This window comes from Amblyomma americanum, chromosome 1, assembly GCF_052857255.1.
Source record: "Amblyomma americanum isolate KBUSLIRL-KWMA chromosome 1, ASM5285725v1, whole genome shotgun sequence".
In the NCBI taxonomy this organism is placed as follows: domain Eukaryota; kingdom Metazoa; phylum Arthropoda; class Arachnida; order Ixodida; family Ixodidae; genus Amblyomma; species Amblyomma americanum.
In genome coordinates this window covers 264,332,501-264,404,326 of record NC_135497.1, presented here as the reverse complement: position 1 = coordinate 264,404,326, position 71,826 = coordinate 264,332,501, and the positions used below count along the sequence as shown (strand labels likewise).

The 71,826-nt window shown below is 47.0% G+C and overlaps 1 protein-coding gene, 1 long non-coding RNA gene and 1 pseudogene across 3 annotated transcripts; 1 reads left to right on the top strand and 2 right to left on the bottom strand.

The window, feature by feature from the left end:
- Positions 1-6,180: 6,180 nt before the first annotated feature.
- On the bottom strand, positions 6,181-12,799 carry LOC144096850 (uncharacterized). The gene is made up of 3 exons (XR_013306857.1): positions 12,550-12,799; positions 8,589-8,769; positions 6,181-6,268 (listed from the first exon to the last, which is right to left on the bottom strand). It is a non-coding gene; the product is annotated as an uncharacterized LOC144096850 (long non-coding RNA).
- A 12,003-nt stretch (positions 12,800-24,802) lies between these two features.
- LOC144117242 (uncharacterized) lies at positions 24,803-26,719 on the top strand (annotated as a pseudogene).
- A 9,559-nt stretch (positions 26,720-36,278) lies between these two features.
- On the bottom strand, positions 36,279-65,278 carry LOC144096837 (uncharacterized). 2 transcript variants are annotated; one of them, XM_077629698.1, is made up of 6 exons: positions 62,974-63,436; positions 62,379-62,490; positions 61,578-61,672; positions 49,817-50,033; positions 40,678-40,767; positions 36,279-38,874 (listed from the first exon to the last, which is right to left on the bottom strand). In XM_077629698.1, the coding sequence occupies exons 2-6, from the start codon at positions 62,394-62,396 to the stop codon at positions 38,650-38,652; spliced, it is 645 nt and encodes a 214-aa protein (XP_077485824.1). In that variant the 5' UTR covers positions 62,397-62,490; positions 62,974-63,436; the 3' UTR covers positions 36,279-38,649. The 2 variants fall into 2 exon arrangements, with proteins under 2 accessions (XP_077485824.1, XP_077485823.1); XM_077629697.1 differs by lacking the exons at positions 61,578-61,672; positions 62,379-62,490; positions 62,974-63,436 and adding an exon at positions 64,876-65,278.
- Positions 65,279-71,826: the final 6,548 nt, after the last annotated feature.

Here is a 71,826-nt window from a genome sequence, read left to right as displayed (position 1 = left end):
CATGCGTCTTCGTATAGCTTCTGCCCGCAATGTTCACTGCAGATATAGCCGTCCAGGTGCCGAAGAAATAAGTATTATGTACAAGGCATTCCTTTACGCATATTATGTAGTGCATACGTACAAAGAATGCAGCTTAGAATGAAAGAGTGGTAAGTGTTTGGGTGAGTACAAGTACATACGTTTTATTTTCATGGCAAACTACACACATTGTACATCTGCACATTGCTGTCGGATCCATCTGAAAAGCATAAAAAAAATCCTCATTTAGTGGTCACACAACACCAAATATAAATTTCACAAATACATTTCAACCATCCGCTATTGAACAATCGGCTTTCGTAGAAGCTTTCAAAAGCCATTCACCGAGAACCAACCCGTTATAATTTATTGCCCAAAATTCATTTCTCATAACAGTAAACAGAAAAAACCACAGGTCCAGAAAGAAGCAGACAAAATGCGCTTTCCCGGGTGGCACTGTGCGCATGAAAGTCTTTACAGTTGCTTATCATTTTGTGCAAATAGAAAGTAGCTCAGGATGGGGGCCAGATGCAATTCAATGCAGGTGCCTTTCTGTACATAGTACTAAATGCACAACTTAGCGAGCAAGGAACATTGGTAACATCTGAAAAAGGTGGGAGACGCTTGCCGAATTTATCGTCCATCCAATTTGTTATAGGCAAGACAAGACGAAGTGAAAGTCCCCGGGCATGCCCGTTGCGGCAGATTATGACGCTTTTTATTATGGCATTCCAATATCTCTGCAGTGTGCCTCACAAGGAACGGATGCTCAAGTTTCAAAAAAAGGGCTCTTGGCAGAAATTTAACCAAAGGCCGTTGCCATGTGAACCTTTTTAAAATGATGACCCAGAAAGACGAAGTGTCCTCATGTGTCTGATGCAAAATAAGGATGAAGGCATGAGTCTTTCTGCTTTTTGAACAGCTGTGATAAGTTTTTTACTGGTACTGCTTGGTGCAGCTTCAGTCTCCTTCTTGACATTTTGTGAAATACTTATATATCTGCGAAAGATCTCGCTAGCAAACATTTTGGCACTAATGGAGAAGCAAAAAGACCCATGTCCTAGGCCTTTTTTGTGACACTAAAGGAAGGCTTGCCTTTTAGAGTCATTGATTACGAAGAGGTCCATGTGGCAACAAACTTTGAGAGAATTCCTTCAAGGGCTCTTTGTTCTCATGAGGTGCCCTGTAGATATACCACAACACCTCAGTGAGCGGTCACCAGCCCTGTGAGTTCACTGTCACTTCACATCAAGGGTATGTACTTTTCCTCGCCACATGCAGCAATGATGTATATGTCAAGAGAAAGCATAAAAGATTTCTAAGAGCAATTCTAGATTGCTTGCGGAGGAAAGCACAAGAGTGGCCATGCTCAGCTGTTACCTTTGCTTCTTGCTCGAGTTCTACAGTGAGTACTACGTAATGACAGGTGTCTGCATCAACTCATATTTAACACCCGTCCTGTGCGACCTCCATCTTGCTCTACATGACAGGCAACTTTATAACACCCTTCATGCAAAGAGTGTCATCAGGGTCGGTGTGTCCTGTCAGTTTCCTGGTCCTGTGGTTTGTGCTGTGTTTTCTACTCTTAAATTATTTACTGCCTTCATTCTCCACTCCATGAAGCCTGAATGTGCTACATTGGGCTGCTCCACGCGTTGTGGAGCAGCCCAGTGGCCATTTTTTTTTCATACGTCGGAGGCACTCAGCTCGAAAGCCATGCTTACTATATTCAGCAGACAAGGGTACATGTGAGACACATCATTAATAACTAATTCTCACAGTGGTATCTGGTGCAAGAATATCTAAATACTACTCAATTTTTGCTTAAGTTTTCAGATACGCTCTTAGATTAAAAACATAATTTGGCTACATTAGCAGAAGCACAGCACCAAGGTACTCACCAGTTACCTTAAGCACTGTACGCAAGTTCTCGTGCCATCATGAATACAGCACACTGTCCACGTCTTCATAATGCCATGTCACTCCAGCACTTCGGTAGCAAAATTTTCCTTTAAAAAAAAGTAGTTTTGTTTATGTTAGACTGGTCATATTTAATTTTACTATATACTATGTACATCTCATTGTACTGCCCCAGACTAAAAAATACCAATGATCACGCTTTGAATTATGTCATATGTGATCACCAAATTATGTGATCACCAATATGTTCTTAGAAATTCTGATTGAAATAAATCTGACAAAATATTATTTCAGAAAATGTGGCACAAGGAAGAAGGACGCTAGCTAGATAACCTGGACGAATGTTTTCAGCTGCATGCAGCCACCGGCACCATTGCACACAAAATGTACAATAAAGTGGGTTTTACCTTTCCGAATAGAATTTAATGCTGCAAACATTTAAGTAAAAAAATTTCAACCTTCCATTCCGCATAAAGGAAAGAAAATTCCTCTCGTTTTTTCACAAGCCTCTGCAAGTACACAATTCAGTGAATCTACTCTACAAGTACTTGAATCTATCAGCACGAGACAGGGACGAGAAAAGAAACGAAACAGGCACTGACTCGCAACTGAAGTTTATTGAAGTGAACAGAGTATATACAGAAAAGCCACACACCACAAACTACACAATTACACATAAGCTACATCACAACATAAGTAAAAGATTGCCCTTAACATTCCTCTCATCTAGACAGTCCAACCCGCTGCATGTTAACGCTATGGGCAGCACACTCACACATTCGTCACCGAGTCATAAGATGTGTCTAGCCTCGATAATTTTCTGATTAATCTGCTGTGAACGTGGTGCCAAAATGCGTGTTGCCGAAAGGAATCGCTAGCAGCCTTCACATCCCTTGTAATATGCAGATAAGTTACAACCCCTACCAATATCCAAATACCTCTCATGCTCCAGTAGTCTTACATTGATACACATTCCAGTTTCACCAACATAAACCCAACCACATGATAATGGTATGCAATGCATGCAATGGTTGCAAGGCACATATATGTTGCCACGTTTCAATCGACACATGTGCTTTTCCCTAACGAAATTCACAAAATTATTAACAATTTTACAGATTGTAGACAACTTATTAGGGGCCGAACACACCATTTTTACGTCATACCTTCTGGCCACAGTTTTCAAATTTTGCAACAATCTGCAACAACACAGTCAGTCTTTTGGCATCTCACTGGCTGGCCCCAGCCTGATCATGCCAGTCCCTGCGAAGGGGTTTCAGCTTTTAACATGCTAAAGGGAAGAATGGCACAGCATCAAGTAACGAGGAAAGCAGGACAGCACACCCACACACAAGTGCCAACCCTGGAGCAGATACAAAATCCAAGAGCGCGTGCTTGACATTCAGCGTTGACAGTCAAGGAAACGAGGAAACACGGATTTGAACGCTAAAGATTGAACGAGCCCGATCCTTGGCTGCCAACGCTGAATGTCAAGTACACGCTCTTAGATTCTGCATCCGTTCCCAAGGATGGCACTTGTGCGTGGGTGTGCTCTCCTGTTGTCCTCGTTACTTGATGCTGCGCCATTCTTATCTTTAGCATGTCAGACCAACTTGCCCAATCTTATATGCTCAGCTTTAACAATTTATCGCACGCTTCTGCAATAGCATGGTTGGGAAATCATGCTTTCATTAGCCTTAAAATCTTCTCTTGGAAACCAGTTGTCACGCTGTAAAAGCATGGCTTCACCAATACCGAGCCTAGACTTGACGACGCAATGCTATCTTTCACTAGCTTAGAATCGTTCGACCAACAGTCAAGTAGCTGCTTAACACTCCTGGGTGAATATCGCTAGCACACATGGCGTGTGCAGAACATCAAGGTAAGGTTCAGAAACCGCAGCTCTTTTTGTTGGGACATTTTCTCCAAGGTAAACTTAAGACAAAGGCCTTGCTCCTTAAACAAGTTCACAATATGTACAGGTCCCACACTATCACAACCTTTGTAAAAGACCAGAAAATCATAGACGTAGCGAAAGATTTCCCCCAGCCCATGCAATTTCTTGGCAATCATTCCTTCCACCCTGCTTAAGAGAATATTGCTTAGCACAGGGGTAACCTTCGAAACGATACATTTAGCAGACTTTTGAACATATGCCGCACTGCCATACTCCACAAACATGCTCTTCACTTCAAATAAAAGGAGGCAAGTGCCAAAAAAGACTTATGTTACACACCCATTCCTAAACACGAGCTCATCGTTGTGCTCCGATATACACAATCATAAGCTTTTCACAAGATCTTCATACGGGATAGAATAAAATAGTTCTACATCGACACTAATCACAAGACAATCCGCTGGATTGTCATTCTTAAGATACTCAACCACACTGCGAATTGAGTACAAGAAATGGATCTTCAAGATGCGAAGTAGACAGATGCTTTTGCAAATAACCAGAGATAATTTTGCATGAATCCTTTTCTGAAATTTATCTGAAGAGCATGTTATTGAATAGCATTTATTTGAAGAGCATGTTTGTAGAGTAGTGCAGTGCGGTATGTGTTCTAAATTCTCGAATATGTAGTGGTTCAAAGGTTGACCTTGTGCTAAGGAATATTTTCTTGAGTAGAGTGGATAGAATAATTGTCTAGAATGTGCATGGGCTGGGGGAAAAATCTTTTGCTATGTCGATGATTTTCTGGTCTTTTATAAAGGTTGTGATAGTTCGGGACCTGTACATCTTCTCAAGTTGTTTAAGGAGCAAGGCCTTTATCTCAGGTTTACCTTGGAGCAAATGTCCCAAGAAAAAGAGCTGTGGTTTCTGGACCTTACCTTGATGTTCAGCACACTTCATGTGTGCTGGCGAGTGTTAAGCTGCTACCTGGCTACATGTCGACCATTCCAAGCTAGTGAAAGATAGCATTGCACTTTCTAGCGCGGGCTCAGAATTGATGAAATTATGCTTTCACAGCATGACGACTAGTTTCCAAGAGCAGATTTTAAGGTTAACGAACGCAGGATTTCCAAACCTTGTTACTGCAAGAGCATATGATAAATTGTTAAAGAAGCTGAGACAGTTTTGCGGCGACCGGCACAATCTGGCTGGGGCCAGCCAGCGAGATGCCAAAAGACCAGTTGTGTTACCGTATGTACATAAATTGTCGCAAAATTTGAAAAATGTGGCCAGAAGGTATGATGTAAAAGTGGCTTTCTCGGCCCCTAATACGTTGTCTAAAGCATGTGAAATTTTAAGAATAATTCTGTGAATGTGGCTCGAGAAAAGTACACGTGTAGAGTGAAATGTATATGTACCTTTTAAAATGAATGTGGTATCAAATATTATTATCTTGTAGTCTGGTTTACGTAGGTGCAACTGGAAGGTGTATGAATGTAAGACTACAGGAACACAAGAGGGTAGGGGCTTGGCTAGGTGGTTGGGGTAACTCTGCTGTACACTGCACGGGATGTGAAGTCTGCTACCCTTTCCTTTTGGCAACACGCATTTTGGCAGTAAATTCAGAGAATAAATGGGAGATTATCGAGGCTAGACACATCTTATGACTCCGTGAAGAATGTGTGTTTTGTCTATCGTGTTAACACACAATGAGTTGGACTACCTCGATCAGGGAAATGTTGAGGGCGATTTTTGACTCATGTTGTCCTGTATGCTTATCTGTAACTACATGGTTTATGGTATTGCTTGGCTTTTTATATATTCCCTGTTCACGCCAATAAACTATAGTCGCGAGTCAGCACCTGTCTTGTCTCCTTTCTCATCCCTGTCTTTCGCGCTGGTGGATTCACTGCAATGGCTCACCTCTGCAGAAATCCAAGGCATGACATTTTCCTCTTCACACTCGTGGTTCAGCGCATAATACGGCAAAGGCTTTTCAATTCCAAGGAAAATTCATGGCTCCATTGAACACTGCCTCCTGCTTACAAGACACAGAGCAGCAATCATTGTAGATTCTACCTGTGACACAAAGAGCAAAGTTTTAGTTTGAGTGGACTAAACTAGGAAAGCAGCACAATATATCTATAGCCAAATAACTGAACTGAAAGAAATAGAGGGTAGTGTAATAGTGAACACACTGATATATCGCAAGTGAGATATATGCTTAATATATTGCAATATCCAACACTGCTACCATTGCCTTAGCCAACTTCTTCATAAATAACAATAAATGCAGTATCACAAAAATACTGATAACGTACTATGTGCTATTAGTAGCAGTGCAGGTTCCATGAACAAAAAAGGGCCCAGTGCTGACTGTCGTTCCCATAGCAGCCTTGTGACCAATGGCCGGTGTAAAGGAAAGAGGAGGAATGACTGAAAAGAAAAAGAGCCAGGGGGAAGGAAAATAGGTATAGAAGGGCTTAGGATATCATAGGCAAATAAGGTTGTTTAGACAGTGAGCACAAAATAAACATTACCACACAAGTAAAGACATACAAGACCAAACATATATATCATTATGCAGAGTGGCAAACTTGATGCCATTTAGCCCAAAATATGTTTTCAATAAAGTGATTATAATTATTAATAGAACAACTGACCGAGTGAAACCATAACAGGGATGAACAAGGAAATTGTTAATATTCTGGCAGAAATTAAAAGAAGAAAATGGATCTGGCCAGGGCATACAATGCAGAGAATGAATCACCAATGGTATCTTAGGGCAACATAATGAATTTGATGGATTTTAATGGCACAAGGGGGCATCTGCGGCCAAAGAGTGCCTTAGCACAAGTTAATTTCGTCTACTCAAGGTGAAATCAGAGACCCATTTTCCAAGCATTTCATTCCAGATAAGCTGAGCACCACGCCAGGAAACAGCTTGTGCATTGTATCGCAACAAAATGAATTTCACCCTAAGGAAAATATAGCAGGAGATAGCTGATTATAAGCTCACGAGATAAGATTAGGTGATTTCTGATAGTGTGGCATGTAGCTGGTGCAAGACACAGATAATTAAACTGGAAAAGGCCATTGTCCTGAGGTGAATGTAAACTAAGCAATGAGGATAATGAAATTCGCTACACTAGAGCTGTTAAGAATCAGCTCAAGTTCCATGCTTCAAGATGATGCAAGTTTGCTCAGTGAAAAAAAATCATAAGTTCACCCAAGAATTGGTATCTTGGCGGTATCAGGCTGCAGGGGCAGATGAATTAATCCTGCCTCAGAGAAGAGCTACATAGAGCACAAAACATTTTAGGCCAGTCCTACACTGACAGCTGTTAATAACTATTTTAAAACTGTTTTTCATTGCACAAACAATAATACCAAGTTTGTGTTGGTCATGTGATTATGTTACTGAGGCTCTCCTAAAAATTCTAGCCAGAGCTAAAATACAAGCTGTCTCAACTAAGTTTTTATATCAACAATGAGAACATAAACACATGCAGATTATTCAAGTAGAAGTATTATTCTTCATGACGTGCCCTACAAATTTTAAATTATACTGAAAAGTAATAGAGTGGAGTGCTTGTGCCAAAAATACTAAACCTCAACAACAAAGAGAACACAAGATAAAGGCAACAACATATTGCCCAAAATTTAAATGTTTGACAGAACAAATATGAAAAGAAAACCTCTCCACAACTGGAACAAAACAGCGTGATACCGAGCACACATTTGAAAATTGTTTCATCCAAATCCCCAGTCTGGTGCTCCAGCACTCTTCAGCCAGCATGTCATGAAATGTACCATAGTTCTGGTAGCTGTAAAGAGTATACAGCTGATCCGGCATTTTGATATGTGAACAGTAACCCTCAATGACCACCAGGCTGAATACTTTCAAGAGGCTGTTCTAGTAACAAGACTGCAGTGAAACACTTAGCAAGTTATGCGGGCGTAATAATGCAAACCGTTAATCTGAGAGTTCGCTACCACGCAACTCTGTAGTAACTCCTAAAGTGTTGCAATCGAATGAAAAAAAGGACTGCCTATTATATAAACAAAAGTCAAGAGGCTGCAATGCAAGGCCACGACAGAAGTGCTGCAATACAGCAATAGTGATACAATGTACACTTTAAGCAACACAATGAAACATGATCTTTTATCCTTGATTATCAGAATTTAAATATTTGTTTTCCTTGCTCTCTTGCAAAATTAAGTTTAGATCGTGAAAGCGCTCGAAAAGACAAGGATACAGAAAGAGATTTCCACACAGTGCGCTTACTTCCAGTGTCTTTTTGAGCACATCCACTATCTAAACATGGTAACCCAACTAGTTTAAACGCTGTCGTTATTCCAAAATTAAGCCTTTCACAAAGTGGGAGCCCCTTTCCCCATACAAGGTGCACCATAACTAATCCAACACTTTTTTCATGATATGTTTTCTCTGAGAATAAACACTGAAGATTTTGCAATAGTACTTGTCTTTTCGATTCTACGAATGTATCATGCAAGTGTTCAATGAAATGACCATCTGCCTATCTTGATCATTGCTCAAAATCAGGATATAATGCACCATGAAGGGCAGGCTCTGCTTGATTTTTATGTTTTCCTAACGAAGCATGTATGAGCAACCCTTCTGCTGGCTTGTATGCAGCAGGTTTGTCTAGCTAGGCGAACTGTGGTTTTACTATAAAGATGAAATGGTACTTTGGAAGTGAATGGTTTTCTAAAATGCATTTAACATACATACCGGGGCTTTAACAGCGCCTGGTGTAAGCAACATCAGTGGGGGGACCGCAGGAGTGGCCTAGTGGTCCGAGCATCTGCCTCGCAAGCGGTAGGTGTGGAGTTCGATCCCCAGTGCCATCGGGTAACCAGCGGTGATACAATGGGTCGTTTCAATGGCCAGTTTAAAACTTGAAATAACCATGCTGCAATATATACAAAAAATGATTTGTGTGCTCTCTCTTACATGACATAGTTAATCATATCATAGTGTTGGTAGTACACAAAATGCATGTGTGGAACATATACATGCACTGTTTTTGTTCACATCTTACCTGCTATGTGTTGTTATGTGCTGGGAAAGCAACAGGTAATGAGCAATGTTGTGTTGCAGCCTTTCTTCTGATGGAATTTGAATCAAGTGAGGTGCAGCTGAAAAAAAATTGTTTCATACATAAGTATATTTCATGTAACACAACAAAAAGTGCACAGCCCCATCATGAGTTGTGGTTTAAACTAACAGCGAGCTTTTTACTACTCTATTTAACATATGATGCAAGTCAGTGATGCTGGAGGCACAAAACTAAATACTGTGAGGTAACAAGAGCTAATATGGACAATCATGCCTTTAAGAGATATTGTGAATATATATTTTCCTGAATGAACTAAAGTTATCCTTAGAAGCATTCAGAGGAAGATAATTTTGCTAAATGCCTTTTGCCAGAATAGGCCTTTTATGAACCAGTTGCAAATGAAAAGAATAACTTTAAGACCATGCTATGCATAGTCTAACGCCAAAGTAGTTGCATACAAGCAGTATACTATGCCCCTAGTTTTATCGTGGGCCTGTACTGCACAATTTTCATGCAAGGTAGTGGAAAGTATGTGCCATGAAACAGACCTCTGCTTGCTGAAACTGGCAAATAAGTACTGGGTTTTTAAGGCAGGAAAAAAGTTACATAGTTCCTTCTGCAGGTTTTGAACTTCAGGTTAGTTATTTGAAAAATATCAATCCCTGAACTGCAATGATTGAAGTTTTTAGCAAATAACATTTCCATTGTAACAGTGGAAACACTCTTTTATATGAGGAACGACTTTTCAAAAGCCTGCGTTTCATGGTGGCTGTCAAGTAGCCCTGATAAAGAGAAACCAGTCACGACACACAACCAAGCCCCCGTAGCACATTTTCAACTATACCCTCATGATATAGCTTTAAAGTAAGTGTTAAGCAATACAAATACAAATCCCTTGATTTCTTTCATGATTTATCACTGGTGTATACATACAAAGATAACCGTACAAGATGTGGAGTGCATCGTACAGAGAGAGTAGGCAGATGGTTTCTTGACACTCAAAAAGTGAACAAGGGAAGGAAAAATCTCAGGGTGCTTGCCGTTTCGACAAGACAACTTGTTTTCGTCTGGGGTCAACATATACAGAGGAAACTTAGAATCAAGTACAGGGTTGTCCACTCTTAGTGCGAACACGCGAGCACATGGCTGTGCTCTATGGGCCACTGTGTCTGACATTGCCACACATCGAAGTGTAACATGACACGAAGCACCACATCCAGGTGCATCTCCTCTTGCGCCATTTTGCAGCGATGAGTGGCTGCGCCACACACAGTGGACCTCTAAAGAGTGCGGCCATGCGCTCACATGTTTGCACTAAATGTGGCCAGCTCTGTACATTCCGGAATTGGCATAATTATTTGAAAAGGCCTTGCACATGGTAAGAGGTTTCCCAACCCACATTTTCCCCCTCCTTTACTGCTTTCTTTAATTTATCATTATACTTTAACCTTACGCCCTGCACCTCCTGACATCACTTCTCGGAACCTTGGCTGCCATACTCCTCCCCCTCCCCCTTCTTTTTGCCTTTTCTCCGAACCTGCCCTCATTTTCTCTTTTTCCTTCAAATTATTTTGCCCCCCCCCTGGTATTTTTTTCTGCCATGCTGCTTAATTCCTTTATCCTAGTTTTTCAGGAAAAGGCAGCCAGCCATACCAAGCCACCTGTTGCGGCTGGACATAAAGCCATTCAAGCCCCCTATCCGCACTCCATACTCCGAGATTCGTTTCTACTGAATTGGGCTTTTTTGTTTTCACAGTTTTGCAGGTCAACCGGTTAATCTTCTTTAGCAGCTATCATGCCTGGTCAAGGTTCACGCTCCCCATCGTAACGCCCTTCCCATATCGCACCCTCGTCCCACACAACAGGCCTTTCGCCTCGAAGTGAAAACCTTATTTAAACCCCACCAATGATGAACACTTTGCCAGACAAAGACAAGTCCTCTTGTCGAAACGTCGGCAAGCACCCTAAGGCTTTTCCCTTCCTTATTCAGTTTGTGAGATACCAGGGACAGGTGTTCAAGCAGCCATACCACACTAATAACCCTGTCACACGGGCACCGCAAAGGCCTTTGAGAATCATATCCAAAGGCGTAAGGAGTGCAGCTACCCGGTACAAATGTTGCGCCTTTCTCGCTAAGGGCCTTGGAGGCGAAGGCGCTCAACCGAGACCTTCGGAGCCCGAAGACGCGGCATTCGAGAAGCTGTGATCGCAGTACCATCCAAAGTCAAAAAGTAAAAGCAATAAAAAAAAATACATAAGCTAATAATGTTTGAAAACATTTTTTTCAAATACGAAAGGTGTGTCTGGCTTTGGTTTTTGTACGGGTGTTTATGTTTTATGTTCAAATTTCAAGACAGTGAAAGTGTTGCGGCAACACCGAGCGCCCATGGAGGCCAAGGCAATACACGTACAAAACCTGCTCCTGCTGATGAGAGTAGCTGTTGCAGTACTTTTAAGGAAGCAATCAGAATAAAAAATTGTCAAAGCTCAACGAATGAACAGAATACACCACTTTAATTTTAGAACACTCACTTCAGCCACCTCGAGTATAGCAGCGGGTGCTAAGCCTGAACGACTTTCACCTTTGGGCTGCACCGTGTAGCTGCATCGCTGCTCCTTTAAGCTTTCGCTCCTTTGGTGAAAAATGGTGCCTTTGCTGGAAAGGCCTTCGAGGAATGCATGTGACAGGGGTATAAAGCACATTTTTTACTGACACGAAAGACTCAGTGCCTTTAGTTCTGACAACATTCTGAATCATGCTTTGGTGGCTTAGCATATCAGAATACTGGACATGACAAAATCAGCTAATTAGTGAGGGCTATTATTTGCTATAGGTAAAATTATAACATTCTCCTAAAATAATGAAAAGAAACCACCAGCACTGACATCAATGTACAATTTGGCTGTAACATACTGACATGACAATCTAGTTAAACGTAAATTCTCTTTTCGCAGTTCAAAACTGCATGCATTATTTCTAGAAAGCGCGAAAACAGTAGCTCATACATAGTGCCAAAGAAAAGAGTGCATAATAGTACCACTTATGAGGTGTTTATCGGCAACTGCAATGAGCAAGGCTATGTTAATGGCAATCCAGAGTTATTATGTGTCTTACGAGCGCATGCACTTGGGAGGTGATAGCAGCTGTGGACGCAGCTGTCCATCGCAGTTTTCAGTCTATCGAGATAACACATGGGGTAAGGTGTTCCCTGTTTTGCTGCCGAAGGCAAAACCGTCAGCGAGTGGAGTTGCCTTGCTATTCACTGTCAATATCTACTGCTCAATGTAAAGGAAACTAGGGCATAAAACATACAGCATTTCATATTATGCTTTGGCCAATTGCAGTGAGAATGAAACAGACTAGAGACTTGCCTTATGACGTTTGCACTCTTTACTTTGCACCAGAGGAAAATAAATTTATGTACAGTTGACCTACTGCTTGCCACAGTCCTAGAAGAAATGAATCCAGGTCTCAGAAATTCTACCGAGAGAATACTGATGCTGCATGTGCATTTCTCTGAACTGTTCTGAAATATGCAGAAGTTACCAATTTTTTTACTACCTGATTATATACTGTAATCTTTGCAAGGAATATGAGGTTAACGGACTGGGAAAAAATGTCAGGAATGGTACCTTTGGTACTGGGCACTTGGACAAACAAATGACCCACTGGGCGTCCCCAGGAGCTCTGCTACCAGGCACCCCTGGCAACAGTAGTCAATTTTCCAGATCCAAAGGAGCCATGCGAATGATTGCCGAAAAGTCAAGTTTAAGGACAGCAGATGCATGAACACAAAACAGTTTTCCAACTTTGTTTCAGTGTGATAAATGGTTTCAAATGTCTAGACTATATCTGGTAGTACACAAATTATCAGAACACCATCTCCCGCTCAGAATCATCTCGAAACACATTCGACACGCAGTACCAACATGGACAGTTCGTGCTTAATTGAATCCAAAAGTTTACGCTGATCGACCAATATTACTCTAAATAGAGACAGAAAGCGCATGCACGTTGTACTGATGTTACCGTGAACATAACATGCGACGAGACGCAGGGTTACAATACAAACAAAAAACCGCTTTCAGAATTTGAGAACAAAAGGCTCACCTTCTCACAAGTTCGCCAAACCGGAGACATTGCCGAGTGGCTGCCGCCAAAGTCACTCGCAATGCACAGAAACAATAAAAATGCAGTGCCGCTGACTTTCCTTGAGCAATTCCAGTCGACTGAACTTCCAACTGTTCGCACCGACTACCTCTGCAAGCATGTCTAAAAGTTAGCGGCGCAGCCGCGCCATTTGCAATTTACGGAGCAACACGGGAAATTCATAGCGCCATTCGCGTATTCGCGCTCAAGCTCACGTCGCTGATGTCGCAAAGGCGCACAACGGCAAAAACATATAAGATGTATTTAATTTTACGATAGCTTTTTTAGCTGACAACCTGAATCGTTTGATATATTGTTTTTTCTTTTCGTTGCATGAACGTTATTACCACCAGCGGCAACGCAGCTTGGCCATGGCTAGCCATGGCGAAGTCGAAGCGCTAGCCGAGCCCGCAGTCGGAAACATGTGCGCAGTTAGCGCAGTGTGGAGTTGAATGAACAGGCGCTATGGAATGGGTTTTTGTTCTTCCGTGTTCGCTGCGTGCGTCCTGCGCGTTGCGTGTCTTTAGTATGTGTGTGTGTGTATGTTAGCGCAGTGTGGAGTTGAATGAACAGGCGCTATGGAATGGGTTTTTGTTCTTCCGTGTTCGCTGCGTGCGTCCTGCGCGTTGCGTGTCTTTAGTATGTGTGTGTGTGTATGTGTGTGGCCGGAACGCTGCATTGGAGTGTACATACAACAGCTCGCTGTCTCGTGCGGCATCGGTGCGTAGTAAAACGATCATGCAGAATGTGCGTTACAATGCCAGTGGCCCTGCACGAAAGAGGAGACTTGAAGCCGACGGAAAAGCTGCTCTCCCTCTTGGGACTGCAAGAATCTGGCGAGTAACAGTCGACGCGCGTTTCGGTGGATGATTCCGTTTACCACGCCAAAAAATTCAGCACTGGCCAACAGCAATGATGAACTGCTGCTGCATCATCACCTGTGTGATGTTTGTGACAAGCTTGTTGGATGTGAACGTGGCCATGAATGGTATTCGCCGAGCAGTGGCCCTCAGGGCGTGGCACCAGTGGATACCTGAAGACGATTACTGTTTGCCCGCGCCCTGGCGCCTCGCATTCAACCGAATGCTTTGGCGTTAATTATCTATATCTGAATTTCACACGTAGTTGGACTCGCAAATATTACAGCGTACAAACGTACCGTCGGAAAAGCACCCTTTTTCATTTTTTTAGGGAGGGGAATTACCGTCTGCTCAAATTTAATGTCACTAATATTTTGAGCTTATTTTCTAAACAGGTGCCGTGGTGGCACTGTAAGCAATGCATTTACTGGGCAGAAGTTTATTTTATGTTTTGTTGGCACAAGGTTAATGATTGTCATTGTACTGTGGTGCCATGTTCAAACAAAACACATAATTGTACACTCTCTTTGAAGAATGTCTAATGAGGTAATAAATTACTGAGCAGCGAGTATGCACTGTGGTAAATGCGACGAACATTACTGAATTACTTCACACTTGTCATGTTCTGTTGTCGTTAGTGATTACGTATGCCTTGGTGTCTGCTGCTTTCCAGTGTAGGGGTCGAGAGGCATGTCGAGCTCCACTTAGCAGCTTTTTTTCCTTCCACTCTCTACTGGCCAACGTGGTAAAATAAACTCAACATAATGCGTGATTGCTCAGACCTAGATTAGACTACCATTTCACTTATTTACTCTCAGGGCCAATTGGCATCGAAGAGAGGAGAGCAACTAACATAAATACATGTGTAGGCAGATTAATTAAAATGATTATACACAGCAGACTTGAAGGCATTGGATGCAGTGGTGGACATGACGAAGGCAGAGAAGATGTGACAGCTGGAAACGTAGAAAAGTGAAGATCTGCGTGAGTTTGTACGCGACTTAAGGTGAACGCTAGCAAAAAATTAAGAAGGCGCAGAAGACTGAGGCCACAGTTAAAACTGTAGTTTAACAGAGGAAAGCACCTCCCAGCAAGCCAAAATGTGCACATGCAAGCAGTTGTGTGTACACAGAACATTGAAAATGAAACTCCTTTTTGGACAGAAGGAAAGGTAAGGCACATTGCTTATTGTGATGTTGCTTAAAAAGTTGGTGTCTAGTTGTTGCCCTTCATATCTGGTCCTTCCACACCCAGCAACTGAAATGCCATCAAAAAGGAGCATCTCCAATCACTCTAATTACATGGGAGGTACACATCGCCAGATGTCAGAGGCTTGGCGTCTCATCTTGCAGACTAGCTAGTTTGGCAGATTTAAACTTTACCGCATGTAAGAGGCATGCGGTAGCCTTGAAGGGAAGTATTTCATAAGTGTTACAGCATATTGTACAGTGCTGGCATGCTTCATTATTTACATCACAGTAATATGCTAGCACAGGCTGGAAAGTTTGTAAGTGAACAGAAAAAAACAATGTTCATGCCATATCTTAGCCACGTTCTTAGTATTGTATAAAAAGTGCAAATAAGGAATTCCTCATTTTTTGTCAGCTTTTTCTTTCTGTGCATTGATTTTTTGCAAGTTAGCAAGGTTCTAGTCTTGTGTGCCTATCGGCTGGCCCCTTGTTTGTCAAAGGTACCGAGTACACAATGGGTCGTGTCAGTGCAAGCTAAGTAAACGATGGATAGAAAATTCGTGCTTTCAGAGTATTTCCAGAAAAAACTGCTATTATTTCCTACTCAGGATGGGGGAACAGCATCGATGGTGCACATCCTCCTTGTCACTGCAGCAATTATGGCTGCTCGCTGCTTTTTGGTGGCGTTTCATTTATCTGCAGGAAGAGCAGGCATGAATGGGCGGCAATAGGTACCTACTAAATTAAACATTGCATTGAGCAATATCTTGTTGTGTAGGTGCTTTTGTTATCCATGAAGGAGTTGGTGTTTTTGATTAATGGTTGTGTAGCAAAGATGTAACTGCTACATTGCACTGCATTCACAGATTTGTTTGACCATGCTTTTGGTTTACTCAGTTGTTTATTTCCTTACCAAATGGCAGATGGAAATTCGGCTTTCAAATTGTGCACTTTCATCATGTTTGCAATGTACTTTCAGCTGGTGTTCAGTTTCACTTTGGAGAAGTTGTCCAACCATTGTCTGTGTCTAAATGTTTTCTAACAGTTGACCTCATTACGTAGCATTTCTCACAGGAAGCAAATGTTGCAGTAACATTTTTATTAAATGTTACTCTATCATGTGGCTAGCAATGTAGCGAAAAATATTTTCATCAAGTCAGCTTTTAACGTTATAGCAAATTAAGGCCTTTGTTATTTAACGTTGCTCACAATTTGTACCAATCACTCAACCTTGAAGCAACGTAATGCGTTATCACCCTTCCTCAGCTCTTCATTGTGTTAATCACATTAGACATGCTCACGGTCGTTCGCCATGCTAGTTTGCGGACATTGTTGGCTAAGAGTAAACCAGACAAATAAAAAATCGGATGCCATGTGATGCCTATAGTCCGCGGGCCAGCAGTTCATCGTGTAAAAGTGGCGTCACATCATAAGCGTCTTCTGTTTTTGCTGCCTTTAAGCAAGTTATTAGTGCATTTGGTGCAACACATAGTCGATGGGGTCAACCGTCCTGTCGTGTTAAGTTTTGATCCCTTAAATTGAATGTTTAGTATTTTTCCCTGCAACGACTACAGAGGAACACGGACGTTTCCTTCAATACTGGACTGAATATACGGTCATTCCCTACGTTTCATTGAAAGCAGAAGTGGTTCTGTATTTAAAACGTACATAGTCTACGTTATAGGTACGGAATTTTTTTACAGTGTAGTCTGTCGAGTCTAGGCAGCATATTCTCGCTGCACGGCTGTTTCTTCGCCTCGAAACTAAGGAAGTGTCCACTTTTGGAGCACAGTTTCCCGATGGTGGTAGTTTCGCAAGATTGTAGAATGTGAGTACATTAACAGTAACCAAATACTGAGCGGCATTCCGATGGTCAAAGATCCTGATGATTGCCGAACAATGCTAAGTACGCTTTCAAGTCTGTCTTGGCTCAAGTTTGTAGTCATCACATACTTAAAACGATGTGTGCTGAGATCTGCATCTGTGACTAATTATGTGTGCTCTGAATTGAAACACGAAGTCCCTCTGCTATGCTGTTGCTCAAAAACCCGCCAATTGTGGCCTTTGCATGAATTTCCAACTTTGTGAGGTGTTCAAGGAACTCCTTTAAAATAAAAAGTTTGTTGACTGCGGGTATAATGCTTCTTTTGGCACACGCGCAGTCATTATCCCGATAAGCTTATTTATTCTTTTGCAAAAGATTCAGTGCCTTCCACGAAATCATAACAGCGTTTTAACGGGGTGCAATAAATAAAAAGACCTTTAAATATATGGTCACCAAATAGCTGGAATGCTGGAGGAACTCTCGTTTTCTCAAAAGAATTGTGATTCAGGTGTATGCTGGTGATCTTCGGCACGGCTTTAAGCTAAACACTCGATCTGGCTGTTCATTTTCCAAGCTTCTCGGATCGGTTTGAGCGTGCACCCGACCCTTAGGTGCGGTAAACCATTTGCCTGCAAATGCATCTCGCACGTTTTTAACTAGATGGTGAAAATCTGAAGGAAAGTCAGATGGCGAATTGAGCTGGCAAGATGTGGCGCTTGTCACGTTGTCTAGACATGACGCGATCACACATACATAAGAACACACAAACCAACACACACGCGAGTCAGCGTTCATGGATTTCGCAAAAAATGGCCTAGCTTAGCTTATGGTTAAGCCTAGGATGCGAAGCATACGTCGCTTGGCAAGCCGTACTCCTCGTTCTTCTCCCGTTTCTGTGGCTCTCTGTAACTTGCGCTTTGCGGTCTGGCGAGCCGCCCTCTCCCTGGCCGACATCTCGCTGCTCAACTGACTCAACGAGTGCGTCGCCTTTTATTCAATTGCGTGACGTCAGTATCTCCTAACGATAGGAGCGGGAGTTAGGCCGCCGGCGGAGGCTGCGCGTCCGCAAGCGAGCGCACGAGTTGAGCCCCAGCTTTCACAGCTGTTGTGACGTCATATCACGTGGTGCGCCGATGTAGGTCAAGTGGTAGCTACGCGGCGGCGCGCTGCGCAGCAAGGAATAGCTTGATTGTGCGGCTAGTATGCTTCGCATAAAATCCAGCATTATGGGCTCGCGACCAAGAAGCAGCGCGCACCACTACCGCAGACACGGCACGACCGCTCCTGCAGGCACGACGTTCCGAATGTGTGCGCGCCCCCTGCGCAATCATCAGAGTCGCGGCCAACCGGTTCCGTAGAGAGCCCCGCGCGAACGGCAGACTAGCAAGTATTTCTAGGGACCCTAACGCTAGTCAACACCCGAGCCGGCGTATGTTGGAGCACGAGTGACGTCACGCACGGCGCAGGTGGCCGCCGCCGACTCCGTCGCCTTTTCTCTCTCTCTCTCGCTCCCTAGTCACACCGAGCCACAGGTGTCCCGCCACTGCGCAGCGTCGCGCCTTTCCTCAAAATGCAACTTTCAGTTTAAAAAATAATAATAATTGGTTTTGGGGGTAAAGGAAATGGCGCAGTATCTGTCTCATATATCGTTGGACACCTGAACCGCGCCGTAAGGGAAGGGTAAAGGAGTTAGTGAAAGTAGAAAGGAAGAGAGAGGTGCCATAGTGGAGGGCTCCGGAATTATTTCGACCACCTGGGGATCTTTAACTGCACTGACATTGCACAGCACACGGGCGCCTTAGCGTTTTTGCTCCACAAAAAATTTGCTCCACAAAAACGCAGCCGCCGCGGTCGCGATTTTAAAATTTCTCTTTCTTCTTTCCCTCTCTCCTTTATCCCTTCGTTTACGGCATGGTTCGGGTGTCCACCGAGATATATGAGATGGTTACTGTGTCATTTCCTTTCCTCAAAAACCAAACAAAACAAGTGAGCCGACGGCGTTGATAGAATTCATTTGCGTTGACAACTTTGCAAAGGCTGTTCATTTTCACGAAAGAAAAGGCGCACAACCGGCTCCGTGGCTCAGTGGAGACCTCAATCTCGCTTTCATGTACATGGCGTCGGTGTCAAAAGCCTGCTTTGATTGCGTTCCGCACACTGGATAGGCAGTGCGCCCTCCCTGCCACCCTGGGAGGTCGCATGCAGTTAATGGTTGATCGCGAGAGATTGATCACCAAATTATAGCTGCGGCCTAGGAACTGCTGCAGTGCCGCATGTAAGCCACAACGCTGTCAGCGCTAATTTATTCATTCCACATCTCTCTCTCACCACGAATAAAAGCACGAATGAGGCGTCCACATGTCCAGGGAGCCATTTACCCAAGCAGCACGGGTCATCTGCCCAATATAGCAACAGGATGGTCCCATGCATCCTGGTCATTTGAAGGGCCTAATAATAATAATAATAATTGGTTTTTGGGGAAAGGAAATGGCGCAGTATCTGTCTCATATATCGCTGGACACCTGAACCGCGCCGTAAGGAAAGGTATAAGGAAGGGAGTGAAAGAAGAAAGGAAGATGGAGGTAATAATAATAATAATTGCTTCTGGGGGAAAGGAAATGGCGTAGTATCTGTCTCATATATCGTTGGACACCTGAACCGCGCCGTTAGGGAAGGGATAAAGGAGGGATTGAAAGAAGAAAGGAAGAAGAGGTGCCGTAGTGGAGGGCTCCGGAATAATTTCGACCACCTGGGGATCTTTAACGTGCACTGACATCGCACAGCACACGGGCGCCTTAGCGTTTTTTCTCCATAAAAACGCTGCCGCCGCGGTCCGGCTCGAACCCGGGAACTCCGGATCAGTAGTCGAGCGCCCTAACCACTGAGCCACCGAGGCGGGGAGATGGAGGTGCCTTAGTGGAGTGCTCCGTAATAATTTCGACCACCTGGGGATTTTTAACGTGCACTGATATCGCACAGCACACGGCCGCCTTAGCGTTTTTCCTTCATAAAAACGCAGCCGCCGCGGTCGGGTTCGAACCCGGGAACCCCGGATCGGAAGTCGAGCGCCCTAACCACTTAGCCACCGCGGCGGGTCTTTGAAGGGCCGGCCTTCGCGAATACGGTACCAATGTTGGGCTAATTACCTGTGCTGCTTGGGTATGCGCCCTTCCTTTGCTCAAAGCCATCGCCGTCTAGAAAATTGTCAACGCCAACTCCAATGAACACAGTGAATGGCGATATCTTTCGCTTTGTATATCCTGGATTATCTGAGCTAATCCACATTACATTTTTCCTTCCTTCTTAACAGCCCCATTCCCAAGCAAACGGCATTGAGCCTCCCTTAATAAACAGCTTATTGACACATTCATTCATCAAAAGGGTTGGTCTCAGGAGCCTTTGCTCCTCTTAAACAAAACGATAGAAGGGCCGCAAACAATATTAGAACACAGTACCCATGACACAGTGTTAATTCTGTTCAAGGAAGATACTCGCCTAATACCTTCATGCAGTACTGCGGAATGGTCGTAAAGCACTGGGTGTTCTTAAGCTTTTGCTTCTCGAACTGCACAAAATACGTGAGATGTCAGCGCACATCGCATAGCCTTCAATTATTGCGCCCCTTCCGAAATTCTTTTAACCCAATTTTATTTTATCAGAGTAGCCTGAAGGATAAGCTTACTTTCTGTCTGCATTCGTTACCTTATTGATCACTGCTTTGATGGCACCGGTCAGGTGTCCACTTTGTGTGCGGCAGTTGTCGCGCGTATTTTTTCCTTATAAATAATAATAATAATTGGTTTTGGGGGAAAGTAAATGGCGCAGTATCTGTCTCATATATCGTTGGACACCTGCACGAGCCTGCGCGGTAACAAAGGAATAGCTCAAGAGCACTGCCAGGATAACAAAAAAATATACATTTGTTTCAGCAGTAATTTTCTCACTCGCGCTGTACACTGCATTCGATGTTTTTTTTTAGGAAATGAAAGGTGCCGCAACTGTCTCGTTTATCGGTGGACCCCTCAACGGTTACCTGAGGGACGCTCTTCTCTGCGTTTCTACTCGCCGCGGTGGCTCAGTGGTTAAGGCGCTCGGCTACTGATCCGGAATTCCTGGGTTCGAATGAGACCACGGCGGCTGCGTTTTCATGGAGGCAAAACGCTCAGGCGCCCGTGTGCTGTCCGATGTCAGTGCACGTGCACTAAGGCACCTCTTTCTTCCATCCTTCTTTCACTCCCTCCTTTATCCCTTCCCTTACGGCGCGGTTCAGGTGTCCAACGATATATGAGACAAGTAGGTAGGTAGGTAGGTGAAAACTTTATTGATGAGCCTTATGAATAAGTTAATGCCTATGATTGGTCTGGCTCTTGATCCCGGGTGGTGGCCAACAGTCCATAACGTGAGGCAACCTGTCCAGCCCTCTCTAACAGCCGCCTTTGTGAGGCCGGTTCGGAGCTGGAGACCGCGACTTCCCAATCCTCTTTGTCCTGAGGTTCCAGCGAGATGGTGGTTGGAAGTCTCGGCAGAGATTAAAATGTGGTCAAAGTTCACTCTCGGAGCCCCACAAAGAGAGCATTCGGTTCTGCATTGGCCTTGGTGGATAAGGGCTAACAAAGCCGGTGAAGGGAATGTGCGAGCCTGGAGCTGTCCAGGTAGTTTGTTCTTTCGAGAGGTAGATGGGGGGATAGGCGGTCATTTGCTCCCTGTAATGGAGGGTTATTTCATGATAGGTGACGAGCCGGTTCCTACCGCTACCCTGGTCTACGGTCTGCCCTGCTCGGTTGACGTACGCTCGATCAGGAGAGTGGGCCACTTCGTTGCTGGGGTTGCCTGCGTGGGCTGGGGCCCAAACTTTTTGAAGTGGTCAGGGTTCTGAGGAGCAAGAATCGAGAATTTTTCGCGTGATAGAATGAATCTGTCCCCGTGCAAATTTCGTGATTGCTGTTTAAGTCACTCAGAATGAGTGTTGCAGCGGAGGAGAAAATGGCAAGCGCTGTGGCCGCTTCTTCGGCTTCAAGTGAGGTTGTTGTCGTGATCCAGCGCGAGGCTTGATGTTTAAGGTTATGCAATGCTACAGCCTTGGCGTAGGCCGAATTGTGGATGTACTCGGCCGCGTCCGCATAGACCGCGTCTTTGTCGTTTGCATGAGCTTTATGTAAAGCCTTCGCACGAGCTTCGCACCTACTCCTCGTCTATCCGTTAATCCGCGATAGCACAATATGTGCCCGCCTTTAGTACTGTATACGCCTCTCAGGTCCTCCTAACATCTTTAAGCCCTATGGCATCCCATTAATGCCCGCTAGTTCCTCGAACAGCACTGCTAGGCTAGTCTCACTAGATGAGGTTCTAGCGTTAAACATTGAGAGGTTCAGATTCCAATGGCGGCCTGTCCGGAGCCAGAGATTCTTAGCACCCTTCGCAGCCGGTGGGGACTGAGGACCGAGGGTTAATTTGGTTTTTCATTGAAGGTTGTATCGAAGTGCTACACCAGGATGGCGAAATCCTGTTCTGGTGAAGGAGTGCGCTGTCGGTTCTCGTCACCGAGATCAGGCCGCACCCCAGGCCTGCTTATGCAATTCCATAGACACGCGAAGTCTTTTTTCCAAGCCCGGCGGAGAATTGCGCAGCGCCGGGATTCGAACCCCGGTCCTTTTGCACGTGACGCGGACGCTGTGCCTCTACGCCATCGCTGCACCTAATGCTTTGTTTTATGGTACGCTTAATGCGCTGAGTGTGTGGTGTGCAGCGGAGATTTTCGTGGAATTGTATGCCTGAGAATTTTACTTCCGTAACGCGCTCTAAAGGTAGAGACTGAAACAATTATCGGATTATCGATGTTAATTGGTCTGTTGCTAGAAGAGAATACAATATATATGGTTTTATTAGCATTGAGTGCTAATTGGTTGGCTGCAAGCCACTGTGAAAAATCCGTCAGCCATAGGTTTATAATAGTAACTGCAGTTGATAAATTATGAGTAGAAAAGAAAGCGCTGGTGTCGTCCGCATACAGAATGATTTCTGGCAAGCCTGGTATGGGTGCAGTCGTGAATATAGAGAAGGAATAACATCGGACCCAGTATGGAGCCTTGCGGTACACCATATTTTATATTTCTGAATTCACATTTAACGTTGTTGGCCACGCCATTGAACTGGAGTTTTTTTAATAAGTATGTCATGTTTAATGGAGCCGAACGCTTTGCTGAAGTCCAAGGATATGCCAAGTGTATATATATATATATATGTGTGTGTGTGTGTGTGTGTGTGTGTGTGTGTGTGTGTGTGTGTGTGTGTGTGTGTGTGTGTGTGTGTGTGTGTGTGTGTGTGCGTGCGTGCGTGCGTGCGTGCGTGCGTGCGTGTGTGTGTGTGTGTGTGTGTGTGTGTGTGTGTGTGTGTGTGTGTGTGTGTGTGTGTGTGTGTGTGTGTGTGTGTGTGTGTGTGTGTGTGTGTGTTTCTATCCTCTGGATAAGTGTTTCTTTTAGACTAAGGCAGATTCAGATGACTTATGATTCTGAAACCCATACTGACTGCTACATATCAAGCTCTCTTTCTGTAGATGACTACTAATCCGAGAATTAGTAAACTTTTCAAAATTTTTTGAAAACAGCGGAGGTACTGAAATTGGCCTGTAATTTCCAAGATTGTTCACCGTGCTGCCTTTGTAAAGGACCATCACACCCTCGCTGTTTTCACGTTCTCTGGAAAAATGCCCGTTGTTACGTTCTGAGACGCCAACATGCCAAGAATATTAAAGCCACTGGGAATCATCAATCTACCGAGGCTTCAAAGGGCCGTCGATGTGATTGCAGCGCTACGAGTGCAGGTGGTGGCGTCTACAAGGGTCCTTCCCGCCCCCCCCCCCCCTGCTGTTTACGGGGTGAAACGGCTCCCCGCTGTCTGAGAACGGCTTTGGTGAACTTGTCTTTTGTTCTCAACGCCGGACCCACCCGGGACATTTTTCTCCCGGAGGGGACGGCGGGGGGGAGCCGGCGAGCGGCGGAACTGCAAATCAGCCGTGACAAATGCGGCCGGGTTTGACTAAGCCAGCGTCTCCCTCGTGCTTCGAAAACAACTTCGACTTAGACTGTGCTTTCCCACACCCATACGTGAAAGCTTCTGCGAACTGCGGTGGGATCCATTCGCCCCCACACTACCGCTGTGAAGTGCAGGTGACTGACCTTCGACGCTCTCAATGGGACCCCCTTCGGGCTATTCATCAGTGAAGCCTGGACAGCGCGGACACTAATCTGCCAGAAGTGGCAAGAGTGTGTGGCTGGGGGCGGACCCGGAAGACTGGAAACGTGATCTACATCACAGTGATTCGACGCATTTTTAATGAACTAGATTCCCCAACTAGGGACCTGGGGACAGCGGACCCTATTTAAGCAGCGATCTGGCGTGTGTTCGCCAGCTCCCGATTCACTCTTTCAATCTTTGTATAAATGTAAATCTCTTCTTCACCTCGAAGACCCTCTCATCTCTTCGTCAACCCCACTACAGCAGTCTCCCGATCCGGAACCCGGGGACACCGACCTTGGCGAGAGACGGCACAGGCGAACCAGGGGCCCGCATCTAACAACTGGTGGCAGCGGTGGGATCGAAGCGCAATCCCCCAACACCGGTGGCCTGCTACGGGAGAGAAGCCCCGCATCTAACAACTGGTTGGCAGCGGTTGGATCGACCATGCGGCGTGGTGTTGCTTCCGTGGGTGAGTGCTTGAACTTTGCTTGAGATTCGCCAGGCTTCAATTGTTTGGGTTAATACATTGAACTGCTGGGAATCGAGGGAAGTTGTTCAGTGAGACAAGTGTGTGTAGCTCACGTCAACACTTGTGCAGCAAAGTTCAAGGCTCGGAACAGTAAACATGGATCTAATGTAGTTGCTAAGGTCAGATTTGCTGTCATTGTGTGAAGAGTTGGGTGTAGATGTAGAGGAGAAGATGAAAAAGTCACACATTTGCACATTGCTCTTGGAAACGGCCAATGCAGAAACAGTTAGCGATACGTGGGAACTCCTCAAAGCGGAGCGAAAGAGAGAGGAAACTGAGCGAAAGAAGGAGGAAAATGAGCGCCAACGGCTAGCGGCCGAGCGAGAGGAACGGGAGCTCAGAAGGTTGCAGCTTGCGAATGACCAAAAGAAACTGGAATGTGAGAGTTCGAGAGGCGTGACTCCAGAGAGAGTGAGTCAGGCCGAATCGTTTCCTATGGACAGATTGATGCAGCCGTATAAGATTGGCGAGGATCTTGGTTATTACCTCGTGAATTTCGAGAGGACGTGTGAGAAACGGGGTTACGCTAAGGAGACCTGGCCACAAAAGCTACTAATGGTGTTACCCTGTGAGGCGGCCACTATAGTCGCGAGGCTTGACGCGAAAGATGCCGATGACTACGAGAAGGTGAAAACGAGCTTGCTAAGAAAGTACCGACTTTCGGCAGAAGAATTCCGACAGCGGTTCAGAGGTGCCAGCAAGAGAAGCAGCGAGAGCTATGCAGAATTCGCATTCAGTTTGAAGGCCAACCTTACAGAGTGGTTGAAGGGCGCGGAGGCATATGGCACCAAAGATAAGGTTGTCGAATGTGTAGGCCTCGAGCAGTTCTATAACAGTATCCCTGAGGCCGTTAAGTTATGGGTGCAAGACAGAGAAAATGTGAGCACAGTGGAGAAAGCTGCAGAACTAGCGGACGAATATGCAACACGGAGAAAGCTGAGTTCCGAGTCAAGCGAGTCTGAAAAGAAAGCGTTCGGTTTAAGGAAGCGTTTCATTCCCAAAAATCGATCGCAATTTAGGAATCGCGAGACAGTTGAGGGCACTAAACAGGCCCCAGAAAAAACTGAGGATCGTGCCAAGCAGGCCGGAGCTCAGAAAGCATTGACGAAGGAGTTCGAGGCCAGGAAGCCGTTCCGTTGTTTCAACTGTCAGGAAACTGGACATATTGCAGCAAGGTGTACGAAGACGCGATTAGCTTTCTCATATGCCAACGACAGTGATGAGAACTTGGAACTTCTGCGTCCATATATTCACGAACTCCAAGTAAATGGAAAATTGTGCAGGGTCCTTCGGGACAGCGGGGCAACAATGGACATTGTTCACCCCTCATATGTCAAGGAGGAAGACTTTACTGGGGAAGTAGCATGGATAAGACAGGTACTAGAAAATCAGAGTGTGTGCCTGCCTATGGCAAGGGTGGTGATTTCCGGCCCGTTCGGCGAGCTAGTGACAGAAGCCGCCGTCTCGTCGGCTGTTTCATTGCAGTACCCGTATCTATTCTCCAATAAGTCAAATCAGCTGCTTTGCGATCGAGGTCAGAAGCTGGCTGAGGGGACAGTGAAAGCCCTGACTAGGTCCAAATCACGCGAGCTTGCTTCCAAGCTTAGGTACAGCCAGGAATCAGAGGCAACTGGTGAGAGGGAGGGAATTCCCGAGATTGCGGAACCAAGCAAAGAAAATGCAGTTCGAGCACATGAACAGCAGCAGGAACCTGTTACCGAAGGTAGCCCCATCGATGCCAGCCTACAAGAAGCGTGCAGTCCAGGCTCCATGTTATTGCCCACCTCCCTGTGCATGGATCGCTTGTTGCGCGTTGACAGAGACTCCTTAATCACAGAACAGGAAAGAGACCCTAGCTTGTCAAAGTTACACTTCATAGCCAAGGAGGGTATTGCTAGGCGTAACGTGACATTGCACCACAAAGTCGGATTGCTGTATCGCCATTACAGGGACAAAAAGGGGAAGACGCTTGATCAGCTGGTCGTGCCTGAAAGTACCGCTCTGACCTTTTAGGCCTCTGTCACGGAAACAGTTGGTCAGGGCACTTAGGTGTGAACAAAACGAAGGAAAGGCTGCTTGGGGAATACTACTGGCCGGGATGTTTCCGAGATGCTGAACGCTACGTGCAGTCATGCGACGCGTGTCAGCGCACCGAAAAACCAGGAGAAAGATGGAAGGCCCCGCTAAAGCTGGTGCCACTTATCTCGGAGCCTTTTCGACGTCTGGTCATTGACACCGTCGGGCCACTACCCAGAACTAAGTCAGGCTATAAGTACGTACTCACTATGATATGCCCTGCTACCAAGTTCCCGGAGGCGGTGCCGCTAAAGGAGCTTAGCTCGGCAGAGATAGTGGACGGTCTCCTGTCCGTTTTCGCTCGAATTGGCTTGCCGACAGAAATTCAGGCTGATCAGGGGACAGTTTTCACGAGCGCACTCACAACCACGTTCTTACAGAGGTGTGGGGTGAGGTTGATTCATAGCTCCGTTTACCACCCTCAATCGAACAGCGTCGAGAAGTGGCACTCAGTGCTCAAAAGAGTGCTACGTGCTTCCTGCTATGAGCACAAAGACGATTGGGAAAGTTGCCTCCCGGCAACGCTGTTCGCCCTGAGAACAGTACCGCACGAAGCGACGGGCTTCACTCCTGCAGAACTAGTGTACGGAAGGGCTCTTCGTTCCCCGCTTAGGATGCTTAGAGAAATGTGGGAGGGGACAGGAGAGAGTCAGTCAGTAGTGGAGTATGTGTTGCAGTTACTAAACCGACTGAGTGCCACACGAGAACTAGTGGATCGAAATCTCAAAACGGCTCAGGACACGGCGAAGAAGTACTACGACAAGAATGCTAGACTGAGAACCTTCAAGGCAGGGGATCGTGTGCTTATTCTCAGGTCCGCACGCAAAAATAAGATGGAAGTTCACTGGGACGGGCCAGTGGAAGTTTTGGATCAGATTTCAGAAACCAACTACACTTTGAAAATGCCAGGGAGAGGACAGCAGATAAAGATCTATCACTGCAATTTAATGAAGCCCTATGTAGAAAGGAGCGGGGTTGTAAACATGGCCGTAAATATCCCCGAAGAGCTACAAACCGAAAACCCTGAGTGGAAAGGCAGCATGAAAGAAAATGCTACCAACAGCATAGAGGAAATCGTGTCCCGATCCGCGAGCACCATGGATCTAGAACAAAAGCAACTCCAAGAATTGAGGCAACTGCTGTGCGAATTCCGGGAGAGTTTTAGCGACCGGCCGGGGAAGACAAATCTCATCACGCATGAGATAGAGCTAACTTCGACCGATCCAGTAAGATCGAAAGCCTACAGAGTTTCTCCAAGGCAGAAAGAAATAATTGAGGCGGAGATAAAGCACATGCTGGAACTTGGCGTGATAGAGCCAGCAGAGAGCGACTACACCTCCCCGCTGATACTCGTGGAGGCACCAGGCAAAGATCCGCGACCTTGCGTGGACTACGGGAAGCTGAATACCATAACAAAGGACCAGCTGTACCCAATACCGAACATCGAAGAAAGGATCGAGACAGTTAGCGCGGCACAGTACATCTCCACCCTAAACCTAGTGAGAGGGTACTGGCAAGTCCCCCTCTCGGAAAGCGCGAGTCGGCATGCAGCATTTATTTCTCCCATGGGGGTATTCCGACCTTTGGTGCTCAGTTTTGGGCTAAAGAATGCACCTTTTAGCTTTTCAAAGCTAATGAACATCATCCTCAAGGACATGCAGGATTTCGCGCTGCCTTACCTTGACGATGTGGCCATTTTTTCTAACTCTTGGGAAGACCATGTTTCCCATCTCAGGAGGGTACTGACGAGTTTGAGGGACGCTGGGCTAACCATTAAGGCCGAAAAATGTAGTTTTGGCTGCTCACATGTCACCTATCTTGGTCATGTTGTCGGTAGAGGGACGAGGAGACCGTCAGACCTCAAGATAGCCCCTATCGCTGAATTCCCGCAGCCCCGAACTAAGACAGATGTACGGTCATTTCTCGGTCTGGTGGGGTACTACCAAAGGTACATACCCAACTATTCACAGCTAGCAAGTCCTTTGACCGATGCGCTTCGCAAAGAAAAGCCGAATAGCGTTATCTGGGACGCAGCAAAAGAAATTTCGTTTCAGAGCTTGAAGAGCGTGCTGGTTTCGCGGCCCGTGTTACGCGCGCCGGACTACAGCAAGGAATTCGTGGTCCAGTGTGACGCCAGCGACCGGGGTATGGGGGGTCGTATTAAGCCAAGTCGGAGACGACAATGAGGAGCACCCTATCCTTTATGCCAGCAGGAAGTTAACCGTAAGGGAAGAAGCCTACAGCGCTTCGGAAAAGGAATGCGCTTGTCTGGTTTGGGCCGCACAGAAGCTAGCCTGTTATGTTTACGGGGCGAAATTTACTTTCGAGACAGATCATTGTCCGCTTACATGGCTGCGTCAAATGCCGCCCAAGAATGGCCGCTTGCTTCGATGGAGTCTAGCCCTCCAGCAATATAACTTTTCTGTGCGATACAAAAGGGGCAAATGTCATGGCAATGCCGACGGATTGAGCAGGTTATTCCCATAGTTGAGGTATCCGTTCGGTGGCAATTCGGTGCCTTTTCGTATTTTTTTTTGTACTAGTTAGCTTTGTTTTGGCGTGTTGTCCTATTATCCTTTTTCTTTTGCTTCCAAATTTGCCACCTCTCTTCAAGCCGTGTTCGGCGAATCGGGCTTTGGCAGCGAATTTGGCAGACATGGAAGTTGTTCTTAGTAGCCGAGATTACTGCTGTCAGCTACAAAATTTTGTGCTTACGTTTACATTGACAATGCAGTAGTATTGCAAAACAGCCTGGCGGCTCTCGGGTGAATTTCGTGCACTGCCTGGGGAGTGGCGCCATGTTGAGTGGCTGATTTCGACTAATGCCTCCGTTGTCCGAGGTTTAGTACTCTACTCTGTGCTTGCAGACAAGATGAAGGGCCTCCCACGCTACAACTCAAGTCATCTCTCCTCGACCAGTGATTGTGACCACTGGCCGATCGAGATTGTCCTGGCCGCGGAGGAGCTGTTACGTTTGGAGACGCCAACATGCCAAGAATATTAAAGCCACTGGGAATCATCAATCTACCGAGGCTTCAAAGGGCCGTCGATGTGGTTGCAGCGCTACGAGTGCAGGTGGTGGCGTCTACAAGGGTCCTTCCCGCCCCCCCCCCCCTGCTGTTTACGGGGTGAAACGGCTCCCCGCTGTCTGAGAACGGCTTTGGTGAACTTGTCTTTTGTTCTCAACGCTGGACCCACCCGGGACATTTTTCTCCCGGAGAGGACGGCGGGATGGAGCCGGCGAGCGGCGGAACTGCAAATCAGCCGTGACAAATGCGGCCGGGTTTGACTAAGCCAACGTCTCCCTCGTGCTTCGAAAACAACTTCGACTTAGACTGTGCTTTCCCACACCCATACGTGAAAGCTTCTGCGAACTGCGGTGGGATCCATTCGCCCCCACACTACCGCTGGGCTATTCATCACTGAAGCCTGGACAGCGCGGACACTAATCTGCCAGAAGTGGCAAGAGTGTGTGGCTGGGGGCGGACCCGGAAGACTGGACACGTGATCTACATCACAGTGATTCGACGCATTTTTAATGAACTAGATTCCCCAACTAGGGACCTGGGGACAGCGGACCCTATTTAAGCAGCGATCTGGCGTGTGTTCGCCAGCTCCCGATTCACTCTTTCAATCTTTGTATAAATGTAAATCTCTTCACCTCGAAGACCCTCTCATCTCTTCGTCAACCCCACTACAGCAGTCTCCCGATCCGGAACCCGGGGACACCGACCTTGGCGAGAGACGGCACAGGCGAACCAGGGGCCCGCATCTAACAACTGGTGGCAGCGGTGGGATCGAAGCGCAATCCCCCAAAACCGGTGGCCTGCTACAAGCCCCGGATCTAACACCGTTGTTAAAGTAAGATTTGCTATATGACAGCGCACATCACATATGAAGTCAGAAATTGCTTTTATTGGTGCTGCTTTGATACCATCATAAGCAGAGGAGCAGTTGTTTTTTAAATTATATATTAGGCTGTATATTTCTTCAGGGCTAGTTGGAGACAAAAACATGGTATCTGTTAGCCTGTGCTGTAAGCATTTCTAGAAATGTCCGGAGTCAGCCCCATCGAAACTTCCAAAAGTTAAAAAGTGTTTGCTCATTACATTGCCAAGAGCTTCACCTAGATTCGTGACGCGCAAATAATTTCTCTCTGCGAACTTTACTAAAACCTTCCCCCTGCTATTCCTGGAGCCTATGCCATAGTCGCCTACCACCTGCTCAGGTAGCACATCACAGCGGGCAAATATTAGAAAGCCACTGGCAAAGCGTGGCCCTAAGTAGGCCCAGAGTTGCCAATGGGCATCTGATATTGGCTATGCCATCATCAAATCATGGATATCATGGGCCCTGTTAGCCAGAGTTCTCCCACAGTTTGCCAGAATTGGCTAGGCCATTTTCAAAACCCGGTTATCATGGGCCACGTTAGCCAGAGTTCTCCCACTCTTTGCCAGAAATGGCTAAGCGATTTCCGAAATCTGGCTATCGTGGGCCACGTTAGCCAGAGTTCTCCCACTATTTGCCAGAATTGACTAGGACATTTTCGAAACCAGGCTGTATTGGTCTTGGCCTGCCACCCCTTATCCTGTGTTAAAGGTACATGGCAGATGTTGGTGAACATTGTACCATTAATTATATTGGGTAGAAGATTGATTTTATTGTCGAGTACCATCTCGGCAGTTTATAATTTTCGAACGCGCTAAAACTCGCTTGAGCTCCAGGGCTGGGCTTGTGCGAGTTCAAAAATTTAAGTTTATTCATCTTTCCTTACCGAATACTTTCGCAGCACATGCGTGAAGTTGGATAAACAACAAATATTTTCCGACTGCGCATTCGGAGATAGAGGAGAGTTATGAAAAAAACACTAAATGAAACCGAAGCTGTCAGCAGATCGCGCCTGCCAAAGTGAGCTCTCGTACAGGAGAAACTAAAGGAGGAGTATATGTCAACGCCGTCGGGGCGCGGCACGGCGGCGTCTGCCGCGGGCTCCGTCGCTGATCAGTGGAGTTCTAAGGTGCTTCGCAACAATTTCTAAACGCATTCGGAAGCATTCCAAACGCATTCGCTTGGTTTATAACAATGCTGCTGCTGCCATCAACTTCTGTTCTGTTCGTTCGCTGCAACTAACCACTAAGATTCCTTCAAGAATGTCTCGTAAATTTAGTAATTAACGAATGTGCGTTGGCATGACCCAGTTGTAATGATTTCTGTATTTATATATGGCTTAGCCTAGCCGCTAATAAAGAAATATACTTTTTTCTTTAGAAGTGCACAGACAGAGCTCACGCTGTCGCCTTTGTCCGATTTCTGGGCAGAATAACCCGCCTTTTTTGTAATTTATGTATTTGAAAGCGCTTTTGCACGCTCTGCTTATCTGGAAACCAGCAAAAGAGGACTTCCTTCTAAAAAAATCAAATGACTCATTTCATAAATTTTTTTAATTAAAAAAGCGCTTTTTGCATCACTCTAGAGAATTCAATGCCACACTGCGCAGTGGGTGTATGCTTAATAGAGATTCTAAATAAAACATAATAACTTAGTGCAAGTGCATTCCGTAAGCCGACTTTGTGCGCAATTATTGTAACGCCCAGAAACGAAACAGTGGCCTCGTAATTTAGACTTATAAGTAGCGCACGCGTGAAATATTAGCCCGCCGCTTCATACACGCACGCGATCACGCGGTGAGAGATTCCTACGCTTCCGTACGTCGTTCCCTGTGATCGCGCCTTGCCCTGTGTTTTTCGATCTGCTTTTTCCTTCCTTTTCTGCAGATCATCAAAGTTTCAAAATGTTGTTTTTTGTGCATTTTATTGTTCTGTTGCGTAATTTTCATTGAGGGATATAGCTCTTGTAGACGTCTTTACTTATTTGCTCGAAAATTAATTTTTTTTTGCTTTCGAAGGTTACCTTTATCGATGAAAAGCATCGGAAATAGTTTCGAGCCACTATTCAACACAGTTTTGTTCGTTCTAGCTTTTTGCACGAAATTTCCAAACCAACAATAAGTTGGAGGATTCTTCGACTACCAGCGAATAATTCTACTGCCAAATGGTGTTAGGCCCATGTTAACCTAGCTTGTTTTGCACCTGTCCCGTATGCGAATCTGCTTGCATAATATTTGATTTATTGCTTTACGATGCTTCTCCTGTGGCTTTACAAAAATACTTTGATGCTTCCGCGTTTTCCACACCCTTGCCTTCAAAACTGCTTATGACTCATTCTCCGAGAATTCCAAACCTCTTTCAGTTGTTTCGGCCCCGGTCCCCTTTTTGAAGTCTCGTATCTCCCCTACTCATCTTCCGGACGTGCCCTTTTCAAGGCAAGGGTGCTAACCCCTACTACTCGAAGCGATTTTCTTTTTACTCACTTTGTCCTAGCTGTTTTTCCCGTGCGCAGCAGCCCGCTCCACCGTTCGCCCCCCCCCCCCCCCCCCCCCCCCCTCCGGCATGACCTTGTTTCCTGTACCTTTCAGCTGAAAACTTTTTTTTTGCGACCACAAAAGTTGTGTAAAAAAATGGCTCTACCCCCTGCAGCCACCACCCCCTCCTTCCCACATCACCGTTGTCTCCCTGTCATTCGTCACAGCGCTATGCATCGCCACGACACATACATGACTGGACGAGTCTTGCCTTGTCTGGCACGGCGGGCGTCCAACCGCACAACCAGCGCGACGAAAGAGCATGCATACTCGAGCTGGCTCCGTTCGTAGTCTGGGCAAGCGAAAACCCACATCTGATACTATATGAAGAGCTCCGACGCGGTTCCCTCCCTAGCCTGCAATATCTTATTTGTAAGTATTACAAATATTTTATCTCGAGATACGTTCGGAAATTATTGTGATTTGAGGAGTAAGTGTTGCTTTGACTACATGCGGCTTTACTTTTTTCGGTAGGAACAGAGAACGAGACAAAGCACGAGGACGACTTCTATGTACTTGCTCTCATTGCCAAATGTCTGGCTTGACGTCGTGCTCAGTGCAGATCTGCCCGAATGGTAAGAACTTTATTTTTCGTCTTTGGTGCAATGAATTCACCGAACATTCGCTACAATGTCGAACAGCAGGTTTGAATTCATGTGACCTGACATCCGATGCATTCAGGAATATGTTTGTCATGTACAGCTTATGCAGCAGAGGAATCGGAACTGTTTTGTGTTCCACTACAGACCAGTCGGTGAGGATATGTGTACTACGTCCGCGCTGTTTCTCTTTGGCTAACACACTTGCAGGTGCAATAGGAAATCCGCAATTTAAGGTTAAAGCTTTTGCCAAGTTATCTCTCAACAAAAAAAAGGCATTACTCTGGAATGTAAGACGAGCGTTTTGTTTGGTTTTCAAGTCAGTTTCCAATCTGTATTACGTGCAATGAAAGCGACTAAGATAAACTGCTGGATTATAAAAAAAGGTGTTCTAGTTTTTTTCCATCCTGTATATTTATTTTGAACCCCATCAAAAGAAAACTACCCTTGTTTAAAACTGTTTCGACTCTATATAGAGGAAATGCAACAACCTGTGCATCTTTACTCGAATAAAAAATGCGCTCTCAATTTAGAGATCCGTAGTTAAACTAACACAAAATTCTGCATCAAATTCCTTTCAATATCACATAAATTTGTTTTTTTTTTTCACATTGAATATCTTACTGGAGGTGCGAAACGGCGCATTAAACTCAAAATCACCAAATTGGTACACGGCGAATTAAATTTCTTTCACTTTGTGCAAAAATGCGGTGCCAGTTGTTACAAAGTATCCTGTAAAATTGTGTCGAGTGTTTTCACGCCGACCGTGCCTCACAAAATTCAGTGTTATTTAATCATTTCTGCATTTGTCTTTTGACGGCCATATTTAGGTTCATCGTGACCTCATCTCTCTTTGCAGGCTCGAAGCATTGTGAGGTCATCGTGCAAGAGGTGGACCGGAGTGCAGTGGAAGAGTGGTCTTGCAAGAGGAGTGCAACAATTGCTTCAGATATGACTGATCAGTTCAGAGGAGGACAGCTCCGTTAAGCACTTTATAGATGTCTTAGCCGTTCTACAGCATCTTGCCGAGCTGTGTTGTCCAACCTGAATCATCAGCACGCAGCCCACTTGAAAATAAGTGAGTGAATAAACTTTATTGCTCTAATAAAGGAGTCTTGCTGCTTGCCCGAAGATTGCCGATGTCTTCCAGGCTGAGCGTGGTTGGCGCCCCTAGTCCAAGGCACCACTGTCCGTGGCCATCGGGCATGCGTGGCTCACTAGGTCTCTTTGGACCTTGAGCTGACTGCTGGTTAGCCGGTCCTCCCAATGCTCCGCATTTGGCTCTTTGTTACATCGGAAAGCTACATTGTGTATGCACTCCCACGTAATATGAAAGAATTAATTTTTTCCTCCAGCCTCTGCCACCGTGCTCTTGGGTCCTCCTTTCCATTAATTCCCAGGATTACTTGTAGCAGCGCAAGCCATTCTGCGTGCGCTAGAAGCGTGATCCTTGCAACTCGATGCAATAAACCGGTCTTTTTCCGGAATTATTAGGCGCCCTCATTTATGAATATTTGCTAGGTTGAATGGTACATACACAGTTCCAGTAATTGGGCAATGGGTTATGTTGCATGTGCCAATTGTCGAAAGCAGGATACAAGTGTTTTAAAGCTGGCTGTTAATGTTTGAAAGCTGGATGCCAGTGTTCGAAATCTAGAAAGCCAATTCGAGGCCTTTACAGGCCCATGTCGCGGAACGAACGCCAGGCCTGCGTTGGCCCCTAGATTGGCCGAACGTTGGCCCAAAACTGGCCTGAAAGTGAGACCAATGTGTCAAAGTGGTAGCGCTTTGCCTAAATGCCAATTTAGGACCGCCGTTCATGCCTAGTTTTGCCAATTTTCGCCCAGTGTTCGCCCATGCTGTTGTCCTGCCTGATTGTTCGTTTTTGCTTAGGGACTGAGATAAATGATTCGAGATACGCGTTTAGAAAGAGACAAGAAATTATACGCTTCATCAGAAGTTTCCGAGCTCTATACGACATCCCAGTTTGTTCCTTGGAGAATAGTTCGAAATTTGATCACAGGACAACTATGCGACATTAAACAGTGCTCAGAAGGTAAACTCATAACTACCAGGAAGAAAGTGGTCCTACCGAGAGAACTTATTCGAACAAACAACCATGGCCGCAGACACGCTTTCTTTTTCGTGCTCCGGTTTTTGGTCTTTAGCGCTCTCCGGAGTCTTGTTTCCTGAGATGGGAGAAGACAGCACTGTGAGGACTTTCCGTCGAGAAGGCACACTAAATGGAACGCAACAGAACTCCGTTGACGATTGGTTTCCTGTTGTTTTTTTGCCCTTCTCACGTACGCACGAATACTGAGACACCGTTTCACACCGCATAGAATTTCGCCTTCATCGAAATTCTTCCGCCGCTGCCGGATTGAGCCCGCGTTTTTCGAGTTAGCAGCCGAGCGCCATAATCACTGAGCCACCGTGGCGGCGATATCTAAAATAAATTTTCAAAAATTGGGTTGCAGCATTACTTTTTATTCTGCGCCGACGGTCTAAGTAACATTACACATATTCCAACACCCAAAGCTTCAAGTAGAACTCCCAAGATCAGTATGTCTTCACCACGACCTACTTCGACGAGGGCGACGTGCTCATCCCACAGCCTCATGTAGCAGCACGTGTTGCTGCAATTATCACGTCATTGCTCCTTAAGGACAGCCCGTGCTGGGAGATGGCGCAGAAAGTTGTGTCCGATTCGGCGGCAGCCACGCAGAACACGAAGACAGGATTAGAGTTCAAGAAGGCAAGTAATGCCAGGGCTTTGTTCAACCCGGCACCACTGCTAGAGAATTTTCTTAATGTCGCCTGGAAAAAGCTTTTGGACCACGCATGTGGCATTACATGGGAAAAAAAGGCAGCGCATGAAAAAGGACGAGACGACAGACACACCGCGCTTGGGTCAGTGCTTCTCATCCTCATATTTCTCGCACTCTCACTCTGTCCACTAAATCACCATCAACTAACTGGTCCCCAGTTTCCCTACTGGGTGTCTTCGAAATTTTATTGAAAAACAGCTTAACGATGCAGCCGGACAATTATGAACACGATGAGGCACGAGTGCTAAACAAAATATATCTAATGACCGAGTGAGATTCAACTGCGGTACCAAGATTTAAGGAACAAAAACGTTTAACCCGCTTTCTTGATTCATATTGTTTTAGTCGCTAGGACATGTTACAATGCGAAACGAACGTTAAAGGCGAAAATTCGAGAAAATGTCAAAGCACTAATCAAGCAGCCCTCGCCGAAGGTCGTGTTTCCGTTCCAAGCACTAATTTTTGTGACTGTAAATTACATGTCCTTGCTTTTCTGAATGAAACGGCGTTTTGTTCACAAAGCCGACTTGCTCCGGGGCGTGCCATCAACGGAATCCGCCACTAAACGCGCTGTGTGCGTACGGTGCAGAAATCAGCCGGCATGGGCAGCGAGTCCTCCTCGATGATGTTGCAAAGGATGGCCAGAGATTCCCCCGCGTTCAGCATACCCCCCGGTTAGGACCGCGAACAAACTCGGTCACCGTGAGCACGAGAAACCGGAGCTTGAGGAAGAAAGGCCGCACCACGGAACGGAGGCCAGCTGGCTCTCTGTCATCCTTTGCTCTCTCGAGACACTGCCTGCGGCCGCAAGCGTGGACGGCTTGCAGCACCGACATCTCGGGTGCATTGTGCACGTTGTCGAGAATGTAGTTCGCGGTGTATAACAGGCAGGATTCGAACGTCTTCGACGCGAGAACGAAGAGGCCATTGTTGTGGAGGACGGCCTTGGCGGACCCGTCCACGCCGTCTTCGCACATCGTCAGGATGTAGTCCAGAAACGGACATACGTCATCGGGCTCCATATAGCGCTCCACGTATGCGACGCACCTGGCTGCCAATTCAGGCACCATGTATTTGACTGCAACGCTGCGGGTGCAGGTCGCCTGGTGAACGCTTTCCACCTGGAGCTGTTCTCTGTAGAAATACCTGCGTCGCAGAGCAGGTGAGCATAATAGGACCCGTTGTCGTCTTACAAAAGCAAAAGTGTAACAGAATCGTCCCACTTTATTCTTATTTGAGTGAGAAGCAGGAAACGCTTCCTGTAGTCTATTGAGATAAAACATAAAGGCAAAGCTCTGGTTGTGGGCAGTAATGGTTTCTGGGCGGCAGGGTACCGTAACCAGCATGCTATGGAATTAGCGTTCAAACAAGCAGGCCGTTCGCCAAAACGTCGTTCCCTTGATTAAATATCGCCAAGGAAAAAGACCTTTCCAATAAGTAATCCTTTAACCAAGTTATGAATGCGACATTTGCTGGTTGGAACATGCATGGATTAGGACACGACAAAAATCTATGGCTGTTAATGGCAGTGTAATGGAGAACGTCATCACGTGACCTTACAACTTTTATTAGGGATGCCTGCGGACGATCACATCAGGGCCGTTAGAGAGAATAACGGAGCAGGCAGCGAGCTTAAGTTTCATAGAATCAGTACGGTAACTGTGGATGAGACCAGAGTGTGGGCCGCACGTCAAGCAGGCTTGGAGGAGTCAGGGTTCAGAGCCGTACTTCGCCTTGTTTGGCGCCTAACGCACAGCACTGAGTCCTGATACTCTTCTCTTTCACGGTATTTGCTATGTTTGGTTTCTTAGCTGGCATTTCAAATTTTGTTTTAGTGATGAAGTGTTAACTTATCGCATTCCCCTCTTTACTTGCATGTTATTTCGATGGCCCCTCTACAGATGTCGTTAGAATAGACTGCAATAGAATCAAGCTTATATTTCTGCATGTAATACGAATTACAGGCCATCAAGTGCTTTTGAGCAAAATTCATAAATGAAGCGTGAGCGAAGGGAGGTTCTACCGTAGCAGCCCTTCAACGCCGTCCGGATGCATGTCCATAATAGTGAGGCGATCTTCTCTGGCGAAGTGCCCAAAAAACATGGCCCTGAAGACGACGTTCTGCAGGGCCAGGATCATGCGATGCGCTTTGAAAGATGCGTGCTGTTCGGGAGCATGTTCCCAGTGGACGACTATTTCCACATCGGCAAGCTCCCGTGTGCCGAGATATCTCCACAGCGAGAACTGCGAAAGAATAAATTAGATTAGTTGGCGGCTGCAAACGAGTTATAAATTGTGTTGTCTAACATACGAAACTGACACAAGGGCTAAGAGGGACGCCGTATAGTGGCGGGCTCTGAATTAATGTAGACCAGACCGCCTGAGGTTCTTACGTGCACTGACACCGCACAGAGCAGGGGCGCCTTGTGCATTTCACTTCCATTCAAAATACGGCCGCCGCGGCCAGGATCAAACCCCCATCTCCATGGCGCAAAACGAAGAGAGACTGATAAAAGCCGCGTGACGACGGCGATAAGAATATAAAAAGAAACAAGATTTGTTTGCAGCAATATATATTTCTTATGAAGAGCCGCCCTTTAAAGCAGCAGTGCTTCCCGATTCACTGCTCACTAAGCATCAATACAACATCAACAATGAAGCAGGTGGTGTCAAAATGCAAACAAAGCACCGAACACGCAGAGTTTTTATGCACGAAACTCAAACGTCAAGGTATGAGTCTCGGCATGAGTTTCAATTACGTCCGAGTCTTCAGGGCACTCTGCAAAAGCAGAATTGAGACCCACAGAAGGAGCTTTTTCAGAGGCTGTTTAAAGCAACCCGTGTCTCACGTGCTCATAGCGCTGTGTGCGGGACTATTCTTTTAGTGTCAGGGTAGGGCTGCCCACGCCAGCCGTGGTCACTGAATGGCTCATGGAGATACATACAGTGCAGTGGTAGATACTACGATGGGATGGATAAATTAATGAAAATTAAGTTCCCCGGCCCGTGTCGCAAAGTATAATGGGCTTTACTATGTAGTAACAGTGTGTTGTGGCTGCCATAAAAAAATAAAAAAATAGTAGGCCTCCACCTGCACCGCTTTCTCACAAAAGCATCAAAGCAATATTAGATGTTAATTAACATGTCTATAAGAGAGGACAATTACCCGCCGCGGTGGCTCAGTGGTTAGGGCGCTCGGCTACAGATACGGAGTTCCCTGGTTCCAACGCGACCGCAGCGGCTGCGTTTTTATGGAGGCAAAACGCTAAGGCGCCTGTGTGCTGTGCGATATCAGTGCACGTTAAAGATCCCCAGGTGGTCGAAATTATTGCGGAGCCCTCCACTAGGGCACCTCTTTCTTCTTTCACTCCTTCCTTTATCCCTTCCCTTAAGGCGCTGTTCAGGTGTCCAACGATATACGAGACAGATGCTGCGCCATTTCCTTTCCCCCAAAACCAATTATTATTAAGGGAGGACAATAGTAATTGTTACACATGTAGGTGAAAATATAAACGAAGAGAAGAAGCTACCCGAGATAAACCACATTTCCGGGTAGCGTGTCCGGGAAGATTCCCTTACTCTGCCTTAGAAAAGATGGGCAAGATGCGATGCAGGGAAAGGAAATTTGTTTATTGGGAACTGGTTGTGAGAGCTGAAGGCTAAAGAGGAGTGGGAACAGCGGGGGAATTCATGGCGATAGAGTCGAGCTCCTATTCAGGCCTCCATAGAGGGTGAGCACCAGTTCTGCCGAATGTGCGATTCTTGACCTCCAAACGTACTTCTGTCGCTATTCGACGTCCTCCGGCATCTCTGACCCTCACACACTCAGAACGTAGGGAGGCAGAATTGTCCTATAGAAGGATACAACTGACTAACGGAGGGACATTGCCCTTGAAGGGGGGCTCTGCAACTGATCTATGGCCCGGATTTGTTGTCTTTACGACCCGATCAACCTCCTTGCACCTTCCGGTGTGTATCTGCTAACAGTCTGTAGTGCTTGAACGCGATGGCGTATCAGCGATTTTGCTCGCGATGCGTCAGGCTTACCTCAGGCACTGTTTCTGTCTGAGTAGAGACAATGACGCTGGTAGAACTGGTCCAGTGCCAGAAGTTGGTGCGTTTGTAGCATCTGTAGCACTGCAATGAAATTGAAGAACAAGGCAGGAGTTGGACACGAGCCACGATTTGCAAGCAATTTCTTAGTAGTGCGATGGGGGCCCTAGCTAGCAAGGCTAACGCATGTTCATGAAAAAAAAAGAAATGGAAAAAGTACATCGAGAATATTAGCAAATATACAAAACAAGTACATTCCACAAATGACACCCTTACATCTGCAAAGCAGTGCTGTCCAGTCGTGAAGAGCCCTGTAATGAGCGCGCGCGCTATATATGGTCTGCCGGTCCACCATCAACCTGGCCATGATGGCTACTAGATGGCGGCATCAGGCAAGATCCACCCACTACTCTTAGCCAGAACCGAATAAGGCGAACTAATTAGCATTAACATGCGAAAAACTGTAATTAGCATAAACGCAACTGATTCATTTTAGAAATTATCCAGCGTTGCGAGCAGCTGCAGCACGAAAAAGAAACCATATGGCTACTTGCTTTCGGCATTTATTGGGCATGCCCAAATAAAGAAAGCGGCTATATATTACCAGAAGCTGGCAGTACCCCCTGAAAAACATAATGTCGGCAATGCCGTCTAATTGGTTCGCTGTGATCACGTGACAAACGCAGCCGCCCTCGAGAAGGATTCTTTTTTTTTAATACATGCCAAAAGTAGGACCCTCGACCACATAATTTTGGAGTGCCCATATTCTCCCGGAGCGGGCAAAATTATTGATAGTAGATAAGCCTGGGAGGCTATGCTAAGAAGCCCGGACCCTGAGCTCCAGCGCACCACCATCTATCCTGCGGAAGAGGCCGCTACCAGTCAAGGACTGCTAACCAGTCTCTAACCGCGGACGCGCAACTCCCCGTCTCGCAGTGCTGCGTGCCGGTGGCGGGGAGAAACGTTTTTTCTGATGGAAATAAAAGTTATTCAATCAATCAATCTCTGCTCTCGAGACGTCCTGGTGTCACCGCATGAAGCGCTGTAAAGAAAAAGCGAGCGATTTTTCTGTATTCTATTTTTCAGAGTGGCAATCAGTGTGATTCTTCATTGCGATTAGTGTTGTAACTGTGCGCCACTGCGGCTGCTCGATGGCCTAATCATAAATTATCACACTTTATCCAGTTCATGAAAACTTAACTCACTGAATTTATTTAGAGTAAGTAGAAAGCATCAATAGCCAACAACTGCACATCTCCCGGAGCGTTCTAGCAGTCAGCGGAGCTAGCTGCTCGTCGTTCGGCGTCCGGAGTACAGCTGAACTCTCCCCACGCCGTCCTAAGCCCCTTCCAACCCCGGCACCTAAAGCTCAATTTCTGCCCCCATTAATATACACCTTTAGCATACCGTACTACCGCTACCCTGACCGGAGTACCGGGAGCCCACGCGCCGTCACTGCGCATGTGCAGATAGCCTAGAGGCCGCCAGATGGCACCAGGTACTCGCCAGCTGCAAGGCAGTGGGCAACTGCAAGGCATCTAATGCATTGGGGTTTAAGGACAGTGAAGGGAAAGTAGATTTTAAGCGGGTAGAAGTAACCAAGCGAAGGTTATCTGAGTGGCTAAAATCGAGACCAGAGTAAAATTTCATAAGCCATGGCTAGGTGGCTTGAGCCACCACCCAATTTGAATTGTTCAGCCCTTCCATCCGTCCGTCCGTCCATCCGTCCATCCATCCGTCCATCAATCCATCCATCCATCCGTCCATCCGTCCGTCTGTCCGTCCGTCCATCCATTCATCCATCCGTCCGTCCATCCGTCCATCCATCCATCCATCCATCCATCCATCCATCCATCCATCCATCCATCCATCCATCCATCCATCCATCCATCCATCCATCCGTCCGTCCGTCCGTCCGTCCGTCCGTCCGTCCGTCCATCCAACCATCCATCCATCCACTGTATGCGCTACAGTGGCTAGCTGCGCGCTAGCCTTCCGCATCGGGACCAATCAACGCATACTTGTTGTCGATGGGCGGGATTCCGGTACTCCGGTCACGGTAACACGGTACACGGTATGCTAAAGGTGTCTAATGTGTCATCACTGCATTCTTCGGGCCGACTTGCGCGATACGCCACGACAAAAGCCCCACCTAGCGGTCAGCGACTCCCGTACTGCATACTAAGCCTTCCAGGTATAACCGAAATTCACTTCCATTCATGAATACAGCTTAACGACAATCCTTACCACACCACCAGCCTTTTCAAATACTCGATCTTTGTGGGCACTATCAGGCATTGGAATGACGCCATGCTCCACACAATGGTGTTGGGCTCCGAGGGCGTGTGTTCTTTTTTTGTTGGATTGACATTGTGTTGAAGTGGGTTGTGCCACTATGGGTTCCGGGCAGACAGCAAAAGTGGCCGCGTGCAAGGCGAGCCGGTGCGCGTACACGATCGAACGTTGAGCTCGGCTTCGAGACAGTTGAGGCAGTGTGTGGCTAGGTGGCGGGACGTCCTTAGGAGCTTGGCGTTTCCCCAAGGCCAGCTAGCCTGCACTGGCCGGGCATTGAGGTCAGGGGTCTGGCTGCCCGCGCAACACCACGCTACCCTGCCCGCTGGCTCCAGCCTCCCGGTAGCCAGGCGGCCTGCCGACTCACTGTAGCCTGTTGGTACCACCCTTCGGGTATCCGGGACATGACCGTGAACCGGTTGCTTGCGGACAGCTAACCCGGTGACCGGGCGGTACCTGCTCTGCCGTGTGCTTCGGCGACGACAAAGGCTGTCGCACCGCAATTCACAGTAGGACGCCGGTGTTCATTTTGTCATCTCTAGGTTGCATGTACCAGGGTTGTATGTGTGCCTGTTAATGTGCAAGCGGGCGAGCTATGCCTTCGTCCTCGTCTCTCAAGAAAACAGTGTCGTGATGCTGAATGCCGCACAGAGCTCCTGAACGAACCTGGGCACATTATTTAGAATATAGACATGTTCCAATTTTTTTTTGTATTTTCATTGGCATGTAGAGGAGGAAGAGGGAGGGAAGGACTTCAATGGAACAGGAGAGGTCTGGCTGGTTGTCAGCCTGGCATGCTACTCCAAGGCCATGTAGAGGTATCCATGCGCAACGAGTGGGATTATCTGCTTACTCGTATATTTGTCCAGTAAAACAAGCTGTTCGGCACAAAACTGGCTATCTGCATTTTTACTTTTCCAGAAAAAAAAAAATCCTATATCGCGCCCCGTTCGTTGCCTTTCGCTGCTTCCAGGTGTTTTTTTTTTTAATTCCATGTCAGATAGCGCTTATTTTCTGTATTGCACTAACATTCCTTATGTGTTTTTTATTCTTATTTTTCCACCCTCCTTAGCCATTGGGCTGCAGTATTGATTAAAAAATAGATATTATAATATAAGTAGATAAATAGTATGACGGAAGACAGGGCGACAAAATTCACAGACAGAAGACAGAGTTCGTAGGTCACTTCCGTGAAACGGCACAAAACTCTAAGGTCCGAAGTAACAGCACATCAGTTTTTCAGACAAGCCTGGGAGATGTAGCGGGGTCCACATCCAAATTTGGTCGCCGGGATGGTATGTTACATGCCGATGACGGAGGTTGTAGCGGCGCGCATCCGTGCCCTGCTGCCGCTGAATGTGAATACGGGCCAGTTTACGTGCTTCTTCGGCGCGCTGAGCGAACTGCTCGGCGTCTGGCATGAGCGGGTGGTTATCAGTGCAGCACGGAAGCATGGCATCCAGCATCGTCTGAACGTCACGTGCGTAGACCAGACGAAATGATGTAAAGCGGGTCGTCTCTTGGGTGGCCGTGTTGTAGGCGTACGTGACGTACGGGAGAATCTCGTCCCAGGTTTTGTGCTGCGAGTCTATGCACATTGCGATCATGTCGGAGATTGTTCTGCTAAGTCCCTCTGTGAGACCGTTCGTCTGTGGGTGATAGGCAGTGGTTTTGCGATGACTGGTGTGACTGAGCTCAAACACGTCCCGCATGAGCTGCACCGTAAACGCCATGCTTCGATCGGTCAGTGATTATTTAGGACGGTGCACCATGACGCAACACGATTTGCTGCATAAAAACTGGGCGATCTCACATGACGTGCCACGCGGCACCGCCTTAGTTTTCGCATACCTTGTTAAGTGGTCAGTCGCGACTATAATCTATTTGTGACCGGCCTATCACAAAGGAAATGGGCCCCGCAGATCGATGCCGACTTGATCAAACTGTCGACGTACGTCAGCAGCTCGGCCCTCTAGATAATCAATGACAGGTCGAAGGTCTGGGTCAGCTCGCTGTCGGGTCTTAAGTCGAAGTCACTGACAACTCCAAGAAAACAACTCTCGTCCTCCATGCTCTCATCGGGTGTGCGCAGAAGTGCGTAAGCGTCTGCGTCCGTCTCGCCAGATTTGAGCTCAATAGTGCTGTCGAATTCATGCAGACGGAGGCTCCATCGGGCTAGGCGCCCCGATGGCTCGCGAAGATTGGCCAGTCAGCACAAAGAATGGTGGTCGGTAACCACTTTGAGTGGACGGCCGTAGAGGTAAGGACGAAATTTGATGGCTGCCCACACAACCGCGAGGCATTCCTTTTTCGTAGTATAAAAGGTTGTTTCAGCGCGAGAGAGCATGCGGCTTGCCGATACTGACACCTTGGACTCTACGAGTTTCCCGTCTACATGATCTGCTCACCTCCCCCCCCCCCCATTTAGTCACCGACCCGCGAGATAGAGGACTACGTGCCCCAGCAGCGCATGGCGACAATTTCCAGGCGGTAGTCCTGATCTCCGTCTCCACGCCGACCTTCGACGAAGCCCCAAAGCTCCTCCCGGATGGCGCAGCGACGGCCGCCAAGCCCCCGCCGGGAAAACTAAAGTCAGCGATCTCCACGGGCGAGGCCCCTGGCAGTCGATGCGAACAATACCCCACGAAAGCGCGAACAGCGACCGACCGTGACTTAAAGGCGTCGAAGGCAGATACTGAACTCGAAAATGGATTCTCGCTGGATACACCCGCGCTCCTCGACGGCTATAAGATTAGCGCTTTGGTGGACACTGGCGCTGATTTCTTGATTTGAAGCAGAAAACTAGTGGCGCTTCTTAAAAAGGCAATGACGCCGTGGTCTGGCACGCATATCCGAACGATTGGCGGACATGTCGCAACTCCGCTTGGCCTGTGCACGGCAAGGGTCCAAATTCGCAGCTCTACATTTCTCGTCAGCTGCCCAGTTCTACCAGACTGCTCCGGTGACTGTATCCTTGGCGTTGATTTTCTCCGGGATTATACAGCTATTACTGACCTCCGAAAGCGCACTGTCCCATTTTCGACCGAGAAAGCAGATCTTTACATAGAGGACAGTCAACGTCGCGCCGCCTTTCACATTTCCGCCGACAGTGTTTGGATTTCGCCACGTTCCAGTGTTTTTATGAGTGTTTACTGCGATGGAGAACGTCACGGCAAAGCTGTCGCCGAAGGCAACCGGTCCCTTTTGCTCACCCACGGCATCTGCTCAGCGCGAAGCCTCATCCATCTCCGCGACGGCTGGCCTGAGCTCCTTGTGGCTAACGTCACTGACGAACCCTGGCATCTTTTTCGTGCTACTGCGATCGCATTCGCTGACCCCTTGCCGGAGATTTCTGAATGTTTTGCGTTTGAAGCTGTTGAACCTGTGCGCCCGTCCTTTGACGGCCTTGATATCACGCCGCACCTCTCGGCGACTCGGCAGCGAGGACTCCGTGCCCTCCTACTCGTTGAAAGTGCGGCAAACGGCTCTTCTGAAGCACCGCATCATTACGCCCGACGATGCCAGCCCTATCCGCCAGCAGCCGTATCGTATCTAATCGATGAAACGTGACGTGATCCAAAGGCAGGTGAAGGAGATGCTTTCTGGTGGAATCATTAAACTTTCAAGCAACCCGTGGTCGTCACCTGCCATGCTGGTGAAGAAAAAGGATGGGACCTTCCGATTCTGTGTTGGTTAACGAAAGCTGAACAACATCACTAAAAAAGACATCTATACCGCTGCCCCGTATCGACTACTCGCTCGAGAGACTTCATCGCGTCCAGTACTTCTCCTCAATTTACTTAAAGAGCGGGTACTGGCAGATAGAGGTCGACGAGCGGGACCCCGAAAAAACGTATTTAGTTAACCCCGACGGGCTGTACGAATTTAAAGTACTGCCTTTTGGGCTCTGTTCAGCGCCGGCAACTTCCCGGCGCATGATGGATACAGTTCTCGCTGGATACAAATGGCAAACTTGTTTGGTTTATCTCGATGATGTCGTGTTTGCCGAAACCTTTGCCGAACGCCTTGAATGCCTGCGCACTTGATTAGATGCCCTTTGGTCGGCCGACTTAACGCTCAAGCCCGAGAAGTTCCACATTTAATACAAAGAGTTGAAGCTTCTTGGTAATCTTGTGAGTGCCAATGGTGTTAAGCCCTACCCCGAGAACACTGCGGCTGTCGCTGATTTTCCCGTTCCTACAACCAAGAAAAGTGTCCAACGCTTTCTGGGTCCATGTGCATACTACCGCCGCTTCATAGCCGACTTATCCAAGATTGCCGCACCCCTGTACCGCGTCACGCGCGTTGGTACACAGTTCGTGTGGGCCGCCGAGCCACAGAGGGCTTTTGCCGAGCTGCGCAAACGAGTGCAAACAACCCCTGTTCTTGCGCACTTTAATGAAGTGGCTGACACCGAAGTCATCACCGGCACCAGGAACATCGGCCTCGGCGCCGCACTCGTCCAACACCAGGTGGAATTAGATAGTATAAATAGATAAGATAGGCAAAGGGACAGAGACCGCAAAATTTGTTTTCAACGCCCAGAGCGGTTATCACGCCCTATTTTCAGGATTCCTCACCCAGCATTCCCCGAACATGCTGGATTAAGAATGGCAGAAAAATTTGCCGAAGTTGTCTTGTTGGTAGTGCGAGCCATCTTTCTCAAAAAGCAACGTTCAAGTTTTATGGAAGGTAGTGTAAGGTTCGAGGGCTGAAACCTGGCTTACACCGTCTCTCGCAAACTCTAAATAAGGAATGCAGTCGAGCTCCCACGCACTTGAGCAGAATATTAGAAAAAATAAAACAAAATAAACGATTTCAGGTATACAGCATTAAAAATGTTTAAGGTCATTCAAAATTAGCTCTGCCTACAAATAAACCTGCGATATCAATACTAACATTTCCAAATAACCCAGAACATGACAAACAATGACTAAGAGAAAAAATTGGAGAGGACACTTACGTTCCGTCTTAACGATATGATACGATAGTGTTAATGAGTTAATGCAAATATATGCGGAATTGGTCATCCTAGACCTTACATTCAAAGATCCCTGTGAGTGCTCACAAAACACCTTCTTCATTGGTGCAGCGGTTAAGCGATGCGCCACTGTCGGGCGATGGCAGACGCTGCCAACGGTGGGGCTTGTGACACCCAAGTTGCTCTTTTCGAGCAATCTATCGCAATCAATCGTTAATTTACCATCCACCTGCCACGTAGGTCAGTTTGCCCACAATCCGGTGGGCAGACTGTGTAGATGGCCAACATAGGTTGCTTCATAGGGGGTTGGCCACATGGACCACCTTACGCTACCCCATTTTTCGCTCACAACGACGCCGCCGCCAACACCGGACTTCTGCGTAACGGTGTCTTTAACGCTATTGTGTTAAAAAAATAGATAATTGCACACGCGTAAAAAATAACTCGTTGTAACTAACTAAGTCATCGCTTGTCGCAATAACTTAGAACACTTCATATTTAGAGCGAACAGCATATGGTTTATAAGCAGCTACGCTTGTAGCGCGATTGTGTCAGAGGGGTTCCGTTCGGCGGAGAACCCCTTGACGTAGTTGGCGGTGGTGTGTCGAGAAAATCGGGATTGCTCAAAAAGTTTCTGATGTTACATAGAGCTGCGGAATTGAAAAGTGTTTAAAACACCAGATAAATTGTGAGCATAGCTTCGCAGCATGACTCAATCGTCACTTAAACATAGAAGATTGTAATTTAATTGCCCTGAAAAGAAAATTGAGGTAACTAGAAGGGAATCTAACCTGTGACCTCAAGCTGAGTGTCAGACACGCTATCCGTATGCATGTTTGCATACCTCGATGCATGTTTGTTTGACTTGGTTAAACAGAGGCGTTGCCTGCCTTATCCGACAGTGGGTTTGTCTGCGAAGTAATATGCATAGTTCCCCGGCTCACTCAAGGGTGACATTAACGCTATTACGTCATACCTTAAAGGCAGAGCTATACAGTCCCTCGGAATATAGGAAGTTGAGGTCGGCGATGAGACTGCGCCTGTCATGGCAGCTTGTTTCCTCCGAATTTTTTTGTACCCAAGGTGGGGTCAAAGAATTATTTACCGAGAATTTCACCCTAAATAAGCTCTCCAACTGTCCTCGATCAGTGTTTCGCGAAACAACCGCAGTGCGCGCTGCTTCTGCTTCTGCAAAGGCCTTCAACCTGCAGTGGAAAGCAGCGGGGTTAATTTAATAAATGCATTGGGGTGTAAGGACAGTGAAGGAAAAATTTTAGGCGGGTAGAAGCGACCAAGTGAAGGTTATCTGACTGGTGGCTAAAATCAAAACAAGAGTAAAATTTCACAAGTGATGGCTAGGTGGTTTGAACCACAACACGATTTAAAGGGTTCACCCTAATCCATCCATTCTAGCTCATTCTTCTGGATTCTCTTCCTTTCTGCTCTCTCCCTTTGTATCCCTCCCCTCTTGGTTTTTCCCGGCGCGACCGCTAGGAGAGGGAATTTACAGACCGCTAACATCGAATTAAAGAAATATAAAGAAATAAAGCCCAACATTACGGCAACTGCCACCTCCCCGCTTGAAAGGGGACGCTCCTATCTTCCATCTATCCATCCGCTAGGGTGCCGGATGTCCGCTCGCCTCCGCGATTGCCCATCGAGGCACCCAAGTGCGCGCGTGGCCTTCGTCGCGGTATTACGATCCTGCCGGCCATACGGCTGCTGCAGGAAAATAAAGGCCGATCCCGACCTCCCCGGACTTTAGGCACGCTTGACAGAACATCTTCAACCGGCCCCGGCATTAGGCGGTTCGTCAATGTCCTTCAGCGTCGGGCCGTTGTTATCGGAGAGCGTACTCACCACTTTGTACTCCGTCAGTATATTGAGGAACGTGATGAAGAGTTCCTTGAGGTTAAACGACGTGTACTGCGTGCTTATCGGTGCGGTGGCCGCCTCGCTGATGTGGGAGTAAGTGAAGCCGTCCATGTACATCTTCAACAGCACCATGGCCTGCACCGTCGCTGCTGGGCTCAAGGACACGACTGCACTTTGCCGTTGCCCAACCCATAATTTGATCCTGCAGAGAAGAGTAAAGCCCGATGAGCTCATCGTGCTATCTGACGCAGCCACAGAATGCCGGCATATGGTCGGCCGATTGGCTCAATACACCCTCATATAGGAAGACGAGGATTTTTAAAACCGTCGTCTGCAGAAGCCCGCGATGCGTTTTCGAGACATTTATCGCCGCGCCACGCGAGTTAAGTGTTCCAAACTTTGCAGAACGAGCTACATGAGACTTTATTAAAAGAATTTAATTTTCGCAGACACGTCCTGACTAAAGGCGTCTAAATCAGTTGCGGTGCGCGGCAAGACGGCACACATAGGAAAGGACACAACGTGAAGGTCCGCGCGAAGGAGAAATCTGGTTGATTATCATTAAACATGGGGGTTCTTGATAGGTGATCATTAAATACATCGCATTCTTCGCGCGCTCGTTTGCGTCGTGTCCTTTCGTTCCCTGTGCCCGTCTTGTCCACGCGGTGTTTACTGACAACCTACTACGAAACCTATCCAATACGCTACTATACATAGATGTTCACCGATCTACCCTACACGATACGCTACGATGCATAGATGTTCACCAACCTAGCCTAGAATTTCGCCCCCATCGAAATTCGACGGCAGCGGCCGGGATCGAACCCGCATCTTTCGGGTTAGCAGCCGAACGCCATAACCACTGAGCCACCGCGGCAGCTGCAGACTTCTGTCTGCACAGTCTATAGACTGTCTATAGAAAATCTTTAAGAATAGACAATAGGCAATACAATTCCTATGACATTTTATTCACAATCTATAGATTTATAATCATGCACGTTTGGTACACATTTGTTATATAACGTCTATAGACTATGAATAGACAAAATAAATATCAACAGTAAGGCAATATAGTCTATAAGATGTATGCAGACTCCCTATAGACCATTTTTATAAAGGCGCAGCACCTAATTTAAAGATCCACCACCACAGGAGCAGCTAGGAGGCTGCGACGGTATGGATATCGCTGACGGAGAGGGCAAGCATATCAGGAGGATTTATTGTGCCACATTTTTTGGTGACGTAGTCAAATAAACAAATTAATAAACTACTTTATGGCCACGAGGGGGATACCAATTCGCGATAGCGCGAACAGATCAGCTTTGCTGGTCGCTGCATTAGATCACTACGCCCCTACCGCTCCTTTGTTTTTAATTCCCTTTATTGCCAACTGCATCATACAATATGTTGTGCTCGCGCTTCCTTCCTGCTGTTGAGTTCGGCGAATTTGGACATGGGGACGATTCCCTGAGGACCCCCGCGAGGGTGGGTGAGCCCTCTGGGGGAGACGGGCTGCAGGAATGCCGGAAGCAGCGACGATAATAGCGTCCCCGCGTGTTCGAAAAGGATTGCCGGAAGCAGCGATGACCACGGCGTCCCCACGTAATCGTTCCGGTCATCAGGCGACGAAGTACAGGATCAGCATTGCCCTCTTCAGTCACGCTGGGGTTTAACAATTGCCCGAGTGCCGCGCCTTCGACAGAGGTTCCGCGTTCCGGTCATCAATACAAGATCTTTCAACCCCTGCTGGGAGACAGTCTGCATTCCTGTGTCACGCAGGCGCCTTCTGGGTCCCCATGGGCGCGGTCCGGACACACATGCGCACCCGCCTGGAGGCCGCGGCGACGACAACGTGACCGGGTCCTGTTCCCTTTCCCTCGACCGAGCTGCGAGAGAACATCAGGACCGCCCTGCCGTGGGTGGTACCATCAGTGCCATCGTGTGATTGGACATCATTCTTCGAACTATATTCCCCAGCTAGGGATCTGGGGAATATGAAGAGTATTTAAGGAGCTGCTGGTTTGGTACCAGAGGAGAACCCCCTCTTGACAGATACCCAAGACTCCCGACTGCTAAGAAGTTCTCATTACTGAGAGGCACTCACAGTTGCCCTTACTTGTACATTATGTAAATAGTCCTTGTATAAAGTTTTTCAAAGTGTTCTTCCTTCGATCGTCCTCGTCTCTTCTGCGGCCCAGTCAGGCTACCTGGATGCCAACAACTGGCGGCAGCGGTGGGATGCTGCTACCTGAATACCAACAATGTACACAAGAAGCCAGAGCCAACCAGTGACTGACGTAGGAAAACTAAAATTCTCTAATGGTGTTTAAGGTTTCAATGTACGGAAGGCAGTAAGGGGCCGGACCCTGAAGTCTGAATATTTTATGATATCTTGCAACTGTTGTTTTAATACTCTCTAACTAGCCGTACGTCAAGGTCTGCGTGACGCACCGCCATCCTGCTCCTTCATATACTCATCATCATCACCATCATCATCATCATCATCCGCCTGACTATGCCGTGTTGCATTCGGGCGTCCGCCCATCTGTATTAGCGGCATCGTCGGCACGGCTCACCTGTTGGAAACCAACACTACGCTGCTTCGGGATGGTTCCGAGCCACGCTATAAGGATCGCTCCGGTCCCGATCCGAGTACCCGAGAGCATCGCCCGGGTGGATTCCGGGAACCAAGTAAGTAAAGGGGAGGCGCCGCCGCAGCGATACAACGGCAACTGTTTTCAAAAATGCCCGTGACTAAGCTGAGGGAACTAATGTGACCTCATTCCCGGTAGAAGACATTCAGCGTGGGGATACAACAGCAAGCTTGAGGTCGTCGTCCTCTAATCTTCGCAGGCATGGCAAATGATGAAGCGACTCCTTCCCGCTTCCCGACCCGGCCGTGCGACCTTGCCCGGGGCGTCGGCTGACATCTAAAAAGAGGTGTCGGCGGTGCTTGGGATCTTTCAAATAGCTACGAGATCATCCCCTTCGCATTCGGAGTGAACCCCAAGTCATCCTCCTCTCTCCCTGGCTCGACACGTGACGAGGTCGTGTCCCTGTGTGTGGTGGTGCGTGTTTTTGCGCGATAATGTAAGTCTTAGGCCACTCCCACCCTGGCGGAGACGTCCTCAACTTGGGGAATCTAGGGACGGAGAACCGTATAAAAACTGGACGGTGAGTGCGCTGAATCATGCTTCCTTTTAATGCTCCTTCTGGATGCTTCATTTTGGGATCTATGCTCCATTTTGGGATCCTCCTTTATGATCCTACCTTAAGATCCTCTCTTCGGAGAGAAGTTCCTTTTGATCTCTATCCATGTAAATAATGTAAATAAACCCACTTGTTACCTTCCTCCCCTCATCCAACTCCTTTAACTCGTCGGCAGTCCTGTCCAGGTGGTGGTGGCGGTGTTCGGAGCAAGCGTCGTTCCTGACCTGTGGTCCCACCAGAGTGCCAAACCGAGCGCTTCCCCCCCATCCCCAACAGCCCACTGCAGGGCAAAGGCCTCTCCCAAAGCCATGACAAGATCGTAAGGCCCACCAATCTCGTTTTCAATCTGCAGGTATCTAATGCCACAGGGCTGAAACAAAATCTTTCTTAAAAGTCCTTTGGACAACGTCACAGAAAAAAAAAACTGCATTCCAGCCGACAAAGAAAACATGCTCAATCCTTTCATCCTTTTTACGCAGAAATACTCCCCAAAGCACAAATAATTCGTTCTCCTGCAGCCACGCTTTTATGGGAGAACAGCCGCTGTGTAACCTCAGAAGTAAAGACGCTTATCCAGAGCCTCAAAAAAAGTCGCAGTAAAGATGCAGATGGCATCGAATTCAGACCAGTTAAACATGTAGTGGATCTTATTGCACCTCTATTAGCTCATATTTTCAACACTGCATTGTCAACAGGCGTTTTTCCCCACAGCATGAAGGTCGCAAAGAGACAGTTATACACAAGGGAGGAGATAGGAACAATATGAGTAATTATCATCCAGCCTCTATACTGCCAATTTTTTCTAAAGGTCTTGAAAAGGTAAATATGGTTCGAGTGGATAGTTTCGCAAATATAATTTAATAACAGATAGTCAGCATGGTTTCAGACAAAATCGCTCTACAGAAACCGCCTTACTAATTCAGAAAGACATAATAATAGATAACTTTGAAAAAAATTAATGACGCTTGGTATTCACCTTGACATCAGTAAAGCTTTTGACCGCGTTAACCACGACTTATTGCTCACAAAATTAGAAAGATATGGTATCCGAGGACTATAGCTCCAGCTTCTAAAATCTTACCTTCACTCACGAACCCAATTTGTAGCAATAAACGAACATAAATCAAGCCATCAACAAATAAAAACTGGCTTTCCACAAGGCAGTATCCAAGGTTTCACATTGCTTTTGTACTATGTAAATGATGTTGTTCAAAACAATCCCCAGATGTCAATTTGTAATCTACGCCGATGACTGTACAGTGTACGTTGCCGGTCGAGATTTATCATGTATGCTTCGCAAAGCAAGCTCCGTTTGCAATACGCTTCAAGAATAGTCGCAAAGAAACAAACTGCTTATCAACGAAGCAAAAACAAAATACGACCTTTTCAGGGCTCGAGGGACTTCCGTCAAGATGACAAATACTACCAGATTAGGACCATTTAGTATATCGTGCGATGAAAGTGTAAAAACACTTGGGTTGACTTTCTCAGACGACATGTCTTGGAACGAACATGTCAAGATTCTTTGCGGGAAAGTGCAAAAAGCTGCCAGTATTTTAAATAGCTGCCGTCTCTCGTTTCCAACTGGTGTAAAAAAAACTTCTTTATAATTCACTAATCTATTCGCAGTTTGATTGTTGCTCACTGATTTGGGGGAACACGACATTAAAGAATATACATAGCTTAATTCTATTGCAGAAGAAAGCAATACGAGCAATTGAGTATGTTCCTTACTTGGAACACACTCAACCACTTTTCCTCAAAAACAATATATTTAAAACTACTGACATATATAGCTTCATGTTAATTATATGCTACAAGCGAGTAATTAAGGGGAAACTTGAGACATTCCTAACACAGGCAAACTTAGAAAGCACACACAGCGTCTATCCCTATCGTCGTCAAGTACCCTGGAACATTCCTTTTTCGCGTACATACTATGGCCAACAAAGAATTGCGCACACGCTGCCAAGCATTCTTAACCGCTTCCACTCGGAAGGCGTGGATGTGGAAAGGCTTAGAAACAACCGCATTTTACTGATATCATCATGTCATAGTGAACATTTCTGATGTCAAGAGAAATTATCAATTCAGATAAGTCTTTCATTTCATTGAAATTATTAGTGTTTTCGCATTAGACAGATGCGTTGCGTATGTATGTCTCTCTTCCACGTGTATTTGTCCGAATCTTTCATATTTTATATTTCTTTTTTTCCCCCGTAAACAATGAATGTCCTTTGCCTGGTGCCTTTGTAAACTTCTAGGCTTTGAAACCTGTAGTCTTGTATGCAGTATTTCATCTTTTTTTTCTGTAATCTTGTAACGGGATATATACAAGCTGTTACTGTTGCCTTTGGGGGATGGAGCCCCGTCAAGCTGTGTTAAAACAGCTTTTCCTCCACCCTCCCTTTTAAATTTTTGTGTGGAATAAATAAATGAATGTTCAAATGTTCAAAACTGGAGGGGATACTTATATAAGCTCCGCCTTGAGGTTATGACGCGATAGTGCAATGCGTCAATTCCCATATATGCAGAGGGTCATTCTCTACTTTACGTTCATAGATCCCCGGTAGTCTTCGTGCCCCTCCTGGCGCAGTGGTGCAGCGGTTAAGCGTGCTCCGCCGCCCTGCGATGGCAGGTTCTCCCAGCAGTAGGCCTTGTACGGTTTAAGTTGCCCTTCCCGAGCGACCAATCATTAATTTAACTGCTACCTGTCACGGTTGGCACTTTGCTCACTATGCGGTGGGCAGATTGTGGTGCGCAGCAAGGTCTCGTGACCTATAGGCTGCCCACCTAAGCTGCTTCTCCGGGGGTTGGCTGCCTGGGACACCCTACGTACGCCACTCTATTAATCGCTCACAACGCCGATGCCGACGCCGGTTGTTCTGGGTAGCGGGGTTTTTAACGCTAGCGCTTTAAAAGAAAGCGTTTTGGCTGCAGGAGAAATTTTCTTAACACTTTTTAAAACACCTTGCCTCGGACGTGCACAGTACATTATCCTGTACAATTGTTTTAGGAAGAGGGATTCACAAAAATCTTTGAACAGATTTTTCCCAGTCATTGTACTGAGACAATCTGAAGGAAACCATGTATGCAGAAAATGACAGGACTGCACAACTTCCTGAAAATATCCACTAATTGCTTCTTGAGTACAGTGTGATGTCATGAAGAATGCAGGCAAAACTCTGTCCAGTCTCAGCTGACTACAGAACCTAAAAAAAGGTCTCTAGCGTCCTCAAAGAAAAGAAAGTGGTTGACAAAGTGTCCGACAAACAAATGCACCCTGGCCAATCCCCCCCCCCCCCCGGGGTTATGTGCACTCACTTCAGAGGAAACAACAACAAACCACAACCTCCATAGTGGATCCGCCGAATAAGGTTGGTTCGGCTAGCCCGCTGCCAAAAGAAACCCCACACAACCACTGCAGGCGCTCTGTAGAGCTTTTTGTACATTCAGACGCGAACAGTGTAAGACATGCATTGCGCACTACTGTTTGTTGACCAAGAAAACTGCATTGCGGTAGCTGAACATCCCGCTGCCAGTTTCACACTCTGCTCTGGATGCCATATCATCAGCTAACATCCGTGCGTTATAGATTCTAAACATACCGCTATAGCAATGCGCGCTAACTTGTAACTTTTGGAAATGAAAATGAAAATTGGTTTTGGGGGAAAGGAAATGGCGCAGTATTTGTCTCACAACTCAGCGGACACCTGAACCGTGCCGTAAGGGAAGGAATGAAGGAGCGACGGAGAGAAGAAAGGAAGAAAGAGGTGGCCGTAGTGGAGGGCTCCGGAATAATTTCGGCTGCCTGGGGATCTTTAACGTGCACTGATATCGCCCAACACACGGGCGCCTTCGCGTTTCGCCTCCATTGAAACGCTGCCGCCGCGGTTGGGTTCGAACCCGGGTAATGCGGATCAGAAGCCGAGCGCCCAAACCACTGAGCCACCACGGCGGGTGACTTTTGGGTGCATGGTTTCTTCTTTGCAATGATGCGTAAGGTACTATTATACATTGATCAACAAGTGGTATTCTCCTAGGGCCAATAAATAATTTATAATAGAATTTCTTCCTCGTGCTGTTTCGATTTCAACAGCCGAAGGAGGACTGCGACGTCAGCGGGTGCTTACAGGTGACGTCAGGCATAAAAAAAACATTGATATTACGAGTAAAAATAACCTTGCGCGCATTAGCACGCCTGACGTGATTCTAGGTATTCTTGCGCAGGGCCGCTATTTGGCCAGGAATGTTAAGGATTTTGGCAGTCCCGAATATTTTTTTTCCGCCCCGTGAGCTCTTTGGGTTATGGCTCCATTCATGCCGCGCCGTTGCCCTTGTCGTAAAGCAGAATGAGCTGACGTCATGCATGCGTCATTGCAAGGCACGAAGATGATGGGCCAGAATACTGATCACTGATTGGTCTGAAAACAACGGATGACAGCTGCGGTCTCGCGGTCTCCCTCTGCAGCCCCTTCTTCCCTGTCGTTCACTGTATCTGACGTGCTGAACGTCTGTCTTACATGGGGATCATGCGCCAACGTGCGTGACCTGCGTGACCTCATCCCCACGCAACTCCCGAACTCCACCTCCACACACATCAACTGCTGACTGCATTTGGCTACTCCCACCCGGTCGCAAAAAGGCACCCCTTCCCAAAATTACTAAACCATTCCTGCGTTTCCCCTCGAGCCCGCTGTCTCAGGAGTAAACGCCCCGTATTTTTTTCATTTGCATGTCTTACAGGTGACGTGGTGCTCTGAAATCCGGGGTGGCAGCTGCCATCAGCAGCTCGTCGTCAGACCTAACAGCAAGCTGCTAGCTTTTCCTCATCATACAAGATATGCTACACCCGTGTCATTACGTTCTGAAAATGCTTACTAGTATCGGGACGCCCGTTCCAAGCACAATGCGTGAAAATATAACTACGCTTTGCCTAACAAATCTGCTCCTAGTAAAATATCATCTGGGGCCAGATTCTCGATATTCGCAAATCCGCCCAGAGCGGGGCGTACCCGTGAGTCCGTGACGTCCACATCGGGGCGGCACCAAGGAATGCAAACGCAGAATAGGATGACAAAAATGCAAAATAAAGTAGGAAAAATAAATGCTGTCGCCAGCTGCCTCATTCCGAGAACGAAAGCTCCAATGCTCTAAAGTCATGCCTGAAGCCAGCTGCGGGCGATGGGGCTGAGCGCAACGCGAAAGACCCAGCAAGGCGGTCGTCACTTGAACAAGAGTTTAGCGGTAATTATACTCATGAAGCGATCTTCGCGAGGCTGCCAGTGGTACATCAGCATGAAGCGATGAGACTTGGCGGCAGATCAGCGCGTTTCAGCAGCATTGCTCAGTTGTAGCCGCTTCTGTGTTCTGTCACCTCGCATTATGAGACAGTAGGCTTGCGGTAGCAGCCCGTTCAGACATCCGACAGCATGAAGTAGAATGAAGAGATGCCCTATACAACAGCCTTTTCTGTTCCACCACTCCTCCCAGGCTTTCACTCAACCATTTAGATCCATGGATATTTATTAAGCGGCGTCGGCAGTTTCGGGGAAACCGCTCTCAGCTCACCGCCCAAAGCCACCGCGCAGCACGTCGCGTCTAATTTTCTCCATATGCGCCGATTCCGCACTTGTGAGATCGAAGCGGATCAGCGTCACGGAGAGAGGAACTGGCGGAAAAACGGCTGGCTATCGGCTGCCTATCGTAACCTCAACGCATCAGTGGCGTTGTAAAGCTTAACCTCAATGTGTCCCCTTCAGCGGTGTACCGCGTGGGGGGGAACGGTGTAGTGCGCGCAGGAGGTTGGACTAAACAAGTGGGGCTTTACACAGCGAGTGCTGGCTGCGAAAACGCATGCTTAGCACGGCAATTCGTTATAGATTTTAGGAATCGAGGTTTATCAAATTAACGCTATCCTTGGTTGCGTTTGCAAGCGGCCGCACACGAAACGTACACGACTTCGAATCGCGTCAAACACAACGCTCCGAATACGTATAGTGTCTTATTGTCAAAAGCTTGAAATGCGAAAGTAAAATAGAGTTATTCACTATTTGAGGACATACACCTCATTAGCATGCCTTAAGACGTTCAACCTTTGCTTTGTGAACATTCAATATGAAGTGCGCCTGCATGCAGACTTCAGAAAAACTTTATAAAGCACGACACGTATCCAGTGTGTACAGTGGCAGGTACACTATTTTATTTGAAAAAAAGCTCTCAAGAATGCTAGTCGCTTTTCAATGTTTGGGAAGGCCCTCAATCTCATTTATTCTCTCTGACATGAGCACATAGCTCTTACCAAAAGCATATAGGCAGCTACACTGCTCGTGTGATGCAAGTACATATCAAAATGAGAGCTGAAACGAAGTTTGTCATGCACAGCCCTACATTCCTTTGCTGGATAAAAACTGCAATGTATCTACAGCAGCGCCAAGCTGCTCCTTTCAATGCAGCAAGACTCCTCGTAAAAGGGAAAGGTTTAATTTCAGGAAAGGTGACGTCGAATGGAAAAAATGTATTCACATATGCTACTCAAGATTGGGGAAGGAGAGGAACATAGAGGCAGAGAGTAAAGATGGAAGGTGAAGACATTTTACAATGGCTTTAATTTTTACTGCTCAAACAAACCGCTCATGTGTGCAGAAGTGTTCAAGAAAAGTTTTGTTTTCATGGTCATGGTTGTGGTGAGCAAAAAAGGAAAAAAACTTTTCAATGATGAACAAGAAAAAACATCTGAGACCCCTGTGGTAACCCGCATTAGAGGAATGCGAAAGCATGGACGCCTCCTCGCCATTCTTCCATCAATTTCCCATTTTGATTTTTCAAATTTGGCTCCACACTTCGGTTTCAACTTTCGTGCCACGCTTGGCTTCGCTCACACTTTTGGTTTTTCAAATTCAGCGCCACACTTGGCTCCGCCCGCTTCAGGTGGAACATTAAAAATTGGCTAGCGTGGCTCGAACAAGGACATGAATTTTTTTGACAGAGCTGCATTCTATGAACAAAAAGTGGAGAAGGCAACAGTAGCTTTGTTAAACTGTAAAATGTCAACATGTTCATCATCGATGGCCCAGTCATACTAAGATTGTAGAGGGTAAGCAGGTTGTCTGCAGTTTTCCTTAAATCACCAAAAAGCATCACCAACTTCCCTAGAGCAAAGTGCAAAAGGCGGAGTCAATGAAAGTGTGATATAACACAGTGCCACTGGGCGTACAGGTCGACAGTGATCTTGTGTCACAAGTATACAAGGTTGAGAGCCCAGGTAAAAAAAAAGATCTCATTTCAAGTTTGATTACTGCGGTGGAAATCATATCCTTCCAGCTGGAAACCATTCAATTCCAGCTGCAAAATGTCTTTTGCGGCTTAATTAATGACACATAAATTATGTACAACTGGATAATTTATACTTTCAGTTAGCTTCAGCTGAAATAATGAAGAATTTGTCGGTTTCCATCTGGCGTACCCATTCCGACTAGAAAAGCTAAGAATGGTTTGCCTGCCAACACTCTGTTTAAGTCTTGCATTTTCATCAGGAATTTGATGACCATGAAACAATTGCCTGACTTTTCACCCAATAAAAATAGTTCTTTGATGTGTAACTACATGCAGCACGAGAAAAAGCAGTCTAAAGCAAGCACAGAGGCAACCAAATGCCACGAGGCAAAGAATCTTGCGATCTTATCACACAAAGAGTGCCACACAAAATGTGTTCCACCCTGAAGAAGAGATGTAAATGAGTACAGACGTAGTGGCCATGCTGTACGCTGGGCACGTTGTGGACTGAACGCTCTCCACAAGCACCAAAGCAAAGAGAAAAGCAGTGGTGAAAGCATGTTCAGTCAATACCATGGTGCTAGAAAGAAAACATTTTGGTGCCATCCTGTTTTTTACTGAACTGAAGCACCAAATAAAATGTGCGGTGTGTATAAGCAGAACACATAAGGAGGCGCAAAACCAAGGAATGGCATTTCTTCACCATCACAAAAGCTTCTGTTGAAGCACACACTTAGCAAGATGGCAGACGGTAGGCGGGAAGTGTGCCAACACTTGGCACACTTCCGGACTCACGAAAAATTGCAGACCAGGGAAACCTGATCTCTATTGTGATGCATACCACTAATAAATTGAAAGCCAGAATTATGGTCCTGTTTATAGAAGAGCACCAAAGTGATGACTTCACCAGCTTCCTTGCAGTATGCTATCAAACTTGAAGCAGAGAAATTATGCACTGATTGCTTGGACAATAGCTACAGGAGAAAACAACTGAGTGAGATTCCCACACGCAGTTACTGTCTATCAGGCAAAATACAAAGGGTGCTATGTCCTGCTCCATGTTGTAGATGTTGGTGTTCCTGCTATTATAACAACTCTCCGGTGGTGTCATGGTCCTGCAGCTGAGTGTGGATGAATATGTTGTGTTGCACAATGCAAACTGTGCAGATCTTCGAAGAGAACCCTTGACCATGTCGGACAGCACTCGACACCCTTGCAGACATGCCATGTAGTCGTTCAGGTACCTGGTATAGCCACCCACCTAGGTAGCCATTCCTGCCGAGAGGTGATTGAAGACGAATCTGGCATCAGGGCTCTGAACACATGAGACCCCATGGTGAGACCGGTGCGCCACATCTGCACAAGGTGCATACATCACCTGGATGTTAACCCTGTGCACTGAAACCTTTGAACGGGCTAGACATTGAGCTCCAAAGTATGTTAAATTGTTGAAGCTTCAAGTTAAACTACAGTCTAGTTTTACATAAAAATGTTAAATGTAATGCCCTCTGCAAAACCAATCATTAGTACCGAAACGAACTGTTTCCCTAACTGCTCCAAACTAGTCTAGTTTTACATAAAAATGTAAAATGTAATGCCCTCTGAAAAACCAATCATTTATACCGAAACGAACTGTTTCCCTAACTGCTGCAGGTACTTGATGGCAGATTTCCCAAACTGATGGGCAAAAAAAATTATTAGTCTTTTTATACTCAAAGGAAACCACAACACAATGCATTGCAGGGAAGGGCACAAGCTCAATTATTTATGACTACCTTGAGTTTTGCACCAATCAAAATGAGGCTGCCGTGACATTGTGGTCAGCAAGAGAAATCCAAAGCCACCGAACTCGTATGACCCACACCTATCTCTACTCTCATCTGAAAATTATAGACATGATTCATTTACACTATTTTGATATGCAGGCTCTGTTTACGTTGTCCTTCTTTGCTCAATAAGCCATATATAAATGCAATCAGATATCACTAGCCATATGCAATCTTACTCCAGGTGAACATATTATACCTTCATCACTGTCACAGAACACTAAGCATGTGCTCACCAGTTTCACGATTTCCATGCGGGCAGTGCAGGAGAATGAAGAGATATTCCACACATGGATGAATTCCACTCATACTTATGTGCTGGAACCTTCGTCGGCATGTACAGCACACCTGTAAAAAGAAATGCACAAGACTCATATATTTGTTTTCGCGTGCCATTACACAAAGTTTTTCTCCCTTCTGCGGTCATTTCTACGTGACTGCTATCAACACTGCTATGAAAATTTCAGCTTGAGCAGCGCAATTTTATGCGCTTTATTATTAATGCTTAAGTCCGGTTATAGTAAATTTTTTAAGCTGTCACGCAATTTTTTTTGCACACTTAAGGAAACGACTTCTCCCAGCTGATTTCACCAATGCTTTCTTTCACATACACCGACACCAAAAACCAACAAATCGTCCAACGCACTAGCATGCTAGGCTTTGTCTTCTCAATTTCGCGCTGCGCGCAATAACTTAAACACAGTATGGTGCACGAAGCAACACGAAATCCCGAAAAGAAATTTTGGATTCGAAGCATGCGTCCTGCACAAACTCATTTCCAGCCTGCATGCAAAAGGAATGAGGATGAGACTGCACAAATTATTTCCTTACCTCAATGATGCTAGAGACGATGTCACGTTGTACCTTTCCCGGCAGGCGTTCACGCTGTCTCGCTGACACCGCTGTGATCAAATAGTGCGCCAGTGCACACGGATGTCTCGTCGAGAAGGCCTACACATTCCTGGAGTTTGTTGCTCGGCAGCGCGAACATCTGTCGTGTCATCCACTCATCACGCGCGCAAAGCCCATCCGTTCAACGACGTTCACGACTGGCGACCGCACTTCACAGCTCGACAGTTAGGCACTGCTCACTGCAATGCATCCTTGCATAGCCACCACACCATACGTCTCGTCAGGTCACACACGAGCTGTCTAGTCAGAGACAACTCGACAGCACCGTGGTGCTCGCAAAAGTGGATCACCTCTCGCAGTTCTCGGGTTTAAATAGAGGACGAATAAATGCAACGAGCAGCAGAAATCATCAAAGCGCACAGCCGGCTGGCGCCGCCATTGCCGCCCTACATTAACCGCACAGACCGATGATTCATCAGTGCGAGCGAAGGGTTTGCAACGGGAGAGCAGTTAGCGCCCCTATGCGGCTGTACATTTAACCTCTTGCTATTAATGCTCTTAAACGCTGCTAATTTCAGATGTGCCCTTATGACGCCGTTTCATTGCACACACTTTTATGAGCTGAGTTTTGGTTTCAAATAAATACCTGTTAAACTGCGGCGACATAATGCCGAATAAACCAGCGTTTCATTCACTCATTCGGGTACCTTGCATCAGGGCGATATTATGACGGTGAATAATAATAATAATAATAATAATAATAATAATAATTGGTTTTGAGGGAAAGGAAATGGCGCAGTATCTGTCTCATCATCGTTGGACACCTGAACCGCACCGTAAAGGAAGGGATAAAGGAGGGAGTGAAAGAAGAAAGGAAGGAAGATGTGCCCTAGTTGAGGGCTTCGGAATAAATTCGACCCCCTGGGAATCTTTAACGTGCACTGACATCGCACAGAACACGGGCCCCTTAGCGTTTTGCCTCCATAAAAACGCAGCCGGCGCGGTCGGGTTCGAAGGTGGCGAATTCGAAGTCCCCGGTTTCGAACTCGACCGCGGCGGCTGCGTTTTGGTTGAGGCGAAACGCTAAGGCGCCCGTGTGCTGTGCGATGTCAGTACAAGTTAAAGATCCCCAGGTGGTCGAAATTATTCCGGAGCCCTCCACTGCGGCACCTCTTTCTTCCTTTCTTCTCGCACTTCACCTTTATCCCTTCCCTTACGGAGCGGCTCAGGTGCCAGCTGGTATGCGAGACAGAGAATGTTCCATTTCCTTTCCCCAAAAACCAATTTTCATTTGAGCCTTTTTTGCCAATGGCGACCCATTGTATATATGGTGACACGTCATGTTTACATCACTCCATAATACGTGCGTTATCACGTATTTCACGTGGCATTGTTGCAGCAATCAGATTTAAGGAAGCGCCTATTTCTAGTACGCAGCTGTTTTCTCCAAATTGGCAAGTCGAGAGCATGTATTCTCGCACGTACAACCTGTAGATTCTTTTGCTCACCACAGTCATACATAATTTCCGGGCACCAAGAACAGCGCTCCTAAAAATCTATTTTCGATGCCACGTCAAATTGACGTCGACGGGAAAAGAGCGTCTGTAACTGCAGAAAGTGACGAACACTGTGATGCGAACTGACGCCTCTGAGAGCCAATCAGAGAAGAAACATGGCGCCGACAGGCGAATGTGAATATCGAGAATCGGGCCCCTGGATACTTGTGAACTAGAGCTGGTGGGACCAGCATGACGTCCGGCTTAACCTTAACACGCGCCCTGACCGAAGGCATTGAACTCAGGGTTCCAAGCAGCCTAGAGAAAAATCCCGCATGTGCATCAAAGCCGCTCGGCAGAGTAGAAGGCTTAGAAGCAAACTCACCCTGCCGGTTGCGGGGAACGGCTGACGGCTGTGGCCGGCTGCGTGTATTTCTGCGCAGGCGCTTCTCGGAGCTTAAGCACCTCTTCGCCTTTGCCACGGAGGTGGTGGTGGTCACCAGCGGCTTGTCCTCCGATGGTGCTGCGTGGCCCCGAGGCCACGAAGCACTTGGAGAGCTCGAAGTCCGGTGGCTGCCCCGATGGCCGCGTGGCACAGGTTGCGATGTTCCGGCAGCTCTCACGGCAGCTGGCAGCTCCTTGGCCAAGATCGTTCTGCATCGCGAGCTGGAGTCTACAACCAATCTGATGGGTCTGAGCAGCCGACTGGTCGGGAGGGACGGTGTGTACGCACATAGCTTGGGGGTGCCTCATGGTGGAACGGCTCTAAAGAAAAGATGGCGTGCGTTCGATGTCTCGTGCAGCTCGAGCATAGAGAGCTAGAGCAGCCGACTCGAGATGACGATTATGATGATGATATTTTCGGTATTAATGGCAAATACCCACAGCGGCGTATTGTTGTTGTTGTTGTTACCCTCTTACAATGACACATGCCCACATAGGGGGATTGGCCAAGAATTGGGGGCACGGAGACTTTTTCAGATAAATATTTCCTGGGCGAAAATAAAATGAATGCTGAGGAAGGAAGACGTAAACAAACAGGAACAGCGAAATGAAACTGGAAATACATAAGGCGCGCGGGAGGTCGAGACTGGTGTTTATTGCCAAATGGTTAAATGTAATGATAATTGTAAAAATAAAAATAATATTGTAAAAATATAATATTACCAAGGTAGCCTATTTAATTCCATTAAAAATTGTCTGTGGTTTAGCTCTGGTTAACCCTTGTCGAATTGCGAAAGCTTCGTTTCCTCGGCACGTCGTCTACGCAGCGTCTCATTCCGACGCTCTCGAGAATTCAAAGCGGTCTCTTCCGCAGTTGAAGAGTAACTAAGGGAGGTGTCACTTCTGGCCGCATCTGCGTTACGACGCTTCTCGAGTCTTGCGGCGCGTTCTTCTGGCGTCTCTTGAGCGCGTTGTCTCTTGCTCGCTTCGTTCTGTCATTGTTGCGTCTCTTTCGCGCTCTCCATAAGGACTACAATATGCACGCCGTTTAGCTAAACGTTGTTCCCGCTCTTCATCTGTTTCTTCCGCACGCCGCCACTTCTTAGCTGAAGCACATCGTTGCAGCTTCACCTTATACACATCATCCGACATACCGTGGAGGATTCGCTGGGATGATCGCGACGAGCCGAGTTGGGGGAAGAGAGAGAGAATAAACTTTATTTTGCTCTAGTTTTGTTCATCTGCGGTGTCAGATGACTTGGGTAATCTTCTCTTGCACAGGGTCGTCTGCCCTTATTCCAGTGCTCCGTTGGATGCCGCCGCCAGCTTGGCCCGCTGGATTAGACCTATTTGGTCGCACCGGCGGTGGCTGGAGAGCAATCCCTCCCACTGCTCCGCACTCGGGTTTGGTATGGCTGGGACCACGGGTATTTTCGGGCATTCCCACGAAATATGATATAGCGTGGGCGTTTCGTTACACCATGGACATGTAACTTTATATTGTATGGGTTGAATTTCGCTTAGTATATGCAGGTTACGGTAGGTACCCGTTTGCAGCTGCCTCCAAGCTACAGCCTCTTCCCTGCTAAGTGATTTGTGTGGTGGGGGTAGCGTCTTCTGACCCCCTTAAAATAATCTAAAATCGCCGTATATCCCTGAGGCAATGGTACGAAAACCTCGGGGCCGCCTACGCGGGAAGCTCGACTTTTCGTATGCTCTCGAGCTACCCTGTCGGCCTCTTGGTTGCCTGCCGGTCCTTCGTGAACTGGCGTCCATACTATCGTATGCAAAAGTGGTCTTCCTTGCTTATCCTTTTGGGGTGCGCTGCAAGAGCGCAGTATGCGGAGCGCGCTGCGGCTGATTCTGCCGTTCATATAGTTTCGGCAGGCTGCTTGCGAGTCTGATATGATCGTTAAAGACTGCTTGGACCGGTAGCCCTCCGCTACCGCTAGAGCTACGGCCACCTCTTCGGCCTCGACTACCGTGCAGTCGTTTAGAGATTCGCTAGTGATCTCGCGTAGGTCCGAGCCTATCACCGTCGCCACCATGTTGTAATTGCCTTGTCCTGGAATTTTGGCGTATCTGGCTGCGTCCACATACACAGTTGTGTACATCAGGGCTAGTGTTCTTTGTATATAGGTGATATAGGTGGCTCTGGCCACTCTGCGTGCAGTGTGCAGATTTGTGTCCATATTTTTTGGCAGTAAAGCCACCTTTAATATTTGCCTGTGTTCGTCGGGTATTGTGTCTGTTCTTTGAATTTCTACTAGCGCTCCTTCGCAACCCAGTTTTCTTAATACTTCCCTGCCCGTTGGTGTAAGCAATAAACGTTGTAGCTGGGTTACAAGCTGAGCTCTTTTGAGCTCGTCTAGCGTGTTTAGGACTCCTAGGGAAATCAACTTTTCGGTCGGTGTGCTGTTTGGTAATTGTAGGGCAGCTTTGTAGGCGCGACGTAGGATTGCTTCTGCTTGTTGTGTTTCTCCTTGGGTAAGGTTTAAGTAGGGGAGACTATAGGTCATCCTGCTCACCACGAGGCTCCTTACGAGTTTAAGCGTGTCTTCCTCGCGCATGCCGTACCGTCTCTGCGAGACCCGCTTAATCATGCGAGCAACCTGCAGCGTCGATGCTTTTAGTAGGGAGAGGGTGTGAGTACAGCGCTGGTTCGATTGTATCCACACTCCTAAGATTCTAATCATGGGTTTCTCTGGGATCGGTTTGCCTTCGAGGTAGATTTCGAGTTTTAGCTCCTCGTCGTCTGGCGGAACCATGCGATTCTGTTTGCCTGCCAGGCGCGGAGAATTTCCGATTTTTCTGTCGAGCACGCGAGGCTTCTGGCCTTGACATAGTTTTCTACTCATGTCGCGGCTTCCTGAAGTTTCTCTTCCTTTTCCTCTAGCGACTCTCTGGTCATCCAGATTGTGATATCACCGGCGTACATGGCGTGGTGTATGCCATTGATTGTTTATAATAGTTTAGCTAACCCAATAATCGCTACGTTAAAGAGCGTGGAATAGATGACTGAGCCCTGGGGTGTTAATTTGTTTGGGGTGGAGAATTTATCCGATCTAAGTTCTCCTTGTCCAATCGTAGCTGTTCTGCCTAAAAGAAACACTTTAACATAGCCATGGATCCTCCTCCCGCAGTTTAGGTCGTCTAGACCCGTAAGGATGGCGTCGTGGCTGACATTGTCGAAAGCTCCCTTTATATCAAGTGTCATTATAACGTGTTCCCCGTTGTAAGGTACTTCTAAGAGTACTTCTTTGATTTGTAGAAGTATATCATGGGTGGATAGTGTGGCTCGGAAACAAAACATAGAGTGGGGGTACAGCTCATTATCTTCCATATTCTGTTGTAGCCTGCGCGTTACCACTCTCTCGTATAGTTTGCCTAAGCACGAGGGGAGCGATATTGGTCTTAGATTTTCAATCTGTTGCTTTTTGCCCGGTTTAGTAATCATGACTACCTAGGCATGTTTGCATTCCGCCGGTACAGTTTGCGCTTCCCAATGTGTATTGAGAAATTCGGTTAGTTCCTCTACCAGGGTGTCGCTAAGGTTGCGGATGAGCGCGTTTGTAACTTTGTCCACGTCTGTGGCGGTATTTTTAGTCCCGCACTGCATAGCCGCTTAGACTTCCCCCCTCGTAATGGGTCTGTCTATATATATATCGTTATTTTCTTTGCCCCTGTACCCGTCCGTGTAGGCTGCCGGGTTTGAGTCCCCGTAGCATTTAAGGCGAACCTTCTCGAGGAGCTTCGCATCCGGTCCTTTGTATTGACGGACCAGAAGGTATATGGCCTTATTAATAATAATAATAATAATAATAATTGGTTTTTGGTGGAAAGGAAATGGCGCAGTATCTGTCTCATATATCGTTGGACACCTGAACCCCGCCGTAAGGGAAGGGATAAAGGAGGGAGTGAAAGAAGGCCTTATTATTTTCCGATTTAGTTTTGGTTGGGTATATGAGCGCCTTGAGAATACGCCAAGTTCTCGCTGTGCTCAGGGTCCCGTTAAGTCAATCGCTAAATTGCTGCGAATTTTGCCTCGCCAGTAGGGTGGCGTGCTCTTCGGCCTTCGCCGTAATCTCCGCAATTTTGCGTTTAAATTTCTTGTACTTTTGGTACTTCCACCTTTTGGCGAGCCCTCGACTAGCCTCCCAAAGCCCTAGTAACCCTGTGTCTACTTCGGGTGTTTGGGTCGTTTTCGCTATCTCTTTGGTGAATTGGTTCTGTTTTCCTTTTAGCATTTTAGTCCAATCCTCGATCTATTGTATCCCCTTTTATTCTAGTTTGTCGCATGCATTTCGGAAGGCGTCCCACTCAGTAATTTTCGCGGTTCCTAATTGACGTTTAAGTCTTTCGGAAGAGATTTGAGTTTTTATGATGTAATGATCGCTACCTAGATTCTCCATTAAGTTTTCCCATTGCGCCAGCTCCGTGCCGCGAGTAAAAGTGAGGTCGGAGCTCGTGTCGTTATTGACGCTGTTGCCTGTTCTATTCGGGGAGTCTGGGTCTGTGAGGAACTCGCATTTGGTAATTTCGGCCGCCTCTGCGATTGCCTTCCCCTTGGCTCCGGTAGTCTTGTATCCCGAGATCTCGTTCCTAGCAATTAGTCTTAAAATTAACATTATTAGGGCGTTGTCCTTTGCTAGTTTTCGCGCGCCCTAAATCAGTCACTTAAATTTTGCTTTCCTTTTGTTTCCGAGGTTTATACGCATTTACTATGAAAATGCTGCCGCGTTTGCTCTTCTTTTTGGGTATAATTTCGACTATTACGTGTTCTACGTCCGTTTCCTCGATTCTGTCGAGGCTGATGGCCACCAACAAATTACTGACCAGTGTGGCCGTCCTGCCCTGTTCGTTCGGCTCGTAGCACGTGTAACCTGATAGTGGGGGGTTGCGCCAGTCTCCTGAAGCGCTATAACGTCCGGTGGGGTGTCGTTTGTGTATATGTATTGTTGCAGTAGGCCCTGTTTTCTGCGGTAGCCTCAACAGTTCGACTGCCAGATGTTGAAGTATTCTTTTCTTCCTTTAGTCGTTCTGGCGATATTAGTTTTTAGCGGTTGTGTTGCTTTCAGCATCTAGGGCGGCGAGGCCTGGACGGTGAAAGTTTTGGGCCTTTTCCCTTATATTTCTCGAAAATTCTTGCTTTCTGATATTACTTCTTATTTCAGTAAACTGTGATTGTGTCTGTTGTCCAACGATATATGAGACAGATACTGCGCCATTTCCTTCCCCAAAAAAACCAATTAATATTATTATTGTGTTTGATGCATAAATTGTAACAGAAATTGCAACGTAGCTTGCATTTCTCCCTTGATTTTTGAAAAGTCGTCATCTCAATGCTGTTGCATGGGTGGTGACGGTGTCGTAACAATTTGGGGCTGTGGGTGCGGAGGGCTGCCGGTCCTCAGTTCCTGCATTTCCAGTCTAATTGCGGCAATTTGTCTTTTTAGCCCTTCGTTACAGGCTAGGGATTGTTCTAGTTTCCTTCTCAGTTCTGCTTTTTCGGTATCATCCTGTTGTTTAAGCGCGGGGGGATTTTGTTGTTTGCCCGAGTGCGGAGCAGTGTTGGAAGGGCCTGCTCCCCAGCTCACCTTGGTGCCGGGCTTTTTCTTCTTCTTGTTAAAGGGGTTATCGTTGGCCCAGGCCCCCTGTGGTGGTGGTGGTGGTAGTGGCGTCTTAGACCTCGAACGGCTCTTCGAACTGCTCCGTGTTCGACTCCTGGATCTCGAGTGGCTCCGCGACGAGGCGTATCCCTCCGAGCTGAACCATCTCGGTTTCCTGGTGTCCTTGTTGCGGCGGAGACTCTGCCTGCCGCCGTCGTATCTCGAATTTTTCTTTAGGCGCTCTTGACATTCTCTGGAGCCGGTGACGTGGCCGCCCCCACAGATCATGCACTTTGGAGGGCATTGATGACCTTCGGTCGGATTTTGCGTCCCGCATTGCTTGCATGCCTTGGCATCCGGTGTTGGGCAAACATCGCACCGGTGACCATGCTGGCAGCAAACGTGACAGTATTGTTTGGTTGGTTGGTATGAAAAACATCTGAACTCGCCTCCGCCGTACATAACTAATTTGGGTACAATTGGTCCCGCACGCAAGGCGTCACCATCCACAGCGCCCGAAGATTGGGAAAAACGACAGCCGTCATCATTTTCAACGGACCATTTGTACCCGAGTTGGGGGGGCGCTTTTCCACAGCTGGCATGACGTCACGTACAGCGAGCGCCCCTCGCGGCAGCGGCTCGCAGCTGCAGCATGGAGGATTCGCTTGGACGATCGCGACGAGCCGAGTTGGGGCCCCGCTTTTCCACAGCTGGTATGACGTCACACATAGGTCAGGCTAAAGGTCAATGGTGGATTCTCCGGGACGACGGCCGAAAGCGGAAACCTCGAGAAGAATTGCTTTCGCAATGAAATTTTTGGACGGCGGCAAGAAAAGAGTTGTGGTTGTACCCAAGTATGGGTACAGCTACAAGTCTGGATACAGCCCGGCATCGGAGTCATGCTCAGTTCCTTCCGGCCCGCTGCCCGGCTGCGTTCGGCTTCCAGCAAGGGCCGCAACACCGCAATATATTTAATATGACTTCGGTAATATTTACAAGTATATTATTGATCGTTGTATGCAGAGATATGGAACCAAATCAGGTTCCAAACAAAGCGCAAGCACTGCAGATATTTTCAGAAAGCCAAATTGAAAAATAGGCTTTTGGGGAAGGGAAACGGCGCAATGTGAGACAGGTTTCATTTGTTTTTCTTAAAACGAAATTTCATTTTCCTTCCCTTACGGCGCCGTTCGGGTGTCCACCGAGATATGCGAGAGAGGCGTCATTTCCTTGTGAGATAGATTGTGAGATAGACGTCCTTTTCTTACCCTAAAAACCAATCT

Excerpts from the sequence above, each read along its gene's own strand:
- LOC144096837 (XM_077629697.1), bottom strand. The coding sequence starts at position 65,243 with ATGAGGCACCCCCAAGCTATGTGCGTACACACCGTCCCTCCCGACCAG. Across the intron at positions 50,034-64,875 it reads CGTTCCCCGCAACCGGCAGG|GATCAAATTATGGGTTGGGC; the intron begins GTGAGTTTGCTT and ends TCTTCTCTGCAG. Across the intron at positions 38,875-40,677 it reads AGACAGAAACAGTGCCTGAG|TTCTCGCTGTGGAGATATCT; the intron begins GTAAGCCTGACG and ends ATTCTTTCGCAG.